Raw genomic sequence first — 70,377 nt, forward strand, 5'->3', positions numbered from 1 at the left:
TGAGTGGCATCTGTGGATCTGTGACTCTGCAGCTTTGGTTAAGGTGTTGCATGTGTGAACTGGGAGAGGGAGGACCGAATGCCACAGATATCTTTTCGTTTCTTGTTTTGTTTTGTTTTTTTTTCCTCATATTCCCAAGAACTTTCTGGGGAAAGTTCAGAACTGTTGTTCTAAGATGACACACTGCTGGCCAGTCTAAAGGTGCTCGCAACCCAACAAACGCACAAGGTCAAAGTATCCAGGAAATGAGTTCCCAGGGAGAGAAAGGAAGGAACAGGCCTGGGTTTTAGAGTCCGTGGACCCTGGAAGGGACGGACCTACCACACAATAACAAATCCTATCCCCACAGAGCCAGGCAGGCCGTGGCAAGCTGAGCCTGCTGAGATCCACTGTTGGAGGGACGTGGGCTGGGAGGGCTGTGGTGAGTAGCTCAAATTGTGTATAGAGGGGCTTACCTTAACAAATGGAGTCTTGCCAGATTCCTTGAGTTTGGGAATAGAAACCAGAAATCCAGATGTTTCCATTTTTAATTTTAAAAATTAAATGAAAATTAAAGAAATGACCCCCTGCTGTGGGGCTGAGGTCTAAACCAGTCCTGGGCTCCATGTGGTGGAGGGCCATAGAGTATGGGTTGAAAAGGCAGAATCCCTGGGGGAGGTCCACATGGAAAAGAACAGGCTGTGTAGACAATGGAGTTCCTCGGAAGGGAGCAGGCTGTGTAGACAATGGGGGTTCCTCGGGAGGGAGCAGGCTGTGTAGACAATGGGGTTCCTCAGGAGGGAGCAGGCTGTGTAGACAATGGGGTTCCTCAGGAGGGAGCAGGCTGTGTAGGGAATGGGGTTCCTCGGGAGGGAGCAGGCTGTGTAGAGATTGGGGGTTCCTCGGGAGGGAGCAGGCTGTGTAGACAATGAGGGTTCCTCGGGAGGGAGCAGGCTGTGTAGACAATGGGGGTTCCTCGGGAGGGAGCAGGCTGTGTAGACAATGGGGGTTCCTCGGGAGGGAGCAGGCTGTGTAGACAATGGGGTCCCTTCTGCTGTCTCAGCAGCTCAGTTGGAGGAGAGTCGTGACAGGGACTGAGCCTGGTGACCGTGGGACCTGCAAAGCCCAGAAGGTGGTGGGCAGTTTCTTTTCTATGTGGTTGAGCATTCCTTATGCCCGAGAGTGGTATGGCTGGGTCTCGAGGTAGATCGATTCCCAATTTTCTGAGAAACCCAGTTTCTTTTCTAAACCAGGCACACTCTCAGGAGAGTGCCAAGAGACCAGCTTTAGTGAAGGATACCTCTTAGGAGCAGGACTCTCCACAGAGGAGCTCTGGGGGTAAACTGAGGCAGACCTCCTATGTCTATGTGAATCATATCAGGTGAGGGACTGTAGTCAAGAGGAGGGTAGCACAGACTGGAGTCACCAGAGGAGATGGGCAGGGCAGGTCATGCATGTGGTTTGCATGATGGAGAGACGATGACCTAGATGGCCAGAGGCTCACTTCCATCTTTGAGGAGACTCAGAATGGACCTTGAGTGCCATCCCCAGCCCGGTCTTGGTCCTGATGAGGAAGTCCTAATGTTGTCAGCATGCTACAGCTGTGTTCTGTGTTTGGGATGAAGGAAGCTTGGTGGTTTGTGGGTGTTCCTTACAGAAGACCCAGAATTCTCCAGGAAATGATAATTGCCCCCAAGCGCATAGGAATCATGGGTAATGCTCTTCGTGCACGATCGTGTGTGTGTGTGTTTGCGGGAGGACTGCACATCTGTGTACAGCACACGTGCATGTGTATACACCTGCACACACACACACACACACACACACACACACACACACACACACACGCACACACACATTTTTAAAGCTTGAATTCTGGGGGGCAAACACAGGTCCCCATACATCCAAGGCAAACAATTTACTCACTGACCAGCTCCCCGGCCTTCTGTGTGGGCCTTAACCATACCCAAAGGCTGTGCATTAAAGGCTCGATGCTCAGCTTGGTGCTGTGGACATGAGGGGGAGCCTCGTGGGACGCCTTTAAGACTTTTAGAACGCCTCTGCAAGGGCCAGGGGCATTCTAGCCCCTCTCTGTCTTTTTTGTTTCCTGGCTGTGAGGGACCGGTCTTGCTCTGCCTGTGTCCCCACCGGGATACCCTCTCTCACCACAGGCCCAAGCAACGGGTCCAGCGAAGCACAGAGAGTAGCCTTTGACACTGAGCAACTTAGAACCCTTTCTAAGCTGATTGTTGAGGTAATACGAGGCTAACTAACGCAGACAACCAAGGGGAAGCCAAAGGGCAGGGGATGCCCCCAGCCTGCTGCAGGAAGAACACCGCTGAACAGCCACCATAGGGAACTGCCATAGGGAATGGCCAAGTACCGTAGGCATATACTGAGCCTGGCTCCCTTGCCACCTGAGAATGAGCAGAGTCAGGAGAAAGCAGGGCGTCTAGATTTGAGGCATTCCCAAGAGAGGATGACGGGAAGTGGCTGGTTTGGGGACATCACATTCACTGAAGCAGGGGCTCATAGAGGATGAAGTACAGTTACTGAGAAGGACGGGGGCCACATCGGTCATGACTTTAGTGGAGGAACCCAGGAGAAAGGAGGCAGGGGTTCTGCTTCTGTGGTCATCGCAGGGGATGGGGTCCTATCCATCACACCCAGGACGAGACGAGATGAGAGTTAAGAGTAAAGGGAGAAGAGGAATGGCCGGGGAAGCCGGTTCAAGTCCGCCTCCCACTGGCAAACAGGGAATGTCAAGTGCTGTAATAACTCATTCTGTGGGGAGCAGAGAGAACCCGGAAGAGACCTGAAGACAGTGCCGTGTGCGAGGCACAATGCCTTTCTGGAAAAGCTCCCTTCACAATGCCCAGGGACAGGTGGGAGGCATCATCCCACGCCCTGATGAGAGAGATAGTGATCCAGGCAACTGGTTTGGTCTGGATTGTGTAGGAAAGGACTGCACGTGTAAAGGCTTGGTAGGATAAACCTGCTACTTCCGGCCGTCACCCATTTCCCACCTGTTGGACTCCTGGCTTTGGAAGGGTGGGCAGAAAGATACCCCACACCCACAGCACAACACAGCACTGAGGAGAAAGGAATTTTTAGACCAAGTTTATGGATTTGTTTTCCCTCTCTGGGGTATGTATAGTTGTTGAAGAAGACACAGAGTAGAAACACTAAACTCACTCTTGGGTATTCCCACAGCGGACAATGCTGACGTCAGGTGGTGTTTCTCCTTTTACGTCCTTTTGAAATAATGTCTTGCTCTCTACGTCAAGTCCAGGGCCTGTGTTTTTCATGTAACGCGATAGCATAAAGATACCTTTGTGTTGAGCCAGGTGTGGTATTGTATGACTCCAGTCTTCGCACTTCACAGGTGGATCTCTGCGAACTTGAGGCCAGCCTGGTTTACATAAGAGTGTACCAGGACAGCTAGGAATACGCAGTGAGACTCTGTCTCCACACACATCAGCAAGCAAAAACCACATTACAGTCCATCTGTAAATATTTTGCTAGCAACTTCATATGATATTTCTCTTGTATCATATATACTGTGACTTAATTATTTCTCTGGTTTTAGGCACCAAGATTTTAATTGTTGTAAATAAAATTGTAAAGAACCTCTATATGCTTAAGACTTCTCCTAAACTCAGATCCTCTCCCGGGAATAGATTTCTCAGAATAAAACCACATGTCAAAAGCTGGAGGCATTCTAGTGCTTTACAAAGGGGCTGTGTGTGTGGAGCCGGCCACCCACACGAGGACAGTTCCGCAGCTGCCTTTGTCAACAGGAGTATTGCCCTGGAACGCTGCAGGTGACCCGTGGGACCGCCTCCCCTCGGGCGCAGCCAGTTGTTCCCAGGCACACACTGAGGCTGTGGTCCTTAGACGAGGATGACCACACACCCTTGACTGTGGATGCCTCTGCGATGGCACCCACCAGCCTGGCCAGCCCCTCTCCCCGGGACAGCCTCCTGCCGATTCACACCTGATCGGCTGGTGGGCAACGCTAGGAAACTGACCCGGGAAGTTCTCTGAGCCGCTTCAGGACTTGCTCCCGCTGGGAGAGAAGGGCGGTTCGTACTGGCCTAAGAAATCGGGAGGTGGTGCCAGGGCTGGGGTGCCTCCAGCAACTGACTGCCCACAGCAGAGCCCCCGACAGTCTGGGCACCTCTGCACCCTCCATCCAGGACCAAGCACTCAGTAAGTAGATACTCAAGATCACCTTGCAGAGTAGCTGCAGGGACCACAGGGGTCCGGCGGGATATTAAGGGAAAGGAATCTGGAGAGGTTTTGAGCCATCTCTGATGTAACTGTTTGGAGCTGATTAACCGGGTGTTTGTCCAGTGTTGCCCCGGGTCTGGCCTCTGGATTCTCCTACAGACTGTCTGCCAGCCCCGAGCCCACCCGCTGGATTCAAAGTGCTCCCCGCCCTTGGCGCTGGGTGCAGGGTCCGGGTGGGCTGGGTGACCTCTGGGACCTGGGCCGGCGAGTGTAGGCGGAGCGGGGCTGGGGCCTCCCCTCCTCGGGTTCTGCGAGGCTCCGCCTGCCCCAAGCGGCACTGCACAGGGCGCCCAGGGCTCGAGGATCCCGGCCTCAGCACAATCCTTGAACCCCGCTGCACACCCGGCTCCCTCGGCTTCCAGACCCGGGTAAGTCCGGGGCTCCTGCCTCTGGGACAGATGCCCTCCTGGGACCATGGCTCAGTCTTGGCCTACAGATGTCCTTCGTACTGGGGCCATGATTCAACCCCGAGCCAAACTCTTCTCAGCCTGTCTTCACTTACGGGAAAGTCATAGGAACACATTTTGCTTTTATTATTAACTCATAGGCGTTCTCAGAGAAAATTAGGAAAATACCTAAAAGCATCAAAAGAAAATTAAAACCACCACCCCATTCCTGAACCTCAGAGACCCCCACCCCAACCCCAGCTCAGCCATACTTTAAGGTGCAGCAGCTACACAGAGACTGATTTTATTTTTATTAGCTACTTGTTTAATTATTTTGATCAGGAGGGTTCCTGGGTTTGGGCCTTTTTCCCATGGGAAAGGCACGGGACTTGGAGAACATGATTGATATCTGATAGTGATTGCAGTAATAAGGGAAAGGGAAACTTCTAGAAGAAAGCCAGGTGACAGCCCTGGTGTGTGCCTAATCCCACTCCCCTGAGACAGAGTGCTCTTTGGGTCGTCTAAAGCACCTCACCCCGGGTTGTTCAGATGCCTCTGTGTGGGCTGACAGCTCACTTCAGCACGAGAAGTCTGTCCATCTCCACGGAGGAAGACTAACTGTAGCTGCCATCTGTGGCCAGGGAGATGGGGCTTTTACAGAGTGCTCAGGCGCTGCTTGAATTCTTGGGGTAATGGGAATTTCAGACAGACTTGGCTGGGCCCAAAATTTCTGCCTTCCTCGCCTGTTGGGTTTTCCCAGCAGGTGAGGAAGGCACCCCAGATTCCCAAGGAAAAGCCCAGACGTCACCCACAGGGCTTGCCTGTGACAGCGGATTGGGAATGAATCCTAAATACAAAGGCACCCGAGGCCCTCAGAGAGAGTCACACACATCATCTACATCTCCAGGGTGAGCCTACTCTGGTGTGGTCTCTCTTCCTGAGAGTCAGATGGAACTCGGAGGCATCCATGCATTCATGCATGCAAGCCTGCTTCTGATGAATGATTGCGGCGTTTCCCACCAGATGCAGCCTTGGTTCCAGCTGTTCTGGACAGAATGAAAAACAGCACACACAAAGATCTGCTCGAAAGGCTTGCCTTTGGGTGGGAAAGATACACATGCAACAGTGAACGCAGCGATTAAGAAAATGATGCCATACTATGATAACATTCAATCAGTGCTACAGAAAAGAGCAAAGGAATGTGGGACAAAAGCATATTATCTTAATAATTACTGGCAGTCTTAAAACATTTAGAGGTAAGGTGAGTTTCAGATCCATGTATATAGCAATATAGATAATAAACATTATATCATGCAAAAGATTTATAAAAATAAAAAAACAATTTAAATTTTAACCGGAGGACATACTGTGTTGCCAGAGGCTTTCCTGTAGTGAGCTCATTCCCAGAATGCAATGTGCTTTCTCACTTATTCACTCATTCACTTATTCACCCTCTCACTGCAGTGGTATCGGATCTAACCCTGAGCTCTCGTTTACATCGCCATTCCTTCCTGAAATAATCTAAGTGCTGGAGTGGGGAACGGAGGCAAATAATAGTCTATAGATGTGAGAGGCTCCTGGGAGGAAATGCCCCAATAGACTTGCAAACTGCTCCAACTGTGGGGCACAGAGACTGGCACCATGAGGAGCCAAAACAGGGAGACGGGGTGGGGTCTTCACAGTTTGCCATTCCATCTAGCCTTTGAAGGACCTGTAGCACATTGCCACAGAGATGGCCTACCCACGCTCTCGAGGAGAGCAGGGGCAAAGTCATGGCAGGGTTATTTGATGTTGCATACAACCCTGCCCTGTGGTGTGTGCATATAGGCAGAGTAGAGTTCCCCTCCCAAGCCTTTAGACGGAGAAACGAAGGCTCTTTGGTTTTACTTAATTTGCTGAAGGTGCCATTCCCGATTCCTTCCTTATAAACGACGTCTGCTGTCGTTTGTCCTTTAACCAAAATTCTCACACTCCTCCCTCATTGAATCTTCCGCGTCTGCATTTCCATCCCTCAGCCAGCCTCTGTGTCTGTCACCCGTGGGGAGGTCCGGGAAAGCCAGGGGAATAGAACCAGATTCAGAGGCTGCAGCTCACATGCAGTCAGGAGCTGGCAGATAGCAGCTTCCCCATTTGCGGCTGGTAGTTCTGGGTCTCCACACTTTGTCCTAACTCCTCGGGAAGCCCTGTCTGCCTCGTCCCCAGGGAGAGATGAAGACCAAGGCAATGCCAGCTTGCTCCCTGGAGAGTCTGGAGGGCCACTCAGGAGGGGTAAACATAGCATATGTGTGTTTCCAGAATTTGGACAGGGGGTTGAAAGGAAGGCATGAGCGATAGACAGTTGCTTCCAAGGACAGCTGGTGTAAATTCTAGGCTCAGCCAAGGTCATAGTCACCCACATCAGGGCTGTCTGGAGTCGCTTTCGCTCTCAGTCTGCTGCTTATCACAGAAGGCCGAATGCTTCGGTGACTCAGCCCTGCGTCTTGCTTGAGGAGTGCTCTTTCGAGGAAATGCTTCAGGAATCCTGTCAGTCAGAACAAGAATGCACCCCACTCCACTGAGATAAGGAGTGATTAGGGGAGAGCCCTTTGGTTCTCCCAAACCTGAGAGGGGCAACAGGAACCAGGCCCCAGCTCCGGCCGTGACCCCCATCTCTCCTGTCTATTCCTGGAGCCTAAACTGCTAAAAGAAAGCCCTGCCCGGTGAGCAAGACTCAAGTCCTCAGAACGTTGCCAGTGTTGGGAAAGCCTTTGTTCAGGAAGCTTCTAGACTGTTATCGGTGCTGATAGGTAGGTAACCTAGCAAGAGCGTATGGGACGGGGGGCAGGAAGGCAGGGGGTGCAATGGGGACCTCACAGTCTCCACCAAGGCAGGGGGTGCACTGGGGGACTCACAGTCTCCACCAAGGCAGGGGGTGCACTGGGGGACTCACAGTCTCCACCAAGGCAGAGGGGTGCACTGGGGGCCTCACAGACCCCACTTGCAGCTGTTCAGTTTCTCTCAGCTCCCCAGAGCCCTGAATCCTGAGCAACTCCAGGCAGGCATGCAGCTCTGGGGCCGAACTTTCAAGGGAAAAACACACTTGCACTGTTCTAACTGGGACCAGGCCCCTGCTTCAAGGCCAAGCACCTGCAGAAATGAGCAGAAATCGCAGACAGTGCCAGTGTGAGAATGTCCAAGCCCGGCTGAGCCCCAGGTTGGTTATGTCTGAACGGGGCATTCCCGGTTCCTTTGATGCCGCCTCACTGTCCTGTACCAGTCAGTGACTCAGACCAACACTTCTCCCAGGGCAGAGCTGTCTGTGGAGAGCTTAGATGGGGCCAACTTCTCATAGTTTAGGGATGAAGCCAGTTCTCACATGTGAGACCCAACCGGACCTGAGGAGTGGCTGGCTCCCCAGTTTGAGTCTAAGGTGTCCATCTCCTCTCTCCAAGGTCCTGGGAACGCTGTTCTCCGTACTGATACAGTGGAGGCTGGTAGCTAGAAAATTACATTGCACATGTTTTGATAGGAGAGATGACTTGGGTCACTCATCTCAGCACTGTGGAGCTCAGTTTTCCGTAAATTAGAACTGTTGGGAATCAGTTGCTCTCCACACCCGTTTGAGTCCACCAGTCTGGACACCAGGGCCCCCAGGCTGGGGAGCTCTGACACTGTAATGGGAGAGAACTTGGGGAATCTGACAAAAGCCCCCCCACGGCAGGCACATTGGACCCTGTGTCCTTTCTGCCAGGACCATCATTTGGAGTCTCAGCATACAGTGTACCACGGTGAACAGCCTGCAGGCTTTGTGGGGTACAGAGGGCTGTCAGCGAAGGCAAGAGAATGCATTTGTGTAGAGTACGGACCAATTCCCATAAACCTGTGGAGCTGTTATTTGAAAGACAGGTGCTCAAGCCGGCTTTTCTGGCCCAGCATGAAGCTAATCATAGTTTAAGGTGCCGGGGTGAGCTAGCTGGAGCACAGTGAAGGTGATACTTTCTGGAGAAGCATGCCAGGCCAAGAAAGATCTGGAAAACCAGGAAGATGTGAACATTCGACCATGAAACCATGCTTTATAGCTCAGACAGCTAATTCTGCAAAACGTCAGCCCATTTTCTAAGTTTCCCCTGCGCAGCCCAGAAGCCTCGGACCTGACTGTTAGTGTCAGTCGGCAGTACAGAGCTCTGTCTGTGACAAAGAACACCTAGGCCTAATAATCCATAAGGAGTTCGTTCCCCGCTGGGTGTGTAGCTCTCTTGGTAGAGTGCCTTGTTAGTGCACGATGCCCTGGGCTCAGTCCTCAGCGGGCATAATCCAGGTGTGGTGACGTAATGGGGAGGTGGAGGCATGACCTTTAGAATTCAAGGTCATCCTTGGGTCCCAGTAAGGTCAAGGCCAGTGTGGACTACATGAGATGTTCTCAAGAGAAAAATCCCTTCTTCCTGTCCTGGGAGCTGAAAGGCCAGGCCGAGGCTCACACCTGGCTAGAGCCTTCTGTTTGTGCCGTCCCACGGTGGAAGGGGGAGGACGGAGTGGGATCAACAGCCCCGCACCCGTTCTAACCACAGTAAAGGCCCCGTTTCTCGGCACTGTTTCGTTGAGAATTCCTTCCAGCACCTGACTGGGAGACACAGTCAAACCATAGCGGGAAGCTTTTTAAAAGTCCGTGTCAGGAACCCAGAGTGACATCATTAAAATGGCCGAGGTGGGATCCAGGTGTCATCATTTTCTGAGCTCTCCACAGAGCTTCTCAAAGCTAGTCAGCCTGGTGCCCAGAGCAGCAGCTTGAGCCCCCAGAACTCAGAAGGCACTGCACATGCAAATCCCCAATCTACACCTCAGTCCTGAGGAACCCTGGAGGGGGAGCCCAGCAATCTGCAGTTCACGGGTGCTTCTCAGGCTGCTAAACCAGGACCTTAGCAGGAGAGGAGGGGTCGGGTGGGCCCGGGGGTGGGGTGCGGTTGAAACAGACGTTCGGGGCTGTTTCTTCTGGCCACAGTAATTTCCATCTGGTTTGAAGAAACAGGTCTTTTCAGCAAACCCACAAGAATAAATTAAATACAGAAGTGACTCTGAAATTAGTTTCCTGTGTAGAGGTGTTGATTCTACACCAGTCAACATTTGGGTCCCCCAGTGTTGCCTGCCGTCACCACATAGACACTGGTCCGTAAGAGCTCCCTGGTAGTAACTGGTAGCAGGATTGTGTGCCAGCGCGGTCACTCTGGGATTTTGGAAATAAAATCATACCATCAGCTCAATGCCTGCTCTTCCCTGGGGGAGGGGCCCGAGACTCCCTACCCGGTTTCAACTCCTTTAGGAAGAAATCATTGAGCTTTGACCTTTGATCTGTTTCTGGATGACTCCCGCCTGACCCCGAAGTTGTCAGAATGGGGCTCGATTTTTCCTTGGTTGAGGAATCGGTAGTTTGTTGTCCCGTGAACCCTCCCAACCCCAACAGGCCTCTGCACATGCTCAAACGGCTAGCAATCAGAAAGATGAGCTTCGTTTCTCATTTACGACAGCTCTCTCCAGAAAGTATGGAAGAAAGCCACAGTGGTCAACCATGGTAAAAATGAAACTTAAAACCTAAAGCCACAAATTCTTAGAGTGCAACTTCTAAGCGAGGCAGAAAACCCCATGGCCTCATGTGTCAGCCGTTTCCTGTGACTGTGACCAGCACTAAGACAGCATCTGCAAGGGCTTGCTTTGCCTCACACTCTCAGGGCTTCCATCTGTGGTTGCTTGGCTCCACGGGTTCTGGGCTGAGGCGAGGCAGAGCGGCACACAGTAAAACAGATCTACTCACCTTTCTGCAGCCAGGAAGCAGCGAGTGGTGTCGGGAAAGGGCCAAGGGAAATGCTGCCTTCAAAGGCAACAACAACCCATGTTCTTCAGCTCCGCCTCAGCTCTACAGGTCTACCACCTTCTGCCAGTCTATTCAAATTCTGAATCCATTTATGGATTTACCCATCCATTAAGTCAAAGCCTGCATGATCTATTCATCTCTGGAAAGGTTCTCACACCCAGAAGTGTGCTTTACCGATACCCTAGGTGTCTCCCAATCCTGTCAAGTCAAGCTCTTGATGAGCTCTTGTGCTGAGAGAGAAGATCTGGGGTCACAGTCGTGTGTATGATTCTGAAGGAGCAGATGTGATCACCAGGGTGAGGGGCATGAGGAGAGGCAGAGGGAGGAGCCACTGACATGTCGATGGTGGGAGAGCAAGGAAGGTTCAGAAGGTGCAAACATCTTCACCCGAGGCTGGTTCAGGTTCATCTTTAAATTCAGCTAGTTCTACAAAGAAGTAGCCAGAGGTCTAACCTAGAGAGGGCTGGGCGTTCTGGGGTTGGCCGTTGTCCCACGAATGATGTCGGTCAATGTCACAGTCCCATTCTCCCTGGGAAAGGCTGAGCTGCCATGGTGTATGATTATCTTTTTCTTGGTGATTCTGGCCAGAAACTGTGTCCCAAACATACCTTTGCCTCTAGTTACAATTATCGCTAAGGGTACCTCATGGGCATATTCTACTAAAAACTACCTTGAGTCTCCTAGGAGATGAGGTTGGGCCACCTCAAGCCAGGTAAACTCCTACTGGCCATTTTTGAGTTGAACTGAGAGCATGAATGACTTCAACATCTCTAGGTTTCTGTTTCCAAACAGAAGAGATGGGTAGAAGGTGGTATTTACATCCACAACCACAGCTACACCCACCCCAAAAGAATAGAAATAGTTTTAGCTTATCAGTGATCTGACGGTCACCTAGACAGGGTTCTTAGAACACACAAAATACCACCTGACAGAATTCTACGGTTACTGATGACACTTCTCGCAGTGACCAAGCCTGGGTGTTCAGATGAGACACTAAAGAGACAGAAGAAGCGACGTATTCCCCATGGCCCTGCTAGTCATTCACAGGAGGCAGGTGATCGGAGAAGGAAGGTGAGCACACTGGAACCCAGGTCCTCAGACTAGAGTGCTGGTGAACTCGGCACTCAGTCCACAGGCCGCCATGATATAGGGTAGGGTTCCCACTCAGCAAACACAGCTGCCCCTAGAGAGACATCCATGGTGGAACAGACCCTCCTAGTCCATTCTCTCGATAGATCCGAGCGCCATGCCTGGGTAGTTTATAAAGAATAATGCCTTGTTTGGGTCATGGTTCTGAAGATGTCCAACAGTGTGGTGCAGTCACGTGTTTGGTGTATGGCAAGCACCTTGTACTACACCACGTCACGGCAGAGGACATCACATAGGTAGACACAGCAAGTTCACCATGGATAACCCATTTTATCTATAGAGAAAGTCAAGGGTAGTAAAGCCCCTCCCTCAAGAACACATTCATCTATAAATGGATTCATGCATTTTCGAGGGCAGCATCCTTATGATACAGTTACTTTCCAGTGGTCTTATTGTTCAACACTGTTACCCTGAGAACCAAGTTTCCACCCTGTGGCCTTTGGGGGATGCATTCACCCTACAGCAACCACCCATTACACATTCCTTCCCAAGGTGACAGCGGGTGCCTCAGTCCGAGGAGTCACATGAACCTCTGAAGTCTCCTTTCTGTTGCTGTGATAAACGCCATGACCAAAAATGACTTATGGAGGAGTTTCTGCTGACCTACAGTTGCAGAGGGAGAGTCCACAGTGGTGGGGGAGGCATGGCAGCAGACAGCCGGAACAGGAAGCTGAGAGGTGACATCTTCATCTGCACACAGGAAGCAGAGAGAGTGAACTGGAAGTGAGCGGGACTATAAGCCTCAACCCCTCCCCAAGGGCTGTGCTTCCTCCACGGTGCCTTCACCTCCTAAAATTCTACAGCTTCCCACAAGGGCACTGCAAGCCCAGGACCAAGCACTCAAGTACATCTCCTGTGGGGGAGATCCCCACTCATCACCACAGCCACCGAGAACTATTGTAGGGATGCATAATCCTTTCCAGGCCCACAGAACCAGCATGAGGCTGATTAGCTCTCTTTTGTTTATTATTTATTTATCATTTTTGAGACAGACTCTCACTAGCCCTGGCTGGCCTGGAACTCATTCTGTAAACCCAAACTCATAGGGATCCTCCTGCCTCTGCTTACCAGGTGCATTTTTATTTTTTAAAGTTTTTTTTTTAAGTACACTTATTTATTTATTTGTTTGTTTGTTTGTTTTGTGTTTGTGTGTATGTCTGTGTGTGTTGGGAGGGGATGGACACACGTGGAGGTCAGAGGACAGTTTGCGGGAGTCAGTTCTCTCCCCCTACCACGTGGGTCCCAGGGATGGAACTCAGGTCTTCAGGCCTGGCTTTAGTCAGCGCCTTCATCCAGTGAACTGATTTGCCAGGGCCATCTGCTTTATTCATGGAGTGGCCACCATAGTGTCCACCTCTGGGGGGAGTGGGCAGAGAGAGGAATGAGTGTTTCGACATGGACATGGGTTGAATGTAAGGAAATGCACATGCACACAGCCTATGGATGGGCCATAAAGACAGTAATAAGGGAAAAAGGAATGAGACCCAATGAGGTACATGACCCCATATCATTTCCAACACACACATACGTGTATGCAGTAACATACATTGACGAAGCTCATCCCAATGGCTGCCCCAGAGAGTTGAGGGGATGATGGGTAGAACTGAAGTGAGTCAAGTTATCAGCTGATTGACCAAGAGAGGCCGAATGAGACTCCCGATGTATAGACCACAGAAGGATGTTTGTCCACTCCCTCTGTCACCTGAGACTCTGAAGAGTTGTGAGCATGGCGTGGGAGGTGGCCCGTTCACACTGGTTGATTTCAAGTTGCATTTTCCTTTCAGGGATTTCACTCTATACCAGGGGAAACCGTGAAGCCCAGGATGATCCTGTCTAATTCCACGGCCGCGCTGCCCTTTTTGACCACGCTGTGGCAGGAGACGGCCGAGCAGGACGGCGACGTGTCAAGCCTGGCTCGCAGGTCTCAGCTCCGCGATGACAGCAAGCTGGAAGCGCTCTACATCCTCATGGTGCTGGGCTTCTTCGGCTTCTTCACCCTGGGCATCATGCTGAGCTACATCCGATCCAAGAAGCTGGAGCACTCACATGACCCATTCAATATGTACATCGAGTCAGATGCCTGGCAGGAGAAAGACAAGGCGTTCTTCCAGGCCCGCGTTCTGGAGAGCTGCAGAGCATGCTACGTCATTGAAAACCAGGCGGCTGTGGAGCAGCCTGCCTCACACCTTCCCGAACCCCACGGCTAGTGAGGAGTAGACAAGCCCCACATGGGACAGCCCTTCTAGTCACACGCATGTCATAGCCTTTACTGTAGGAATGCCATTGGAGTTTTTGCTAGTGAACGATTGAGGGATGAATTAATAACACACGTTTTCTAAAATCACATTCCTTCTATAATAGATGATCAATTTATTCTGCAGCACCTACCCTTGTTTGTTTGTTTGTTTGTTTGTTTTTATCTAGCAGAGTCCCCAACAATGGGGCCTCTGAGAATGCAAGCCAAGTTTCCCCAAATCTCTCGACGTTAGCAGGGTCACACGACAAAGTTCTGGTCAGAAGATACGGACATGGTGAGTCCAGTTTGTAAGTAGCCTTTGAAGAGGGAAGGGTGTGCCCTTCATCTTAAGGACACTGGTCCACTCGAGCAGCTCTGACAGGAACGGCAATCCCTCGGGTGATGCAGATGGAGCAGACCCCTCCCCTCCCTGCACTGCCCGCCTGTCAGGGTCTTAGAAAGAGCTTTGTCCCACAGCCCCTGCAGCCACTGCTTATCTCAGTCTCCGCTAAAGTCACAGAATCAGTATCCAAACCCAGTGGCCCCTCTGTCCTCGTCCCTCTGTTCACAACTGTGGCTCTATCATCCTGCCCTCCTGTCTACCACTCCTCCCTTAACATTCCTTACACACACACACACACACACACACACACACACACACACACCCCTCACAGTTCAATCTGGATGGAAATTGCTTCTTATATATAGGGCTGGAACACAGTAGAAAAAGGGCCTCTTCAGAACAGACACCATGGACAAGGTGCACAGTTATCACTGGAGGGAAAATGGCCACCCACCATCCCAAAGGGCCGGGGGAAGGTGTATACATGGGCATTGGCAGCACATGGGACTGATGTGGCAGGGTCCTTGAGGTGACAGGTTTGACTTGGATGAATTATGTTCCTAAATTGAGGTTCCAACCCTCAGTACTAGTGAAAGATACCTTGTTTGGAAACAGAGTCTTCACCCACCATCAGGTTCCAGTGAACGGTTGAAGCGGGTCCTAACTCTGGTAGGACTCATGCCCTTCTAAGAAGAGCGATGCTTGACACAAGAATGCTACGAGATGCCAGAGACAGAGGTCGGAGGACGAAGACAAAAGCCAAAGCGCTAAAGATGGATGGCCACTGGACTCGGGACAGAAACGAGGAGCAATTCTCCTTGCGCGTTTTCAAGGACACGAGGCCCTCCCAAGCCTTCGTCTCAGACTCTGGCCTTGAGAACACAGGACAATGCCCGTCTGTTGCTTGAGGACACTTTGATAAGACAGTCTAGCCAGCTAGGGCAGTATCGGCTGCCCCTCCCCCTCGGACAGACGGAACTGTGGGACTGGAGTGGAGAGGGGTGGCCCCAGAGCCGCTGTTCACAGCAGACAGACACAGACATCTCAGCCCCCGGCATGGGGAAGCAGCGCCCTGGGTGCCAGCCTTCTCCAGCTACCACCTGCGATACGAGGACCTTTAGTACCATGGCACCTTGAAAGCTCACCTGCTGGCACTCCTGGAGAGTGTGAAACACTTCGGGGAGACACAAGTTCTGGAAAACTGAACGCCGGGCCGGCAAGACGGCTTGGTATAGAGGCGACCTGGGTCTGCTCCCTAGAACCCACGGTGGAAGGAAAGGACAGACCGCAGAAAGTCGTCCTCTGACCTCCACGTGATGTATAGTGCATACACACAGACACAGACAGACACACGCGTGCACACACACACAACCATACACATGTAAAACAATAATAAAGATTTAATCCACAATCTAATGAAAAGCACCCCCCACACGGCACTGACTGTGCTCCAGTAGACACATTTAGCTCTGTCTGATTGGATGATTATAGCCCTCATTTCCCAATAAGCAGTGATTCCCGTGTGTGTGCGTGGGAGGAGGGGGCATCTCCACATCAGAACCCTGATGTGGGTTAGCCTCTGAATTGCCACTGTCTTTGAATAATTATTTGGGCCCCAGGATCCTTTGAATTCCAATGAATGCTCAACTCCTTCCCACCCCAAGACGCTCAGGGGCGCTCTCCCTGCTGTCCTGAGGGTTCAGAGCCCCTGGAATCCAGCTGTGGCTGCTGCATCCATGGTCCCTGTGTGAGCCAAACTCTGCTCCAAACAGATTCCTGTTGCCCAGGCTGGAGGGAAGGTTTGGAGAGCGACTCAGAGACCTTGTGACTTGTGACACAGTGACATTGATATTCCTGGCATACAGACCTCCTGTCTCCACAGGAATTCCTGTGCCTTTTAAGGCAGGGAAATCCCCAGGCCTTGGTGTTATCTGCCCTTGGACAACTGGGCCTCACATGCACTGCCCAACTGCAGACTCCTTATCTCTTCTGGCCCCTTTCTTTAAAAGGCAGAAGGGAAGAGGCAAGTAAGAAATGACCTGAACCTCCAAATGTCACCTGCCTGTGTGGCTGTAACCTCCGACTGCACACATCAGAGAGAGGGGCAGTGTTGTGCCAGGGACCATTCTCAGCTCTTTGTAGATTCTCAGTCCGTATTCTGCACATGCTATTTTTGTTAGGACGGTGCCTTTTGCTGTATTAACATTTTTTAATTAAAGCTTTTTAAACACGATCTTGTGTTGTCTTTTTTGAAAAACAAGGTTTATTGTCTCTGGCTTTATGTGTATGACTGTTAGTCTGCACATACCTAAGTATCCTTGGTGCCTTGTGCCTGTGGAGGTCAGGAGAGGGTGTCAGATCCCCTGGGGTTACGGTGGCTCTAAGCTGCCATGTAGGTGCTGGGAACTGAGACCAGGTACCCTGCTGAGGAGTCCATGCTCTTAACAGTTAAGCCCCCTCACCGCGTCCCAGGGCTGTTGTATTCACATCACTGTGATCCAGTTGGAAGAGGAACAGAGGTTTGCGGGGCTTCACAGGCAGCGCCAGTGGCTGTGGAAAGAGGAGTGTGGGACTTCCATAAATGCACAGTGCGTCAAGGTGGAGAATCATGGACCCCTCTGATCAAGAGTGAGGGGACATTGGTCACCAGGGAGAACCCCTCACCCATGCTGGCTGGGTTTTTTGACAAGCTAGGGAAGAGGATCTTCAGTTGAGAAAATGCCCCCGCTGCACTGGTCTTTGGGCAAGCTGCAGGGCATTTTCTTGATTAATGACTAATGGGGGAGGGCCCAGCCCACTGTGGGCAGAGCCACCACCGGGGACAGGCGGTCCAATGGTGTGTTCCTCCATGGCTTCTGCTCTAGTTCCTGCCTCCAGGTTCCTGCTCCTCTTGAGTTCCTGCCTTGAGTTCCTCGGTGATGAACTGTAATTGGGACGTATAAGATACATAAACCCTTTTCTCTCCAGGCCACTTTTGGTTTGGGCCTTTATCACAGCAATAGAAAGCAAACTAAGACATGTCATGATTTTCACATGTCAGCACTAATTTAACCATTAAGTACTATTACTATTACTTTATTTTATTGGTGTGTGTGTGTGTTGGTGTGTATGTGTGTGTGTGTGTGTTGGTGTGTATGTGTGTGTGTTGGTGTGTATGTGTGTGTGTTGGTGTGTGTATGTGTGTGTGTGTGTGTGTGTGGTGTGTATGTGTGTTTTTGTGTGTGTGTATGTGTGTGTGTGTTGGTGTGTATATGTGTGTGTGTTGGTGTGTATGTGTGTGTGTGTTGGTGTGTATGTGTGTGTGTTGGTGTACATGGAGGTCAGGGTCAATGTCAACTGTCTTCCTCAGTCACTTTTCCACCTTATTTGCTTTTAAGTTAAAGACTTATTTATCATCTCACGTGTATACCTGTGTGCACCAAGTGTGTCAAGTGCCCGAGGAAGGCAGGAAGAGGGATTAGGTCTCTAGAGCTAGAGTTACAAGCAACTCTGAGTCTGCCTGATCACTCTCCTTCACACACCTTCCCCAGCCCAACCGGCCTGCCTAGACCAACAGCCCCGCCCCCAGCACGTCCAGCCAGCCAAATCTACACACTCCAGGCTTGGACCAGGACACACATCTGGCACACCAGCCCAGGCCCCTCCGTCCTGACTTCATTCCACCTAAGCCATTTTTGACCCGTCGGCCCAACCCGCCCATGCAGCCCTGTCTTCCACCCCAGCCTGCTCTGCCCATGTCAGACAGAGAACTAACAAATAAGTACTCATGCACAGATCTCATTGCTGCCAATGAGAATTACCTAGATGGACTCCAGAACACAGAATTTAAAAGAACAATCATAAATCTCATCAAAGAATTCAAGCAGTTAAAAAAAAAGAATGAAACAGCTCAATGAAATTAAGAAAAAGAGCTTAGACTAAATAAGCAAGGAATACCTAAATAAATAATGAAAATAAATAAGCAGTGAAAAGTTAACCCAAAAAACCTACAGGAAAGGGACATACAGGAAATGTGGAACACCATGATAGGCATCGATGAGGGGGAAGACTCTCAAGTCAATGGCGTAGACCTGGTCTTCAACATGATCATAGAACTTCCCCAAACTAGGAAAGACATATCCCTCCAAATACAAGAAGCATACAGAACACCAAAGAGACAAGACCAGAAAAGAAAATCCCCACAGCATGTCATAGTTAAAATGCTAACTATACAAAGAAAGTATACTGAGAGCTGTAAGAGGAAAACAAAAAACAAAAATAAAAACCACCAGTCACGTATAAAGGAAAGCCCATCAGAGTAATGGCTGCTTTCTCAATGGAAACTTAGAAAGTGAGAAGGGCCTGGAGCAATGTCCTCCAAGTCCTAAAAGACCACAAGGGCCAACCTAGACTAATATACCCAGCAAAACTATCTGCCATAGCTGGAGGAGAAAGAAGAACTTTCCACGATATAAACAGCCTAATAAAATGATGGCTCAGCAGTCAAGAGCACTTACTTCTCTGCAGAGTGCCTGAGTTCAGTCTCAGCACCCATGCTAGGTGGCCCACAAGCCTGTAGCTGCAGCTCCATCTCCAGAAGGCTCTGATGCCCTGGACCCTGCACTTTGTGCACACCCCACTCACACAGACACATACACACACATACAAATTTTAAACTGTGCCAAAATGAAGCCTTCCTTCCTCCAATTGCTTCTAGTCAGGTATTTTATCAGAGCAATAAGAACGGTACTGATGGGAGTGAGAATTACCCGGACCACACCTCACAGGATGCATCTTGGTTTGGACATGATTTCCTCTCCAAGGCTGGTAGCAGCTTTATTCTCTGTGGTGGTATTGAGCGGACAGAACCTGTAAGAGGTGGGACCTACTGAGAGGCAATTAGGTTCCTGAGGGTAGTGTCCTTGGGAGGGATTAATATAGTTCTCCTGGAACTTCAGCCAGTTCCAAAGCTAGGGTGATTATAAAAGCGTAAGATGGGGGTGGGGATGGGGGCGGAGAAATGACGCAGTGGTTAAGAGCACACGCTGCTCTTACAGAGGACCTAGGCTCAGTTCCCATTCCACATAGTGATTCACAATTGTCTGTGAGTTCAGTTATAGTTTGGGGGGTTGATGCCCTCTCATGGCCTTTGTGGGCACCAGGCACAAATGTAATACACATTCAGGCAACACATTCATACACTAAAATAAAAAATAATTTTTTAAAAAGGAGTAAGACCTGCCCCCTCCCTACCCTCTGTCATCCTGTCTTCCTGGTGGTTTCTCCCTCTCTCATGTCTTCCATGATGCCACCCACCATGAGACGACAGCCACAGGGGCCCTAAGCGGAGGCTGAGGTGATAAGGTGCCTGGTCGTGGGCTTGTAGTGCCCAAAGCCGTGAGCCAAATGAGCTGCAGGTATTCAACAGTCAGACACAGGAAATAGAAATGGGAGGAGACTCTGCCCAGCCGTGGCACCAGAAACAGGAATTCCCCCAGGGTGATCCTGGCCCAGGGAACCCCAAAGATCTCATGATGGAATGCTGTATCAGGACGTCCTCACCCAGTACTTTGAGAACGGCCCGCTCACCTGACTCCCACCACAGGGACGAACACCACAGCTCTGATTTTGTTCCTTACACTGTTGAGACAAGGCTTTGGAAGTCTGGACTGGATCTGTAGACGACCCTGTAATGCTGATGATTAAAGATTCAGAGCCTCCCACTGAACCCAGTGCTGACATGGAGCCATGAACCACCCAACGTGAACAAGGCCGCTCTTCCCTCACCTGGCCTGCAGCAGGTGAATGACTAACTTCTCCAGAAGTGACATGCCCGACAGTGAGCTCTGAGAGATCCAGGGAAGCAAGCTGGACACTCGCAGGGCTATCTGAGGGCCACTGAGGTTCAAGGATGCACCCAGGGTCTCCGGTTGCTGAAGAAGAAGGCCACAGGCCCTCTGCTTTCTCAAACGCAGGTCCTAACCCCTCTGGCTGCTTCCTTACAGCAAGGCCTCCTGGCTGTGGGAGGGAGGAACAAAGTGGCATTTGTAAGGGAACTCATCACTGGCCACAAAGACTCGGTGAGCACTGTGGAGGAGGGAGAAGGACTCCAAGCTGATGCTTTTAGTTTTCATACATAATTTTGAATGAGATAGCGCTTAGTGTTGCCAATTTACTCTAAAAAATCATCCATACTGTAAACCTAGATGTCCCCTTAGAGTTGACCAGGTCATTAAAAAACAAAATCCCAGCAGAGAGAAGGGAAGCGGACACAAAGTCCCACCCCTAACCAACTGGTAGCTGCGGGGAAGGGGAAATCTGTTTTCTCCAAAGGAGTGTCACTGGGTAAATCTACCACACTCCAGGACCCAGGGGTAGTGGTTAACACAGAACAGACTTGCGTATGCGTGTGTGTGTGCGTGTGCATGTGTGTGTGTGTGTGTGTGTGTGTGTGTGTGTGTGTGTGTGTGTGTTTGAGAGAGAAAGAGCATAAAGTTAGTTGAGTAGGGAGGTGGATTGAATCTAGGAGGAATTGGAGGAGGGAAAGGGTGATACAATTATATTGTATAAAATTAAAAAAAAAAAACAGTAAAAAAAAAGTGGACTAAGCCATGAAGAGCCAAGTTGCAAATGACAAGGATATTATTGTTACTCTGCCCCTTTAGAGAATATCTAGACTGGTGAATGTTCACTGCACAAGGACTCGTCCACACAGCTGTATCAGGTACTCTTGTGTGCACACCTACCCCATACCCCGCTTTCCCTTCCTGCCCCTTGGGTCCTTTCGTTCCCTGAACAGCTTTGCAGCTTACTTCAAGTACACACCCAGTCTTCCGTATCTTCATAAAATCTAGGGACCACAAGAGAGAAGCCTACAATACTGTGCTTCTGAGGCAGATTTGACTCAATACAAGTACCCCCAGCTGCATCCATTTCCCTGGAAATGACTTAACTTTTTCCTTGAATCTAGATGTGGGTCCCCTCAGGACACTATCGTAATCCAATAGCCCCAACAAGTCCAGCGCCTGAATCTATAGGCCAGGCAGACTACCTTGAGTCCTCATCAGCAGGTGACTCTTTATGGGAACAAATGGGAAGAAGAAGATAAGCAACAGCCTGGAGGGCACGAGCACCCAGAAATGTGCGTGTGCTCTGAGTGGATAGGACGGCTCCTTCTTGTACGTGCAGCCAGTGGATGCATAAAACAAATTAAATGTGAAAAGGAGAGAGACAGAGCAGTCACTGCAAGAGCTCCATCCCTGTGTCTACCTGAGGTCAGTAAGGTAGTGGCCACATATCACACAGATTTCCAAAAATACTGGAATTTTTTTTTTTTTTTTTTTTTTTTTTTTGTCTTTCTACAGGTGCATCGGACTTCTGGGTGCAGCTGCCCCCTGGTGGTAACTTTGGGATATTTCTCTAAGCACAGAGAACCCAGCCTGAGCCTTGCCTAGGAAGGGCTGGGCGATGCTTCCTGAGAGCTTTAGACACTGTTGGGAGGCTGAACCGACAGTGCTTGGGAGCCGGTACCTACTGTCCCGAGAGCGAGAGAGAGAGAGAGAGAGAGAGAGAGAGAGAGAGAGAGAGAGAGAGAGAGAGAGAGAGAGAGAGAGAAGACGCGTCTCCAGGTGTGATGTGAGACAATTCTTTCTTAGGGTCATAGCTCAGGTTTCTGGGAAAGCTGAGGAGACTCTTTGCTGAAACCTCAGCCCTTTCTCATTCCAGGGATGACGTCATCATTCTTCCAAGCCCTAGGAAAGTAACCTTCCCAGGCCTGAGGACCTTCCAGCCACAAGAGACCATTGGTCTCTGCCTGGAGACAGACCGCACAGCTGCATGGCCCTGGGGGATCTTCATCTCCTCTCGATGGCGTCATTCGGTCTCACCAGCACTAAAATTCTAAGTGCACGCCACCATGCCTGGCACTTTTACATGGTCTTGGGATGGAAATTGTGTCCTCACACAGCAAGGCAAGCGCTTTGCCGACCAGGCTACCTCCCAGACCCTGGGTTCATGCTTTCAAAGCATGCCAGTCACCATGCAGGGAGGGCAAGGTAGCGGGGATGTGGTGGAGGCTCTTCACTGTACCAGAGACCAGGAAACAGAGTACCAATGGAACCAGGGCCTGGGTAGCCTTCAAAGGGCCACCTTCAGCCACCTACTCCCACTGGCTAGGCTCCACCCCTCAGGGTTCCACAGCCTCCCACACCACGGCCTCAGCTGTGGAGCAAGCATTCAAATGATAAGCCTTTGGGGAATGGTTCAGATTCAAACCACAATGGGCTTCCTTTTGGTAGTACGAATTTTATAGGCTTGGGCATGTGTTTGCGGTTACATTACAGAGTCGACTCTCTGCCCTCCAGTGCCCTGCACTCCATCTGATTACTCCTGCCTGTCACCCCACAACCTTTCTGTCTTTCCCACGGTGTCGTAGTTAGAATCACACAACAACACTGTCCTTTCTGAATTGACTTCTTTCAGTCAGCAACTGCTTTGAGTTTCCTTTGTCTGTTCATGGCTCACCCTCCCACTTTTTCAGAGCTGAGTGATAGTCTATACTCGGGAGACACTGTGGTTTTTTATCCACTCTTCTGCTTGAAGAGCGTCTTGTGCAAAGGTGAGTAAAGTTACGCACGCACGCACGCACGCACGCACGCAGCGTCCATGGGCATACTTCATGTGAGCAGAAGTTTTCAGCTCCCTGTGGTGAATGCTAAGGACTGTAGTTGCTGGGTCACAGATAAGAGCCTTTGGCTTTACAAGAACGTGCCGCTGTCGTGCGATGTGACTGTACCATCCTGTATTCCCACAAGCGCCCTGTGAGAGTTCCTGTCGCCTGTGCTGTCCCAGGATTTGCTGTTGTCAGCCTTCTGCATTTGGGCCTTTCTGGCAGATTATGTGCCTTCCGTGTGCTTTTGCAAATAAAGTTTTATTGGAACACAGGACCCGACACTCATGTAAAAACCAGGTGCCTCCATACATCTGTGGCCATGCTGCAGGCCGGGACAGGTGGATCCTGGGGACTTGCCAGCCAGATTGCCTATCTGAAGCTGAGTGCCAGGCCAACCAATGAGAAACCTGGGGAAAATAAGGTCGGCATCGATCCAAGAAGATACCTGCCACAGACTCTGGCTTTCCCATGCACACACATGTGGCACACATCCACACATACACATATATACACATACATATACCACACCCCACACACAAAAACAAAACAAAAGATGCTACGGGTCACAAATCTAAAAATATTTATGAGCTTGCTCTTTATAAAAAATGCACATAAAAGATGCACATGCTAAAGCCGTGTTCTAGAGCTATCCTGATTTTCTGTTTTACTATGTTGCCATGTAGGATCGGCCTCATGTGGCTTTGTGTTGCATAGTCCGGGGCATACAACAAGGAAACTACAATGAGAACTTTGTCTGACTGAGGAAGGACCAAGCTGAACATACCCAACAATCCTTTGCAAAAACTTTATCACCTAAGCATAAATATCAGAGTTTGCATGATGTTTATGTATGTGTGCTGCTTGGGTTGGTTTGGCTTTTGTTTTTGTTTTGTTTTGTTTGTAGTTTTGAAGCTATTTTTATTGCAAAAAATTATTACTACATGTCTATGTGCAAAATCCACATATGTAATCATTATTTTGATAGGGCACATACCGTGACACCTGCATGGTTGCCTTTTGAAATTTTGTGGGTTGGACATAGAGAATCCACACACCTATGTGGCAATGGCCTGGTTGTTATAACATATTCTTGCCACAAGGGGGCAGAGCATCCGGGGTACCGCCTAGCTCGGTGGTGCAAACATTCTGGCCCTAATTCCTGGTTTCAGGAGATTGTAGACCAGCATCCTAGGGGTGAGGGGGCCTGAAATTGAGACTGCGCGACTGAATTCCAAAAGGCTTTGCGGGGAGGGGGTTGAAGTCAAGGCAATCTGCATGCATGGTTTATTCTGCTGTCTCTTAATTCTCTTTCTGGGGACAGACTGTAGCTTACATAGAACATTCCTACAAGAAAATGCAGATCAGGAGCACAGACAGAAGGCTGGGGGTCGGATTTCAGATGCTTAAAAGCAAGAGTTCGCCACATACACAGAACAGGCTGAATCTCTACAAGGGCTAACAGGCTCGTTACAAACGCTTTATCTTAAACAACAGTCTCCTTTGCATTGGGCAATACACACATGGGAAAACAAATAAGTCTCTTGAAAGGATGCAGTCTGGAGGCAACAGAAGGATCTCTCTCCTCTCAGAGGCACTCTTGCACATACAGGAATATCCGGTGACCTAGGCAAGCAGTGAGTGGTCTGGTCCACACCAGTCAGCACCGTGCTTACCTTTCCTTCCTCCTCCTAAGCTCTTCAGCCCAGCATCTCGCTTGTTACCTTAACTAGCAGAGGAGCTGGTCATATGGACACCCACCCCCCAGCCTGGTCCTCTCCCGATGCACATTTCAGGGGGTTCCTGTCTTTGGCTGTTACAAACAATGGGGCAATAGCCACATCTGCACCAATGTCCTGTAAACACACCCACACCCGATACCCCAAATTCCCAGAAGGTGAGTGATGAGCCAGAAAGTATGCATGCAATAGATGTTAATTATGCCCATTGTCCTTAATAACCTAAATGATAACAGATGATGTCCATGACCTGTTGTGACGTGTGGACAAGGTTCTGAACGCTGCACATACGAGAAGGAGCCGGCCTTCAATCCCCTCAGAGCATATGCACATTTCCTGGGTCCTCACACCCTCCAGGCTTCTCCCAAGTCTGCTTTCTGACTTGAGATGCATTTAACCAGCACACTGGGGGAGCATGCACCTTCTCATCTATCGAGCTTTTCAAAACCAGGCTGGAATAGTAATTTAACGGATGTGCATCCTATGGAGATGAACACATCCCGGCTCCTACTGCACTTACAGTGTTTTCCTTCTAAATCCGTACGTGAAGCTGCCTGCCATTTCTCTGTACCATGGTGAGTGTCTCAGGTTATCGATGATAAATGAAGAGATTTCTGTCCTTTCTTCATGATTTCTAGTGGCCAAAAAACCAAAACAAAGGCTTTACTAAAGCTCACCAGTAAACACCAGCAGTACTGACTTCTGGGACAGTGGGTACCACATGATTCCTCGTGATTCTCTGGGTGGTGATTTTTACCCCCCTCCCCCAATCTTTCTCTAAGAACCAACATTTTCTGATTTTTAAAGTTTCTTTGGGGGATATCTTTAGTTTATATTTTTCAGAAAACCATTCATTTGGTCCAGATTTTGAAAGCCACACAGAACAGGGAAGTGTGGGGTCACGTGACTTTACTGTGCCCGAACATCCTTCAGTTACTTTTGTGTTTGCTCCTTCTTTATTTCTCACTAGGGAAGTTAATCCTCTGCTCCCTTGATTTTTTTTTTCACCCCAAGAAAACCAGCTCTTAAATGGATTATTCATTTATCTGGGTTTCCTGGGTTCTAAAATCTGTTCTTGTGCTTTCCGATGTTTTTTTAATGAGCTTTCATCAGGTTTGGCTTTGTTACTCATTCCCTAAACACTTGTAATTAGTGCTTAATTTGAATCCAAAGGCCAGTCAGTGGACTGGCTATAACGTGCATACTGTAACATGGACATTATAGTAGCGTCTGAGCCCTGAACTGTCAGTGCAGCCCAGGGTGCCCCCTCAGGCCCCTGTGCATGTAGCCCAGGGTGCCCCCTTGGGCCACTGTGCATGTAGCCCAGGGTGCCCCCTCGGGCCCCTGTGCATGTAGCCCAGGGTGCCCCCTTGGGCCACTGTGTATGTAGCTCAGGGTACCCCCTCGGGCCACTGTGCATGTAGCCCAGGGTGCCCCCTCAGGCCCCTGTGCATGATCTTTCTCCCACCTTGGCAATCACAGCTCCGCTTTCCGTCTCAATGAGTTTGCCTTTTCTAGAAGTCTCATCGAATCTATCAAGCAGTGTGTGGTCCTTGGTGGTCCTTTCATGCACTTGGCATGATGCTTCTGCGGTCGTGCATGCGTATTTCTGAGCGGCACTTCTCTGTGAGGATACACTGCGCATTGCTGTCCACTGGTCAGTGGTTAGACTCTTGATCTCTGACTTGGGCTATTGTTACTATAATTAGCATCGATGTGAGTATTCTGCAAGTGCCTATGTGGACACGCCTAGGAGTGGAATTAGTTGTGAGGTCTCCGCTTAACTCTATAAGAAATTGCTAAGTTCTTTTCTGGTGACTATACTTTCCAGTGTTTCACTAGCAACCTAGGGGAGTTCCTGTTTTTTTTTTGTTTTTTGTTTTTTTTTTTTTTATTTAAATTATAGGTGTTTTGCCTGCATGTGTGTCTGTGCACCACATATGAACCTGGTGCGTGTGGAGGCCAAAAGAGAGTGTCGGATCCTCTGAAACTGGAGTCACAGATGACTGAGAATCAGCTGTGCAGATAGCTGACTACGTTATTTGAAACAGGAAGACCCGCCCTGAATCTGGGTCATCTCGTGTTGTCTTCCCTGCATCTCTTCAGCTTTTCTGTCTCTTCAAAGGACACTCGCTATTGGATTTGGGGACCCACTCAAATCCAAGATGACTGTCCCAGGAACCTTACTGTACTCACTTAAGCAAAGCTCTGATTCCAGCCGAGCTCAGCTTGGACCCGTCTTTTGGAAAGATACTGTCCGTTCACATGTCTGAACACTTGGTCCCCAGCTGGTGGCACCTCTGGGACGCGGGTCACCAGGGGCAGGCCTCAGAAGGTTCTTCCCATCTCCACTTCCAGTTTAGCCGTCACTTCCTGACCAGCCAAGATGTGAATGCGTCCCACCACAAGCTCCATTGTCATAGGCCGTGTTAGCCTGTGCCTTCCCTGCCGAGATAGACCAAAACAAACCTCTCCCCATCCAGCTGTTTCTACCTGGTATTTGGTAGATGAGGAAAGCGACCGTGCACTATCCAGCCCAGTACACCAGTTAACTGAGTTAACTACTTATCCAGCCCAGTATACCAGTTAACTAGGTTAACTGCACCCTGCGCGTCCCCTTCCAGAACTGTCTTGAATCCACCGTCCTCTTTTGGACCCCACTGTCTCCGGCATGGGTTATCCCTTCAGATGGCTGACTGGCTTGTCTGTCCCATTCCAACCCTCTTCACTCACGCTCTTTCGCGGCCGGAGTGACCTGGGACAGGTGAGTTTTCACGACCTCCTGAGCATTTGTTCCGAGTGGGCTCAAACGCTGACCACACAAACATGTTTGTTCGGCAGCAAACACCGCAGTGGGTCCCTGACTCGGTGGTCGGAGCATTGCCCTGGGATCTTCCTGGCTAAACAGGACTCATAGCACCGCCCTTCGCCCAAGCACACTGTGAGTTTGCTAAGAGATAATTCGCCTTGCAGGAGGAAGCACTCACTTGGGGATGGTTTAGAGAGCTCATAGTCTCACCCCGCCTCTAGGTCACACACTCTGTCTCTGCTGCTCATTTGTGATTGAAGATGTGACCTCCCCACTTCCTGCTCCGGCCACCAGCTGCCTCTCTGGACACCCCTCCCTGGAACCATAAGCCCAAACTCTTCCTTACGCTGCTTCTGGGCATGCGCTGTACTGCCGCACAGAAGGGGAACCGGTGCGGAAGTGGGAACACTGAGCAGTGCTTGGGTTTGCTCCCCTCCGTGTCTTCATCATGGACTGAGGTGACATTAGGGGTTAAGTGTTGGAAACCCACATCATCATATGCAAGTTATAAGATCCTGAGCATTCCTCAAGGGACTTTGGCACCCACCCTAAGGCATATCATGTGCTTGCAGTTGTATGGCATAGTTATATCATGCTAGAGGTGGGATTACGAACAGTTATTGTTGACATAAGGAGATGTGATTATGTGTCAAGCTGACAAGGTTTGGACTTGTGATGGCTAACATTGGCTGTCAACGTGACTCAAGTCCAACCTGCCTGACACTCACTCCTCAAGGGTTTTTCAAGACTCACCCTGAGTCTGGGCCACACCTTCTGGTAGTAGCCGGTAAGAAGACCTGGAAAAGGAACACTTTGGTTTTTGCCTGCTTGCCTTCACTCTCGTTGGTGAGTTCACCTATCCTATTGCTGTGGCACTTCATCACCAATATCAGAACCAACTTCTTTGGTGTTTCAAAGTAAGCTGAAGACCAGCAGCTCTCCAGCAATTCTCCAGGCCCTCGGTGCCAGATCAGGCCTGAGCTGAACAATTACCAGAATCTTGGCCTCTCCAGTGTGAGGCAGCCATTGCTGGACTGCCCGGACCACAGCCTGTGAGCCAATCTAGTGAAAACCCTTTCCTGCATGTGCTCTATCAGTTGTTCCCTAGAGAACCCTGGCCAGCACACTCCCCAGCTTCTCCCAGGGGGCCCCACCTGCTGTCCTGGGGCCTGCCCCTTCCTGCTGCATGTCTTCATCCAGGACACGGTCAGAGAGGAAGCCGGTGACTCTTGACCATGGATCTTCCTGTCCCTGGGACAATGGGCCTCTGCTAAACTTGGGCACTGGCCACACCTGCCGCAGGTGCAGAACTGGGCGATGCCGGAATCATCCGGGTTCAGAGCTGGCCGTCCGGTCCCAGAGAGAACACCCTGGCACCACAGGTTTCCCATGTGCCCTGCGGAGGGCTACAGGCTTCCCAGGACCTGCATTTAAAAAGGCAAGTCCTTTGATTGGGACCTTTCTAACAAGCCACAGCCGGGCGGCGCTGCCTCTCGTGGGCACAGAGGACTCCCTCAGAACCTCTCATCAGTTCAAGAAGAGAAGCCTCCCACTTGCAGTGGGCTGTTTTTCTTGGGATTGCTCCGCAGTGTTTGGGGTGCAGCCTGGGCACACTGGGGCCGTGATGTGCAGGACAGAGCCCTGTTGTCACCCCATCCCCTCGGTGGCAGCCCCTTGAATTTGCCTCCTGAGAGTCAAGGCCGAGAGCAGCTCATGGACGGTGAGTAGTGGGAGTAGCAGCCCCGGGGTCCTGTTTACTTCGCATCAGTCACATAACAGGTGTCAGTGGGCACACCCCGCCGCAGGGTGTACTTATCCGTTAAGATACAGCCGAGTTTACTCTCACCCGAAATAGACGGAGAACTCTGGTTGTATCATTGGTGTCGTTCGTTTCTTCGGAACTGAGATTGGGCTGGTTTTAAAGCAATTGGCTGCCTATCGCTCTTAGCTGGGCAGGTTTCATTCTGTACTTGAATATATAACAGTATTCCAGCAATTTCCAGAAAGTTCTATGGGTTTATATATTCATTTTAAGTTTAAATAAATTCTCTTGCACTAATTAAAATTTGCTGTATTCCTATAGGGTTGATTTGCTATTTAAAAAATAATAGTAATTGTGAGACTTTTTTCCCCTTGTGGTCCCTCAAGGTCTCAAATTATTCTACCAGCAATGTAGAAATGCTTCCGAGAGCCAAAGTTATGAGATTCTAATCTCATTAGTCCTGGACTTTGACAAGTGTGGCTTGGAGATTCACATTTAAACAGTCCTTTCTGTAAAATGAGTAAGATTACCCACTCACTCTACCAAGGAACTCTGATTTTACACCAAACAAAACTTTGATGTCTTACTTTAGAGAGCAATAGCCTAATGTCCAGGGGGTGGTATGAGAGCCGTGGGGTGGACCCCACACACTGAGGCGACATCAACAAAGTCACTCGGGCAATGTGACTTCTCTGGCTCCCTCGGCAGAGAAGAGTTTTGAGTTAAACAGCAGCTGAGATCCTAATCTTATCATCAGAGCACATGATATCTTTACCCAGAGCCCGGGAGACCAGAAAAGTCAACTTGTACTCTTTCCTTTTTAAAAATTAAATTCTTTTTGAAAATAAGTTCACATTGTAGAACATAAAACGTGCAAAAGGGGTGCACTGTGGAAAGTCCATCTCCTGCCCCAGCTCCCTTCTCTAGGGGCAACCAGCGCCACTCACTTCTTGTATATTCTCCCACGGTGATATCAGCCACTGCTGTGGCTTGGAGAAGTGGGTATCGGTGCTGCTGGGAGCCGGTGGAACCTAGCAGAAGGACGTTAGGTCATTGGAGGAGTTGACCTCGAAGGGGACTCTGGGAATCCAGCACCCCTTCTTCTTCTTGGCCGCCATAGAAAGCCCCTTCCTCCAGCACACACCCCTGAACGGCTGGCTGCTCCGTCACAGACACAGACGCGATGGAGCCAAGGGACAATGGGTGAAACCTCTGAGACCAAAGGACCTTTCCTTTTCATAAATTCATTTTCCTCAGGCATTTGCTACAGGGAAGGGAATCTGGTTAAGTGTATATGCTCATTAACTCAAGGCAAATCAATGCACCCACAGGTTTTTACACTATGTTTTAGCTTATTTTTCACGGATTACTGTTTAGATCTAAAAACCTCTTCATGGCTCCTCTGCATGGAAATTCCACATGCATGTCACCCTCACTTGGTGGCTGTAATGACTCAGTTATTCAGGAGTTCTTCACTATCCTTGGAGGCTGCAGGGTTCCCACAGATGAGAGACTCTATGTAAGCTTAAGTCATTGATGTATAATATAAACTTTAAAAACACCCTGTGCACATTCCTCTGTGTGTTTCACTCATCTTTTTTTTTTTTTTTTTTTTTTTTTTTGACTTTTGAGTTTTTCAAGACAGGATTTCTCTGTGCAGCCTTGGCTGTCCTGGATCTCACTCTGTAGACCAGGCTGGCCTCGAACTCACAGAGATCTGCCTGGCTCTGCCTCCTGAGTGCTGGGGTTAAAGACACTGCCACCTGGCTGTCTCCCCTTTTTAACTCACACTTTCCTTGTGCTGATGTTTTCCTTTCACTGAAGGAAGGTCCTTTTTCTCTGTCCTGTGATCTGACTGCGTATCTTTCCACTGAGATTTTAGACTTTTTTTTTCTTTTAGGATTGAAGGCTGGTGAGAAAATCAGCAGTATAAAATGGCAGTGTTTCTACAGTTTGCCATTTGTATTTTTTTTAAGCTTTCTTTTTTTTTAATTATATGTCTATGCACATGTGTGAAGGTGCCCATGGAGGCCAGAGGAGGGCGTGGGATCCCTGGAGTTCAGGCAGTTGTAAGCCATCTGCCATGGTGCTGGGAACTGAATTCAGATCCTCTGCAAGAGTCTAATGCACACCTTCCCCTCTGAGCCATCTCTTCCGTCTCCTGTATTTTGGTTTTCCGGCAGGCAAACACATTCAAACAATTTTAAGCGTGGTTAAATTTGATGATGTTATATTCAAAAACTTGTGTTTTGAACTGTTGATTTTTGAGAGCGGAATATATGTTGGTAGCTTCTCACCTATTGCACACAAAAAGCCTCCATAAGCTGTCCCGGGTGCTCACCCCGCCATGGTTTTGGATATATATGGGCCTGCACTCTTAGCCCAGGACACTTGGTCTCATCCGGGCCTTTCTGTTTCCCAGTGATCAGGTGGAAACCTCAGGAAGCCTTCAACCAGACCCAGTCCAGCTCCCTCCTGCGTGGCCCTGTGGAGGAAAGGAACAGCACCAGTTGTACCAGGACCCTGAGGCTGCCAGATGCCACCAGTGCCGCCTGGTACATCCTCACCATCATCGGCATCTATGGTGTGATCTTCGTCTTCCAGCTGGCCAGCAACATCCTCAGGAAGACTGAGAGGCCCTTGGAGGACGTTTATTATTCCAACTTAACTTCTGAACTCAAAAGGGAAGGGTCTCAGAGCAAGGTGGCTGAGTGCTCACTGATCATCAGCAATACAGCAGCCCTCCAGCCTCATCAAGATGGCCTGGACCCGAGAGGGGAAGAAGACGGGCTCCACATGGGAACCCAGGGGGTCCCCTGAAAGCCAAGGCCGAAAGACCACCATTGGAGGCCTCAGCTGTTTTACAGGTAGAGAAGTTTGGGGTCTGCCGGGGATCTTGAGAAAGGAACTGAGCCCTGGATTAGGGCATGGTGAGCATCTCTGGCCATGGACACTTCTGAGTGTGAACAGACACCAGCAGCTTATGTCTTAGTTTTTTTCTGGTCTAAGAAGAAGGAACCATAGAAGCCATAGGTCAGAGGGGACTCAGGGTTCTCGGGGTGATTCAGGATACTCCTGAGGGCAGAGGGGCGGCTTCTTGTCATGGGATGAAGGCTGAACGTGGAGTCAAATGCTTGGGATTAACAATCAACTTCTAGGGCTATACATTTCTGAGTGGCAATTGATCACCTGGAACATGTAGGAGTTGGGATTGTCACCAATGGTGACTTTGTTTTAAAGACGTACTCCATTGACTTTAGGACCAAAGTTGTTCGTAGCAGAAGCTAATCAGTCTTCATTTTCTCTGGAAGAGTGGGTGCACTGAACAAAGAATTAATTTTGGACTCAGGAGCTCCAGACTCTGGTCTTTGACGTCTGAGGACCTATGACTGAACTTCTCCGAAACTTAGTTTACAGTCACCTGAGGAGGATGGTGCCAGGGCTACCAGCCTTGCTACAGAGGAAGGCGCTAGGGAGATCCTGCATGTGGTGATGTTTCGAAATGCAAAATGCACACAGAGAGGCGTGTTGTGGTGGAGGAGATGATGGTGGAGACGGCGGTGGACATGGCGGTGGAGACGGCGGTGGAGACGGCGGTGGAGACGGCGGTGGACATGGCGGCGGTGGAGACGGTGGTGGAGACGGCGGTGGAGGCGGTGGTGGACACCGAATGGGCAGAGCCAGTGCTGCTGGCTGGCGGCAGCAGCGATGGCAATGATGGTGTTGATGTTTTAGTACGCGGGGTTTCTCAGAATTCACCAAGTCCCCTTTTACCTCTTGGATTAGGTTCTAGTTAGCGCTCAGATGAACTTAATTACCTCATTTCCGTACATCATTATACTATGTTCTCACTGATGCTCTCCCAGCCCCTGCTCTTCTCTACTGGCCCCTTCCTGTTTCCAAATGGTGTCCCTTTGTCACACATTGTCACCTTCTCTTGCTCCCTTTAGACCTCTGCATCCTCCCTCACAGTTTTCTATTTTCCTGTGTGTAAATGCACGCACACACAACCCCCCTACACACACGTATAATTCAATCTATCTCTACACAGATATGTCTCTCTCTCTCTCTCTCTCTCTCTCTCTCTCTCTCTCTCTCTCTCTCTCTCCACATATCTGTGGTGTATTTGTACACACACACACACACACACACACACACACACACACACACCTTCTCAGAGGAGTAGTGGGGAGGCAGGCAACCCTGGCCAGCAGTTAGGGGTGTGATGGAGGGGAGGGGAGAGTTGCAGAGGTTCCCTCCAAGAGCATCACAGGGCCCCGGCCTTGAATAAATGCCTACAGAGCAAGGAGTCAGAGCAGATCACATTTCTCTGTGTAGTTCATAACATATGGACACCTGGTCAACCAGACTCTCCCAAGCCTGTCAGGGTAACAACACTGAGACTACTGTACAATACTACTGAGACTCTTGTACAAGATATGGACTCGGTGAGGAGAGCACACATGAGATACATACAAATTACAACAGGATTAAGAGAACTGATTGGTGTACCATAGGACAGGTCAAAAAAAGATACAAATGTCTACATTCATACTGTAAGTAGACACTCCTGACACCCCTGAAAACTCAATACAGTGAAAGCAGTCAGCAATGGCCATCTGTCAAGCCTGCCAAACCATGTGCGCACAAAGCCTGGAGCTCTTTGGAGAATATTAACACTGTCACTTGTCAGGAGGGAGCTGTCTGAGCCACAGCTGTATCCCTCTTGGCTTGTAAAACGTGTCATCACCTTCCACACAAGCGGCCACCAGTTTGTTGAGGCGTGGACCAGTCTCATCAGTACATAGGCAGCAGGGGGCTGCCTTCTCTCCAAGCTAGGTGGGTAATTTGTCCCACAGCCTCTACTTACGAATACACTTCACACGGAGCACGCTGGAAAGCTTAATTAGCAGAAACACATGTAAAGCAGAGGCCCGAGGTCGATCCCACACTTTGCCTCTCACTGGGCCCAGACAAAATTTCTGTCAAGGGTGAAACTGATCTGCCCCCAGAGGGTCAGGACCAAGGCTGGCCCCTCTCAGAACCCGAGTCCCCAGGGGTACAAGAAAGAACCCCAAGGTTTATAAGGTCTTGGAGGACACAGGCCATCTTGCTTAGTTCTGCACAGATGTGACCAAAACACCTGGAAAGAACAACTTAAAGAAGAGAAGATGAATTTGGATTCCGGTTGCAGAGTTCAGCCAGGGCTGCTTGTTTCTAGGCACTTGGACAGAACATCATGGTGTGAGCCTGTGAGCCGAACCTAACCCTCCCCTCATTGCTGGAGCCCATGAGGGTACATCTTCCCCTCACAGCAGGTACGATGCGCAGGGAGGAGAGAGGAGAGAAAGAGTGAGAGAGAGGAGAGAGAGAGAGAGAGAGAGAGAGAGAGAGAGAGAGAGAGAGAGAGAGAAAGAGAAGGGATTAGAGACTAGGCAAACTCTTCAGAGGCATAACTCCTGGGACCCACTTCCTCCAATCATGCTCAACCCCCCCAAAGTTTACACCATGTCCAAAACTGTGCCATCATCTAGTGACAAAATTTATAAAATATGAGTCTATGGGGGGGCACTTTACACACAAACCTCAATACAGACACACCTGGGACCCAGCAGTGGCCGTGATGGAATTTGTTGTTCAGTCTAAGGCTGTAGTAGGACAGGCCCGTAGGGTTGAGGAAATTGGCTCAAACCAGTTGCCCAGGCATGCACATAACTACTTCCTTATGAGGCAACCTGGAGTCTGCCTGAGGGCCTAGCAACAGGGGCTGTCAGAGTTCCTGATTGTGCATCCAGTGAGGGATGACCACACAAGACCGCCAGGTTGGGACACAGCCTAGGTGCTGGGAGGAGGGTATATAAGGCTTTCCTTGTTACTGAATAAATGAGTCTGCTGTTGGCCTTCAACTGATTCCCCATGTCTGTGTCATTGACGCCACACCTTCTCACCCCCTCCCCTCCCTCCAAGGGAGCCATTAGGATCCAGCAACATCAGGCCAGAGCAGGAGTTGGCAGGGATGCTTCTAGGGGGATACCGAACACATGGGCCAAAAGGGTTCTGTCGGAAAGGTACAGGGGCCATTAAATCCATGTTGGCAACCATCGAACCTTTAAGGTACAGTGGAGGGAGGGATCTAGTTTAAAGGATCTGACGCAGTGCTGGTGCATTTCCACACACCAGCCTTGGCCACCCTCTTACCGACTCCAGGGGTTCAGGAAGCTGAGGCCCAGAGGAGCTGAGAGACGTGTACACTGTCACACAGCCAACACAAGTCTGGTGCTGATCTAGCAGACTTTGAAGCCCTGTGATGTTTCCATTACGTGGGCCCTAGTTTGCTTTCTGTTATTAGAACAAACATGACCAATGCAACTTGGAGGACACACCGTGACACTTCTGGGTGACAGTCCATCACCGAGGAAAGTCAGGGGAGGCACTCAAGTGGGAGCTGCAGCAGGGACCACAGAGGAGCCCTGCTTACCAGCCCCGCTCCCTGGCTCATACGCATCTAGCTTACTTACACAGCCCAGACCCCACCTTTAGGGATGGTGCCGCCCACAGTGGGCTGGGCCCTCCCGCTGCAATTATCAATCAAGACAGTCCCTCACAGCCCTGGACACGGGCTAGTCGGATCTGGACAGTCTCTCGGAGGACCCTATTCTAGGCCTGTCTTTGAAAGTGAAAGCTAACTAGGACACATTTTTGTCCCCCAAACTGTTCTCCCTCCAGGCGGGGAGTAAGGAGACTGGCATCATTGGACTGGTAGTCCACAGTTCAGAGTGGGGGCTGGGTGAGGACAGCAACGTCTGTCCCGTTCTGTCACTTCTGTCTGAATTCTCTCCTGGAAGGCTATATGGAATGACGGCAGCATTTTAAGTTCACTAGTCAGTCATTATGTGGCTATGGAAAGCCAATGAAGTCTTTCTTCTGTTTTTGTTTCTAGAAGATGGGCCATCACATTTAGGAAGGAGGGCCCCAAGAGGCCCGGTTCCCTGTGGTCCAACTCAGATAGAGCCCAGCAGACTCTGGGCTGAACACAGCTCAGTTCACTTCTTCCTGACGTCATGGGAACACTGCCGGGAGTTGGGGCCTGTGGGCCGAGCTCAGGCTTGCCGTAGCGGCCTGGTAAAACACCCCGGACCATTACATGCTCTAGCCTGGAAGGCATCATCACTTTATGACATCACCTCCACCCCCCTCACCAGGCACGCTTCTCCCGGGCCCGAGGCAGGGAGGTACCATTCCCCATGCCCCGCACACACACTTGGGAAGCCCAGAGACCTAAACAACAAACAGAACTAGTGGCTACAAGCTTGAACCAGACTAGAGGTTCTCCATCCACATTCCATAGAGGTTCCGTGGGGCTACTGCGAGCATCAGGGGAGACTAAATCACATTCTTTACCTTTTCATTTACATGAAACCAAACCACCTCTGTATCTGAATGTCTATGTATCAATTTGAATGAGGAAAAACTTGGTTATTTTTCTTTCAAAACTAACCCGAGTGCCAGGAACTGTAGCCGCCTGCTCCCAAGAGTCCCTGTCAGTCCCTGAGAAGACCCTATTCTAAACGACAGGGCTTCCCGTCTGAAGGTCACTTGGAGGCCAGTAAGAGCTCATGCTCAGGTCAGAGTGCACCTAGAATCTCTAAGCCCAGGCTGCCCCAGGCTGGGATGCTGCTCCTGGCAGGGCCTGGAGGAACGCTCTGCCCCTTGCTCTCCTCCATTGAGATCTCAGAGAAACTTGATGAGGGAGTTTTTGTCTTTACTGAACAGGGAGCCAAGGAGGCTGAAGAGAATTTGTTCATCACCCACACTAATGCTTCCAGTCCCTTCCTAGGACAGACAACTGGGAACACCATGGGAAGCGGGCCATGGGAGGGCGGGCTGCAGGCCTGAGGATGGCGTCTTCACATTACGGGTTGGCTGACAGGAAGCTCATGAGAGCTGGATGTGCCCCAGCAGGCTAAGGTACTTATAGTCCCACGTGTGTACACATACATGTACACATTGTGTGTGTGTGTGTGTGTGTGTGTGTGTACTCACCCACACACACATAGACATGTACTCACATACGTAAATACATCCCCACATATGTGCATTTACACATGTGTATAATCTATCATACACATCACACATACATCCTCACACACATGCACACTCCCGTGCCCTTATTGGCTCATAAGAAAAGGAAGATCAAATCCCGGGTGGATGAGCCTGAGCTCCTACTGGGTCCAGCTCCCCCGTTCTCTGTGTAGCATCAGGCGGGGGTCCTGAAGATGCGAAGATGCTCCTTGTCCTGGCCAACGATCTTCAGGCTGGAAGCACACTTTTTAAACTAATGTTTTCTTTAAAGGATTTCTTTTTAAAATGTTGTCTGTAGAAAAGAAAAAAGAAAAAAAGCGACCGAGGAGTCTTTCCTCGGCTGAGAAGAGAAGAGAGGGCACCTGCCCCCCTGTTTGCTTTGTAACTGGGGTGATGGTGTTTATTGCAATAACATGGGTCACAGGGATTGATTAACAGATAGTAGATAAAGGAGCCAGAGCCACGCCCAGGACTAACGTGCCCCAAAACATTGTTTCCCAGTCACGAACAGCGGGCCTACATGGTGATCTCATATGGCAGAGCAACTTCTCATTGGAAGTGCTCCCCAGGAGCACATTTGGGGAGACTGGAAAAGATCCAGCAGTCAGACAGACAGACAGACAGACAGACACACACACACACACACACACAGAGGTAGGGCTGTCTACTGAGTTGTAAGTTTGGCTTGTCCTCAGGACCTCTTCCTTCTTGTCACAAGCCAGACCCACAGGGGTAGGATCATCCATCGAGGAGCCAGGCGAGGGCAGGTGTCCTCCAGCCTGTGATCAGAAGAGGCTCTTGGGTTAGGAAACCTGTAAGGTCCCCTGAAGGTGCCTTGTAGGGGCTGTGGCGGTGGGGCTGGGTCAGCTGGAGCTGGCTCGGAGAGTCCCAGCCCAGCCGACTCCAGTGCCTGGGCAGTGAGCCGCAAAGGCTTGGACCTGAGCAGGCCCCAAGGGTGACCTCACTGCCCTGCTACCCCTGGGGGCCCCGACAGTGCACAGCCCAGTGTGATTTGACTGAAATCAGTGAGTGTAGTGGCTTCCAAACAGTGGGCTGTGCTGTGCCACACTAGCCACAGTGCACATCTGTTGATAGTGACAGTGAGCTGTGCTGTGCCACGCTAGCCACAGTGCACATCTATGATAGTGACGTGGCTGTGCAGTGCACAGTGCATATGTTGATAGTGACCGTGGGCTGTGCTGTGCCACGCTAGCCACAGTGCACATCTGTTGATAGTGACCGTGGGCTGGGCTGTGCCACGCTAGCCACAGTGCACATCTGTTGATAGTGACCGTGGGCTGTGCGGTGCCACGCTAGCCACAGTGCACATCTGTTGATAGTGACCGTGGCGTGCTGGCTGGACAGTGCACTGTTGGCACTGGGCTGTGCTGTGCATCTAGCCACAGTGCACATCTGTTGATAGTCACTGTGGGCTGTGAGGTGCCATGTTAGCCACAGTGCACATCTGTTGATAGTGACCGTGGGCTGTGCGGTGCCACACTAGCCACAGTGCACATCTGTTGATAGTGCACCGTGGGCTGTGCTGTGTCACGCTAGCCACAGTGCACATCTGTTGGTAGTCACAGTGGGCTGTGAGGTTCCACATTAGCCACAGTGCACATCTGTTGATAGTGACAGCTGCCTGGGACTTAGTGGTGATTTAGATCCTTTTGTGTTTTGTGTGACTAGTTTCGAAGTACTCTGAGCTCTGAGTGACACTCAGCCCAAGCTCTAGGATCCCAGGAGTCCTCCCAGGGGTCCTCCCAGGGGTCCTCCCCAGCTGGCTTACCTCAACCTCACAGCCCTATTCTTGCTCTAACATATCCCCAAAGACAACTAGTCTCACATTTATATCAAATTCAGTCTCACATTTAATCAGATGCACTCCACAATGAAAGAGTAAAACATATTACTATCAAGTAGCGAAGGCCACAAGCCTTTATGAGGGCGGTATTTCAGCTGTGTGTGGTTTGGCCCTTTTCCTCTTCTGCTGTCCATACAGATGTGGATCTGCACACTTAATGTGGGGACTGTGTATTGAGGTAGGAAACTGGAGGGGAGGGAGGGAGGGAGGGAGGGGGACAGAAGGAGGGAGGAAGGGAGGGAGGGAGGGAGGAGGGAGGGGGGAGGGAGATACACAGAGACAGAAGGACCAGGCAGAGAGCAAGCACACAGACCAGAGTTTCTACGCCCCAGTCAGTCCCTAACTCGCTTCTCCGACAGCCCCTCTCCTAAAAGCTCCTCGCTCTGCAGCTCTCCGGGGGCAGCTTTAACACACAGGCCTTTGTGGCACATGCCATACCTGCCCTCTAGCTCTGGGGAGAGCTGAACCAGCAGGGCATGCTCTCTCTCCTTAGGTCTGTTAAGGAACAGACCACTTGGCGACCAATGTGTGTGGACAGTGTAAACACAGAGAGGCCTAGTGACTTCACACTGGGCAGGGGCTGGTCCCTGAGCTGTGACCTCACTATAAACACTCATTCACACAGGCAGTCATGGTCGGTGCCCCCCCCCCCCCCGCCCCCGCCCCCGCCATCCACTCTCACTGACTTGCCCAGCCATGCCCTGGACAGAGTCTACAGCCCCTGTAGAAACATCATCCTCACATTTCCCAGAGTCTGGGAAAGCAGCAGGGGTTTCAAAACACACTTTAACATCAGACATCATTCAGGGAGGAGACTGGTGCTGGTATGGGGTTACCATGACAACAGATTCTGCAACAGGAAGAGAGATGAGTCTCAACTGGAACACATCTTGGAGAAGCTGGTCTTGAAACCTAGAAATAGTGTGGGGTCGGTGGATGGGAAATCACCAAGACCAAGAATTGGGAATGACAGTTTCTTTGGCTGAAGACAAGGGAGCGATACCACCTGGGAGACAGCGGAAGGTAAGCCTGATATCGTCTGAGGAAGCGGGTGGTTCTCCATAAAATTGGACTTCAGAGGGAGTGCGCAATGGACCTCAAAACTTCGGGAATACTGAAATGTGGTCGAGCCACAGGTCTTTAGAAGTGCCCACCTCCTCCCCAGCCCCTCTTCACAGGCGTGCCCTCCTGGGTTCTCATGCTGGGACCTGCCCTATCCCTCCTGGGGAACCTAGGGTCCCTCCAGTCTCCCCCCACCCCCGCCCCCTCATGGCCCCTGAGACCTGTGCCTCCTGCCAGGACTCGTGGACTCTTCCTACAAGGTGGGGCCACCCTTGAGGGTGGCCACTGTGGCCTTCCACGATTTACTAACAGGTAAAGGAACTGGGGGTAGGGGTAGGGGGGAATGAAGGAAAGGAAGATTTCTCCTCATTTGTTACGGGAAGGACTATTTACTTCCTCTCCACACTGATCAACTTTTCTTGCGTATTTACTTTCTATTAATGTACACGATTACACAAAACCACAGCCACATTACATCACTTTCACAGTCTGTGAGGTCCTCTGTAGTTACTTTCCCGGGGACTGTCGGCATTACAGCCTCCCTCCCACACGAATTTCTTTCTGCTTTAGGTCTCTTGTTTTTCCTTCTGTGTCTACTAGGGAATGTGATGCCTGTCTCCCCGAGTCTGCCTTATCTCAGTTAACATAGCTCTTTCCAGTTCCTTCCATTTCCTGCAAACTTCATAGCTTCATTCTTCAAAAAACTATGTATGTGTGTATGTATGCATGTATGTACGCAGTTATTTATGTGGGTGGGTGGCGTGGATGCCAAAGCGTGCACGTGACAGGAGTGCACGTGTGGGTCCCAGGCCGGCAGGCTTGGCAGCAGGCACCTTTACTACAGGCTTCAGTTACTTTTCCGCTGCTCGGATAAGACGCCATGACCAAGATCCTCACAGAAGGAAGGGTTTGTTTTGATTTACCGACCCAGAGCGGCAAGGGTCCATCACCCTGGGGAGGCATGGTGGCGCTGGACAGTAGGAACAGAAAGTCGAGCACGCACATCTCCAAAGACAAGCAGGGAACAGAGAGCAAACTGGCAATGGCGTGAGGCTTTCAACGTCAGCGCTCACCCCCAGTGACGTGGTTCCTCCAGCAAGGCTGTGCCATCTAAACCTCCACGGCGTCAGTGACCGAGTGTTCAAATACCCAAGACCATCTGGGAATTCCCATTCAAACCCCTATTCCCTGAGGCACCCCACCGGCCCAATTTCATTCCCCCAAAGGGTGAAAACATTCTGTGTGGGGGTAGGGAGCAGCGTGTGTGTGTGTGTGTGTGTGTGTGTGTGTGTGTGTGTGTGTGTGCGGTGTGCGTTTATCTACTCATCCATTTCTGGGCATCTGAGCCCACTCCACAGTTTGGCTACTGTGGAGAGCCATAGCAAACATGGGTGTGTAGGCATCTCTCGGTGTTACGTTTGATTCCTTGTTTGTTTATGTGGGTCGGTGATGTGGGTGCCAAACCTGCATGTGGAGGTCCCACTTGCAGGAGTCAGCTCTCTCCTCTTACCACGTGGGACCCAGAGATCAAACCCAGGGTGAAGAAGTATATACCTAGGAGCTGGGTAGTATGGAAGATCTTGTTTTAATTATCAGTATTATTTGATAAACCCTCAAACTTTCCACAGTGGCTGTTCATATTCACATAACTGTTAACTGTAGCATGAATCTTAAATGTTCTTTATTAATAAAATCAAACCCGAGGCCAGTTGTTGGGGTCAATGCTGGTAGATCAGAGAGACAGAACAAGCCACAGCTACCTCACCTCGCCGGATCCTCAGCTGGTCTTGTTTCCTCAGACTGGAGGCCTCTGAGTCCTCATGCAGAATGGATCTCAGCTGAACTGCTGCTAGAAGCCTGAAAGCTTAACCGGCCAAATGCTTTACCAACCAATGCTGCTAGTTTCTGGTCCTCACGCCTTATATACCTTTCTGCTTTCTACCACCACTCCCTGGGATTAAAGTCTCACTTTCTGGGATTAAAGGCATGATGAGTCACCATGCCTGTCTGTATCCTTGAACACATGGATTTCTGCCTCTGGAATGCTAGGATTAAAGGCATGTGCTACCACTGCCTATCCTTTATGTTTAATATTGTGGCTGCTCTGTCTCTGACCCCAGATAAGTTTATTAGCATGCACAATATTTGGGGGAATACAATACCACAGTTAACAGTTTGGAAGGATTCCTTTTCTTCATACTTGTTTTGCTGTTTGTTGTTGTTGTTTTTTATGATAGCCACCTTGACCTTGATGAGCTAGACTGTCGATGTGGTTTGGCTTTGTTCTTTTAGTTCTTTGAGACAAGGTTTCTCTGGCTGGCCTCGAACTCACAAAGATCCACCTGCCTCTGCCTCCCAAATGCTGGGATTAAAGGTGTGTGCCACCACTGCCTGGTGTCAATGTGGTTTTGATTTGCATTTTCCTAGTGGCTAAGAATGCTGAACATTTTTCATAATTTAATAGACATTTGTAATCCTTCTTTTGAGAGCTATCTGTTCAAGTTATTAATCTGATAATCTTTTAGTGGTTAATTTCTTGAGTCTTTGATACATTCTAGATATTAATCCCCAGTGTAGATTTTCTCCTGCTTTCTTTGCTCTGCAAGAGCTTTTTAATTTCACACAATCTCATTTGTTAATTCCTGAGCCAGTGACGTCATTACCCGAATCTGTAGCTTCAACTGCTTTTCTTTACTCATTTCAAGATTTCAGGTCTTACGGAGTGACCTTTAGACAGGACCAACTCATTCTTCTGCATGTGGATATCAGTTTTCCAACACTATGTGTCTTTTTGCCAATATGTTTTGGGCACTTTTAAAGTTGAAAATCAGCGGGTTGTGGCTGTGTGGTTTACTTCCGGGTCCCCTCTTCTGTCCCATTAGTCTACAGGACTGTTTTTGTGGCAGCCATGCCATTTTGGTTTGTGAGATTTTGTTACCGACACGGTAAAAAAACAAAACAAGACAACAACAACAAAAAAACACCTTAGTTTATCAATTGACGTCATTTGTATTATTTAGATACTTTCGTGCTAGTTTTTGTTTTGTTTTGTGGTTTAAATTGCAATTTGAATATAATCATGCATAACTGCTAACGCTGAATAAATCTAGAGAGCAGGATGTATTCATGAGATATGGATATCCTGTTTTTTCCTCCATTCTCTCCTTCTGCTAAGTAATCAGTTTAGTGTTTATTCTCCTGTAATTTCTATGTGAAATGTAATTAAATGTGCATACCTGTCAAAACAACACCCATGTATGTTCTCCCATACTTTTAACAAGTTTCTCACATCTGTAACTTCTCATAAGAGAAACAGAAGTTTATGTCAAAGTGACATTGCATGGCCATTGTGGCCTGTTGGGTGCCTTCGGGTAGGAAGGGAACAGGCGCAGTTTCTGAACAGGGGAACTATGGCACACCATCACCAGTTCAGTTCTGGTCACACACTTGGTATCTGTATCAAATTTGATCTTTAACGTGTTTTCCGCGGCTAAAGGAACGTCTCCAGAGAAGACGGCCACAAGACAATTACTAACCTGAAGCTGCTGCCTGTGGCCTCTAGGGGGAATGTCTGGTAACCATATGCTGCTTGTGAACTTGGCTATGGTGATAGTCTGGGTTTGCCTGAGTCCAAGAAAACTCCGGGGGATCGGGGTCAGGGAAGAGGAGATTCCCAGTCATTTGACAGAGAAGCAAATGACCAGACAAGTCTTTTTGCCCACACTGTCATTTGGAGGACCCACTCAGCACATTTATGAAGCACCTTTGCTTTGATTAAAGGACAAGAAAACACAAAGGAAATTTTAAAAAGTAGAGAGAAAGTGAGGCAAACCGTCATTTTCCCCAAGTATAAAATGAAGTGCTGCTGAACATGGGGGTGCATATCTGTAATCCCAGAAATTAAATAGCCGAGGCAGGAGGATTGCTAAAAGTAAAAGGCCAGCTTGGGTCAAATACTGTGCCACTTAGGGCTACATAGCAAGACTTTGTCTCAAAAAGCTATAACAAATCAAATGCTTCTCAGAATGTGCTGAATCGGCTCAAGTATTGGCAGCCCCTAAGAGGGACAGACATACAGCTTGTGTCTTTCACTCTCTGCCATCTAGGAAAACAACTGTCAAAGTGGGCAGGCAGGTGGCACAATTTCCGCATGTACACAGGCACACAACACTCACACTCCAGGCTTCCCTGAACACATCGTGGCTATCCCTTGGCACACAGCACAATCAGTAAATACCTCTGAAACGGATGGATGAGCATGATATCTATCCTGATATCCACACGGAAAGGAGCCAGAAACTTGGCCACCACAAAAAGATCTATTCCAGAGGGATGTCGAGTGGCCTTTTCCGTGGTTGGTGTTCTGAGCACAAGGCTCATGATGCTTTGTGTCTGAAGGGTAGCTGCGGCGCTGGTACAGTTGTGAGCAAGCCCTTTATGAGGTCATCATCCTGCTCCTTCCAGAACCCCCCAATGGGGAGATGTAAGCCACTTGGGGAGCCCCATGGCTCGCTTGACAAACTCTCTTCTGAAGAACATTGTCATCAGAACTCAATTTGACAGCGTCAGGAGGAAACAGTGTCTCCAGTATCTGAACACTCTGAGGACTCTGCAATATGATGGATATAAGACTGTGTATTTTGGGGAAACTGAGATCCCAGAAACTCTTGTCACTGGGGAAGATTTTAGTGATAGCTATTACATGAACACTCCAACCTGGTGTATTCTGCATGCCGGAGGCAGTCAAGGGTGGGTGCCTTGGAAATACCGGATGTTCTTAAGAGACGACCTGTGCATCAAACCGGAAGACAGCCTCTTCTTTGAGTTCTGTGACGTTGTGAAGAAGGCCTACGGGAAGTGCGCCATCGTGGTCAAAGGACGGAGGCAACAAGACGAGATGAAACCAAAGGCCGACAAGGAGGGGGGCGCCCAGGCCTGTGCCCCAGCAAGCATTAACCTAACCAGCATCGTGTGTTCTCCGGGAGTGGCCAAGTCCTATGGCCATGAACTAATCTCTCTGCCCTCCCTCTATAACTACCTGAACCCCTTAGACTCTGCCTGGTCTTCTATGAAATGGTTCATCATCAACAACAGGAAAGAGTTTTGTCTGCAGTCTGTCGACAACGTCTACGCGTACCAGTACATACTTTTCAGCGACTTAATTAGCAAAGGGATCGAAAAGGTCAGCCTGAGCAAGTGGAAGGCCCTGACCAGCAAAGTGCGGAGGTGGGAGAATTACTATCTGGGGAAGTTTTCCTAAGGGCGTCTCCTCCACGAAGAGACCAGCCGGATGCTCTTTACTGCTGACTGTGGAGTTTGATTCTGGCCCTCGGTCACCACAGACACCTCAGGAGTAAACTCACAGGAATGTTGCCTGGACTAAGAGGTTCCTGGGGGTGCTGGCAAGATCCTGTGGTTCCCAGAGGCGCCATTAAAGTTTGTTGATAGTTACAGGGGTGGTCTCAGCTCTCATCTTGTGATAGCTACCTTAAGGACCATGTTCACAGGGAGGATAGGGAAGACTCAAGCCCAGAGGACTGTAGTGGTGAGCAAAATTAAAGGATGTTTGGTCAAAATTTAGGTTTAAGAAAAAAAAGAGAACCCAGTATGTAGTTATTAAAAAAAAAAACACTCAAAATTAAATACTAAGCCAATAATCTTCAGCCAAAATAATCCAGGAAGATCTACCTTGCTATGAGCAAGAGACATGATCAGATGGCCAAGTAGATGCTATTCTTCTGTGAGGTGGTGGTGGGTGAGCGGCCCCTGCACAGGTCAAACCCCACCATATGTCTAAGGCAAGTGGGTGGTCCACCAGAGGGGGCCAGGGAGACACCACATGGTCCAACAGGTCTTAGGTAAATGGGTGGCATGAGAGGGGTCACTATGGAACCCACATAGCCAACCTGCAAGAATCCCATCAGGAGGGTACGAGGCTGCCATGGTTTACCTCAGGACTCTCAGCTGAGCCTCCTGCAGTTGGTCCAACACCCTGTTCCAACTCAGGGTGCCTGCTGTGAGCCAGAAGGATTGGTGGTGGCATGTTTGTTACAGAAAAAGCCTGTCCCCTGTGGAACCCATCACCAAATTCATTCTTCTTGTATATGTTCAAGCAATAACTTTACAACAGAAGGAATCACCCTGAGGTGCATAAAATAATGACCAACATGGGCAAGTATGGAAAGCCCCGAGGCAGGGGCAAAGAGGGCGTGGGAACTCTGCTCTTTGTGTTCAGTTTTGCCGAACCTTTAAAAAAAAAAAAAAAAGCTCTAAAGATAGTCTATTGAAAAATAGCTTGTGAAAGTTTCCAGCTGACTCTCATCAGACTTAACTGCAGATGAAGCCATGAAGCCAGGTTTTTGCCAGACACAGAAGGCTTCATGGTCTTGGCTTGGCTTTATTCTTTTTTTTTTTTTTTTAAGATTTATTTATTTATTATGTATACAGCATGTATGACAGAAGAGGCACCAGACCTTATTAAGATGGTTGTGAGCCAACATGTGGTTGCTGGGAATTGAACTCAGGACCTCTGGAAGAGCAGTCGGTGCTCTTAACCTCTAAGCCATTTCTCCAGCCCGGCTTTATTCTTTCTAGAACCTTCTTGTGCTATTCAGAAAGAGGCTGTGGGGTGAAAAGAGGTGTTGAGGGCTTCAGTGTCCTTCAGTCACAAGTGGTGGGTTCAGCAGACTTTTCAATTTGGGAAAGGGAATCTTAACATACATCTTATCTAAGGGGGTCACACCCCAAGCTGCCAACCATGGGCACCTACAAAGTTCCACCTGTTGCAGATCCAACTTTTACACTGTGCTGTATGGGTTTCTGGTGACTGCTGTAACAAATGACTCCAAATTTGGTGGCTGGGAGTGGCAGCTTATTCTTTCCTGTTCTGGGCATAGGGAGCCAGACATCAGTTACACTGATCTGAATCAAGCTGTAAATAGCACGGCCACACTGCTTGGGGCTCTGGGGCTCTGGGGAAGACTGTCACAGACGGCTCCACAGATGTGCCACAGACGGCTCCACAGATGTGCCACAGACGGCTCCACAGATGTGCCACAGACGGCTCCACAGATGTGCCACAGACGGCTCACAGATGCCAGCTCCACAGATGTGCCACAGACGGCTCCACAGATGTGCCACAGACGGCTCCACAGATGTGCCACAGACGGCTCCACAGATGTGCCACAGACGGCTCCACAGATGTGCCACAGACGGCTCCACAGATGTGCCACAGACGGCTCCACAGATGTGCCACAGACGGCTCCACAGATACAACCCACAGATGTGCCACAGACGGTTCCACAGATGTGCCACAGACGGCTCCACAGATGTGCCACAGACGGCTCCACAGATGTGCCACAGACGGCTCCACAGATGTGCCACAGACGGCTCCACAGATGTGCCACAGACGGCTCCACAGATGTGCCACAGACGGCTCCACAGATGTGCCACAGACGGCTGGCTCCACAGTTTCTGGTGGCTGGCTTGCCCTTGGCTAGTGGCCTCGTCACTTTCTTCTCGCCTGGGTCAAATCTCCCCCCGTCTCTGTACTTAGAGTCCATTTGACACGATCTTCACATCCTAGCGTCCTTCACTGACCACATACGCAAAGACTCTTTTCCACGGAAGAAGACACAGCTCTGGAAAGCAGGACCTGAATGCTCTGGTCAACCAGGGCCGCGAAGCTGTCAATGACCCCTTACTCTGCTCCTTAAACACACCGTTTCTCTTTGGCAATTAAGCTGCCAAACCAACTCTGTGTAGCACACTTGTGTGGTCTTTTCTCTACTTCACAAGTACTCTGAGGTTTAGATTCCTTGGGAGCAGTCAGCATGACTAGCCTTTAGACTTCCTTGGTCTCTTTAGCTGTCACTGTGCAGACGCAAGTGACACACGCCTGAGTTCAGGGCTGTAAGTGGGGCTGCCCTTTGACTATATTGATGATATTGATCTCACACTACCCAGAGTTCTAGGGTGATAAGAACCGTGGACTCTGGTGTCAACTCTCCTTGCACTTGATGTGTCCATGTCTACATGGGCCAGCTACTGCATGGGTTAGTTCACTTAACATCACAGCAGATGCAATGTAGGGATGACTGTGTCTACATTTTACAGATGTGGAAACCTGGGGCACAAACCTGTGGGAGGGGCTGCTGTGCACAGAGCTAAGATTCATATACAGTTCACAGTTCACTATCACACTGCCTCGTCTACCACATCACTACCCACAATACCTTGTTTACCACGTCTCTACCCACAATGCCTTATTTACCACAATACTACCCACATTGCCTTGTTTACTACATCACTACCCACACTGCCTCTTGTCCGAGATGACCTGCCAGGCAGCTGCTATCACTCTTCCCTTTGACAAACACGGAAGCTGAGGGGTGAGCCAAGTCCCTAAGGTAGTCAGGTCATAAGGACAAGCTTGTCCACCATGCACCACTTAAAGCATGCTCAACTCCTCATTTACATCCTCTAAGAAAAGCAGCACAGGTACCACCCAGCATCAGCTACACACCACAACAAAATGTATTTCAGCCCAAAATTGAGGGGAGGCAGGACACCGTCAAAGCCTCGTGAGTTTACAGTGCAAAATAAATACAAACAAACAAACAATAACTAAGCAAAGCAATTGCACATCCTGTGGGCATCAGATGACAAATAAGTGAGTGGGAGTGTTTCTCATCTACACAGCAGCCTGGAGCTCTGTTGCTTTGCAGCTTTGTTTAATGCTGAGACGAGCAAGCAGAAGAGAGTTCAGCGTAACCAGTGCCCTCAGCGGGGAACCTTAATGTGCAGTTTGGTAACGCAACCCCAGACTCACAATTGTGAAACGTGTGTTTGTGATACACACAGAAACGAAAGCAGAAAATCAGAGGCCACACTGACCTTGGGACCAGGGGCCCCTGTGGGAATCCGAGACCTTGCAAAAGCTGCTTGGCTTCCCTGAGGCCCAATCAACTCATCAGGAAAATGGGTTGAGGGCCTTAAAATGGAGTCCTGTGTGCTGAAGCCACCATAGACGCCTAGCCCTTCCTGAGAGCTCAAAATGAAGCCCGTGTCATGGCTGAGGTCACAGTTAAACTAATGTCTCCGTCTTCATTTCCTTCGGTTATTTGAGGAGTCAACTTTGTCCCCTGGCATTTATGACCATCTACAGTAGGTGATGGGAGTCACAAGTTTATCCTTGTGGAGGTGGGACAGGGAGGCTGGACAACACAGCTCAGAATCTCTCTGGGAAGAGCCCAATGAAGGTAATAGTGGACAGCGCCATACACCAGTGCACACACCAGCACACACACCAGTGCAGGGTTGAGCCACATCACCACAGACATGTCCTCTAGAGTAGCATTTGTGGTGTTGGTGGTGTTAGTCTCTCCTGAGGGTGGGCTGATGGACAATCCCACACTCTCTGGCTTTTCTGCTTCTGATAACTATCCGCTCCCCCCCCCCCTTCTTCCCATGGACCAGAGGAGATATCCCAGAACATGGTGGTCTAGAAAACCATGCTGTCTTAGAACCAGTGTGAATAAATGTGGTCGTTTAGATATCACCCCACCTGGCATATCCTGTGTTTTGATACCTGGTCCCCAACTGGTGGCACTGTTTGGGAAGCCGTGGGTCTAACAAGCCCCTCCTCCGTCCTGCCTCCAGTCCTTCCTTCCTTGTGGTACAGCCATTTCTACCAGCTCCTGCCACCAAAAGACAGCTGTTCTGTCGTGTCCTACCAAGACCATGTCCTACTTGGACTATACCTGAATCCAAGTCCATCTTTCCTCCTTTAGGGTCCCCCTGTCAGGCATTTTATCCCAGCAGGAGAAAAGTAAGCAACATAATATGCAAATAGAGCCTTTGCCCATTGCCTCTAGAGTGCCAATCCAGTTGGACAGTCCCACAAATGGTACATACTTCTTCCATGTGTGATTTTTTTTTTTTTTTGTGCATGGCAACTCTTCTTTCCATATTCAGTTTTGCTTGGTTCAGACAACTACTATGTCCAGGGCAATGACCTTTAGGCTCATTTACAAACACAGACATGACTGGGTTGGTGACTGACACCTAGACACATACACTGCCAGTGACCAGATGATGAGAAACCAGAATCCAAGTCTTCCTACAAGGAAGTCCCTGTGTCAGTCTCTTCATGGCATTAGGTTGGGCCAGGAACCCACAAAGATGTCACCTGACTGTCAGGTGCATCCTCTCACCCATCGAAGTAAGAAGTGCCAAGGGGACCGTCCATGGAGCACAATGGCCCTCAGGCACCAGGGCCCAGGGCCCAGCTCTGTTGTGAGAACAAAGGTCTTTTTACCCACAAATCACTAGGGAAACCTATAGCTAGAGTTTTCCTGCCTGGCCCACAGTCAGGACAAATCTCTGTCACCCACCAGTCCCACAGCCGCTCAGACCCAACCAAGTAAACACAGAGACTTATATTGCTTACAAACTGTATGGCCATGGCAGGCTTCTTGCTAACTGTTCTTATATCTTAAATTAACCCATTTCTATAAATCTATACCTTGCCACGTGGTTCGTGGCTTACCAGCATCTTCACATGCTGTTTGTCATGGTGGCGGCTGGCAGTGTCTCTGACTCAGCCTTCCACTTCCCAGAATTCTTCTCCTCCTTGTCCCGCCTATACTTCCTCCTGCCTGACTACTGGCCGATCAGTGTTTTATTTATTAACCAATCAGAGCAATGCATTTGCCATACAGAACATCCCACAGCAGAAAACAGGAATGCTAAACACACAGGACTGTCTCTTCAATGGAGGGTAAAATACCTGCATTCCACCCAGAAAGCTGGGAGTGGAGGCTGTTAACAGCCTTGTGACCTTTGTTATCTGTAGGGCAACCTCACCCAAACCTCGGGGACATTTATCCCAGACTCTTCCCTATTAGACCTTTATCTTTAGCTCTCAGTAAAAAGGACCATTCTTAGGGGGATGTCACAGGTACTTTAGACCCTGCTGATCCTACGCTCTCTCTCTCAGAGACAACACTGGAGCCTAGGCCCTTACACTATAGAACCTGTCTTCATGGTCACATGTGCTTTGTAAAGAGTCTCTGTGTAGTCACACTTTAAACTTTATTGTGCACCTGGAACTGGAATGGTTGTTTCCTGCAAACCTGGACTTTCCCAGAATTCTGTTGTGCTTAAATATGCTGGCAATAAACTGCTTAGGTGAGTTAGACTCATCTAAGATCCAACATTAGACTCCTGCAGCTGGATCCAGGCTAAGTCAGGCTGAACTGAGTTTTCAATCTCACCTCTTTGCAGACGGTTCCCTGCCTGCCATGACACCCGTAAGGACTTCCTCATAGCTCCATTATCTCAGACTTGGTTTGGGCCTCAGAGCTACCTCATAGTTCAAAATGGCTGACGAGTGAGCCATTGCATTAGCATTCCAGCAGGCAAACGAGGAAGGAGGGACACAGGGCTCGACTCATCTCTTTCTTTCTTTTGATTTTTCAAGACAAGGTTTCTTTGTGTAACAGCCTTAGCTGTCCTGGAACTCACTCTGTAGACCAGGCTGGCCTCCAACTCACAGAGATCCACCAGGCTCTGCCTCCCGAGTGCTGGGATTAAATGTGTGCACCACCGCCAGGCACATCTCATCTCCTTTTCATTTACTATTTGCAGTTCTAGGGACGGAACCCAGAGCCTTGAGAAGACCAGGCCAGTGCTTTACAGTTATTTATATGGTGGCCCATCTCATCCACTCTTGTGGATGTGTGTGGATGTGGTGTGTGCACATGTGTACGGGCAGATTGCACATCCACATGCACCCAGAGGAAGGGGGACACTGGATGACTTGCTCTTCTCTCTCTCTCTCTCTCTCTCTCTCTCTCTCTGCCCTGTGAGATCTGGTGCCTTCTTCCAGCCTGCAGGTATACATGCAGGCAGAACACTGCATGCATAATAAATAAATCTCAAAAAAGAGCTAGTTAATAACAAGCCTAAGCTATTGGCTGAGCATTTATAAATAATAATAAGTCTCTGTGTGGTTATTTGGGAGTAGCTGGCAGGACAGAGCTGACCATCAGTACTGACCAAAAAAAAAAAAAACTCTACCTACATGGCTTTTTATGTAGGTGATGAGGATTTGAACCAGGCTACTCATGCCTGTGTAACTCTTACAAGTCAGCTCTTCAGCCCTTATATCAGCTTTTAAGGAAATAAGTTCTCTTCTGTGTGTGAGCGTTTTATCTACACTTACATGCATGTACCACGTGTCTGGTATGCACGGAGGCAAGAGGGCATTAGATCTCCTGGGACTGGTCTTCCAGACTGTTGTGCTCTCCCATGTGGGTGCTAGGAACCAAACCTTAGTCCTCTGAAAGAGCAGCCAGTGCTCTTAACCCCTGACACAGCTCTCTAGTGCATCTCCTTCCTTTAAATGAACTCATCAGGAAGTCCTAATGTGCTCAAACTTGATTAGTCAAACTTGGTCACAAGGAGAGCTGGGACATGAGTCTTTAAGTTGGTGGTACTATAGATATGTAAAACTCAGGATTATTATCCAGGCAGTGGTGGCACATGCCTTTAATTCTAGCACTCAGGAGGCAGAGATAGGCAAATCTCTGAGTTCGAGGCCAGCCTGGTCTACACAGCAACTTACAGGACAGCCAGGACTACACAGAGAGACCCTGTCTTGAAAAAAAAAATCAAACACAAAAACTCAGGATTATAGAAACAAAACACCTTAGGAGTATGCCAAGGGGGAAGGGAGAAGATAGACTGGGGTAGGCATTTATGGTGTTGACATAGGAGAAGGGAGAGGATGGACTGGGGAGGCATTTATGGTGCTTGCCATGAGAGAAGGGAGAGGATGGACTGGGGAGGCATTTATGGTCTTGAGGAAGCTTCTGCTCCCTTTCTTTGAGGTCATCAGTACATACTCATCACATATTCTGGTACCTTCTATGTGTTTCACAACAGCTCAGGATTGCCAGGAAAAACAAGTCTGAGTGCTCTAGGAAGTCCGGATTCAGCGGTGGAGCAGCCCCCAGACTCAGCAAGACGTGAGTTTGTGAATGAGAGCTCAGAGGCTGGGCCTGTGCTGCGACATTACTGCAGAACATTTGGAAGAGCACAGAGAGGAGGAGCAGGAAGCGCTAAGGGAGGGGGGCATCTAGGCAGAGGCAGACCCGTGTACGGCTCACCCAGCGTTTAAAAAAAAATAACAAAAACCAGAAGGTCGTATTTTGGATTAAGCTCCAGGCCTTGGTCAACACAGATCAGAACAAAGGTCATGACTGTGCTGTAGTGGAAATATGGATAGATATGCTTATAGATTTCCATGTGTCAGAATTCATTAACTGACAATAAAGCCAGAAGCCTTGTCAGCCATTTAATTAGCTGCGATGTACCAAGTACTCCAATCTCCCTTGGTGGCTGGCCACTGGAAAACATATTCATTCCAACCTTAATAACTAATACTAACTCTCAGGTCACAAAATAACTATATCCTTCTATGTCCACATTACAGAACGGCAATAAAAGGGTTTAAAGAGGCCTCACTAAAGGAAGACACCATAGACCCTGGGGATGGGGCGGAAGCTTCAAGCCATGGACTTCCCACCTCTCATCTCTAGGTCCTGAAGCCACGTGGACCTGGCCAGTTCCAGACTTCTTCCACAGCTGGAGCCACAAGAAAGCTCTCGTAAAGAGGCTGGTTCCCATCCTGACAGGAGACAGCCTGACCCACCTCGGCCATTTACATACTTCTGACTGCAGAGAGAGGGTTCCCCACAGTCATGTCTGAACACCTCCCACCACTGAACCCTGAGCCTGGCACTAATCCTGTGCTGAGCAAACCTCTGGAACATGGACACAATGAAGCCAGGGGAGGCAGGACCATGAAGGCTCATGGAAGTCCTTGGGAACCAGTGGCTGAACATCTGTTTCCTTCCATGGAGTTTGAGCACAGCCAGGGCTCTGTGGTTTCTGAAATACATTGCACCCATCTCTGCCTCCTCAGTCAGAGTGTGGGAAGCCACTTAACCATTTTTTTCCAAGGTCACCATAAGGGACAAATGTCATCACGTGGGTGCACGATGTGAAGCGGCTGGCCACCGAATGCACTGCATGACACATGGAGATCAGGTGTTCTCTGGCCTGGTCTGCTTGTTTCTCTTTCTAGCAGTTTCTCCTCCTTTGCCAGCGTAGCCAAGATCAGGGATGCGTGTGAGGTGAACAGGGATCTGCACAAGGAACGCTGAGGATGTCTCATGGGGAGAAAATGGGTTTCCCTTCGTGTTCTTTGTGACAACCGAGAGCCACCCCAGATGGCTGTCTATTTTCCAACTGTGCCTTCTCAGTTATGGACCAGCTTCAGGCTGAGGTCCTAACAGGGCTTCTGGCTGTGAGCCACACCATCCTGTCTGCCTGCCAACTTCAGCCGCTGCTTCCGAACCAACTATTTAAAACATAGCTACAGATGCCCAGGCTCCACTTACAAATGCAGTTAAGATCAACGTGGGCAAGGGGTGATTGATCATCACCCCCTAGTGGCAGAAGAGTGCATAACAGAACTCCATGCTGTTCACAGAAAAGTAATGGGTGTGGTCAGTGGTTAAGACCAACCCCTGGGTCATCATCTATAGAATGTTCCAAGCAGCCACGTGCTTTCCAAAGCTAAAGGGTAAGCTTTAGATCCCAACACCCAGGAAGGTGAGCTTCAGATAAATACCTGCTGGTCGGGATGACTTGGTTAAAGCCAGTGGACCTCTCTGTCATGAACGTAGGGGGTATGTGGATGAGTGGGAGTGGGAGGGGGTGTCCAGTACCCTGAGTCTGAGGTCAGGCATGCTGGGAGCTGGTTATGGCCTAACTCTGCAAAGTGAGTAGCTCATAGAGGTTTGAAATGAAGTGGGTCCACCTGGCAGGCTACAGGGAGGCCCTGACTGAGGCATGAGAATTGGCTATGGTCCAGGGTGTGACCATCTAGGCCCAGCCACAGAACCTAAAACCCTGGGCTCTGCCCATCTATGCCCCGGGATAGTCCCAGGCCAGAGTGGGGTCGGTCAGAGAAGAGGTGGGGGCTGCTGCCGGGCGAAAGTTGGAGCAGCCTCCTGCCGCGTGGGCTGAGGCAGTTTCAGGTAGCATACCCCTTTGCCTGTTTTGACATCTGCCCCTTGTGACCTGAGGGTCATTCTGTACCGGCATCTCCAATCCACTCAGGTGCCTTGAGGCAAGAGAACTACGCCTCGAGACCCCAGTCTGATAGGTGCCTTGTCTCCTCTCAGATAGGAAAGCATCAGACTGGTCAGGAAGTCACTGTGTGGCACAGGCTAGCCTCTAAGTGTTGGTAGTCCTCCTACTTCAGCCTCCCAGAACTAGGATTACAGGTGTGAGCCACCATGCCTCCACCAAGTAGCTCTTTCTAGACCTAGCTACTGTGATCCCTCACCACAGAAACCCTCTCAGACCAGCGGAGGGGCCAGCTCTCATGGGTCTGTCACAGACAAACACACAGTCACCATGGAAACAAGCTGCTCCTGAAGGAGCATGGTGGTGAGTGGGGACAAGCCGGCTGAGGCTTCTACTGAGGCTGTCATCGCTGAGGACCATCCCCTCAGTGGTGTCACCCCTGACCTGGGCAGGCATGCGCATACACCCAAGATTTGCTATCAACTCCACAACCGGCATGTGCCTGGGAAAAGAGGGGGGCTGAGTCCTCCCATAAAGTGTAGGGTAGGGGGAAGGAAGAAGGAGGGAGAGGGAGGGGAGAGGGAGGGAAGGAAGGAGTGAGGGAGGAAGAGATCGCAGACAGCCTTTTTTAGAAATGTACTTTATTTCAGTAACAAAATACTGGTTCTTCTATAAGCATACAAAATTCACACAGTTAATCATTAAGTTAAAGGTCCAGGCTGGAAGCGCGTCCTCTGACATCCGGTAATCCCTAGATCGCTAGGTCTTTCTTCTCTCTTCTCTGCTGGAGTCTGCCCAAGCTGACATTTAAATAGAAAAATCTAGAAAGGAAGGGAGACCACAGCAATGAGGGAGGAGCTGGATACACAGCGCTGCTTAGAATACTCCGATGACATCAATGCATGAGCATTCCATCAATGCATGAGCGTTCCATCAATGCATGAGCATTCCATCAATGCATGAGCATTCCATCAATGCATGAGCATTCCATCAATGCATGAGCATTCCATCAATGCATGAGCATTCCATCAATGCATGAGCATTCCAACTCCAGTGGTGGCCACTCAGCCTGACCTATTCATCGGTGCCTTTGGACAACATGGCTTTCTTTCTCTCTGAAGATTCTTTTCTTAAAAAGCAGGCTCGGGACAAGCTGCTATCCTGAAAGGCCATCTCCCCATCAGTTCTACGTGGACTGTGCACACCCACAGTTTGGCTCGGGCTCAATGGAAAAGTGGGGCATAACAGATGCTGACGTCACACCCCATCTTTCCAGCTTCTTGGGTAACCAGAATCATGGCTCTGCCTGCAACATTAACCCAACCAGCATTTCAACTAAATGTCTGTCCTCAGCATTTCCACTCCCTCTCCTCCGACTAGCACTGGGGCCGCACACTTCCTGCTTATTTTTGCATTTCAATCACTAAGACAATTTTTGAAAGGCAAGGGTTCCAGGGGGGCGGGTTCTTCCGCCTGCAGAAGTCTCCACTCACTGAGGACCAGCGAGCGGTGGCAGGACCGCGCTCCTCCGGTCTCATTTTTGTGGGGAGATGACACAGTTTGGGGGTGAGTAGGGCAGTTCAGTTGCCAGCTCTGCTTCCCACTGTTCTTTCGGACTGGTGTCACCTCAAAGAGTTGTCCGTGGGGGCTGAGGAATGCAGCCATGCATGAAATGTGCAGTAAAATGCCCAGCCCCAAATCACCCCTTAGTGCTCTGGTCTCGCCTCCGCCACTAAGACGCCTGCTCTACTCCCAACAGCCCGAGGGGACGCCTACTTTCAAAAGCAGCATGGCATGGCGTGGGGTGGGGGCAACGCTGTGAAGCCAGTTCATTGGTCCCCTCGGTGACCTGGAGCTGAGCAGACTAAAAGTCCCCAGGTGGGTTTTCAAATGAAACACTGCCCAGACTGAACCGGGGACATCGTGCCCTTTCCTGAGGCGGGAACCTGAGAATCTGTATTCTCAACAAGCAACACAGCATCCGTGTGTAGGAAATTCTGCTCTGCAGCCGGATTCTGGAACTGTAATCTAGAATCTAGAATCCTTGCTCACCATATTTGAATCCTGAGAGGCCTAGAGTCCAGTTTGATAAGTGAAGAAACAGATCTGTACATGACAGTCAACTATCATGGTCTATCTCTGACAAGGCCTTAAGGGTAGCTTCCGGAGCCTGGAGTCCTGACCGGCCCCCAGCATGCTCCAGGGCCCTTCCCGCCCCATTCCAAGCACCCCAAGAGGCACCAGCTACAGCAACGCACAAGCTCCACGCCTCCTCGGGAGGAACTTTCATCACCACTGTGGAAGTGGACTGGGGAGAGGGGCAAATGAGGTGTGGCCAGATTACGGTCCGACTGCGAAGGGATTATTTGCCACCAGGGAGTCGGACCTCACCTAACAGGGTTCCTAGGACCTGTGAGTCTCTCTCTCCGCCGCCGCCATGCAGGTCAGCACATTCATGCACCACTGCTTTGCAGTTTTTAGTACCTGGGCTTCTCTGGAGCACAAGTCTGCAGCTAAGTCAGGGTTCTGAGCCCCGCCCCTACCTACCCACCCACCGCGCACGCATGCACGCACACACGCACACACTGCCGTTAAGAAGCGCAACAAGCTTGGAGCAGCGGACTGATACTCTGCAAAAGGTCAGCAGTGCGGGCAGAGAGCCGGGCTCTGCACCCTGTCTATGGGGACCACGCGCCCTCTTGCAGCCCTGCAGAGAGAGATGCTGAGATCTCAGGGCACCACACCCTTGTTGGGCACTGTAGCGCTCTGGATAGGTTCCGCTTACAAAGCCGGGTACCTCTGCTATCTCCTCAGTTCTCTTTCTTCTCCGACCGCTTCTTCTTCTCGGCTTGCAGTTTCGCTTCCAGGCTTTTCCTTTGGTACATCTTCACTCCCGCGAAGGCCAGGCAGAGGATCAGGGTCTTTGCTGCCAAGATATACAGCAGCAGGGGCACGTGTTCAAGGACCTCAAGGGAGAAAGACACATGCTGATTGCTCTAGCAGTCACGTGAGGAGTCTCAGACGGACTCCTTCATCCCACAAACGTTACTGAGCACCTACAATGTTTCAAACAGAGGCTAGGAGCTTGGGCCACACTGGTATCCTAGTTAGCTTCACCAAAGACTTGACACAACCTGCAGTCACCTGAGAGGAAAGCCTAGATCGGAGGATTGCCTAGTCCAGATGGGCCTGTGGACATGTCCATGGGGTTGTCTTGATGGTTAATTGATGGAGGAGGGCTCAGCCCACTGTGGGCGGCACCATCCCTTGATAGGCAGGCCTGGGCTGTGTAAGAAAGCTAGTCTAAGGGGCCGGACAGATGGCCAGGGTTAGATGGAAACCAGTCTCCTGATCCTGATTCCAGTTTATACACATCTGTGTCCCTCCAATTGTGTCTAGGTCCTCTGTGGTTCACTCTTGGTCGTGGATTTTATATTTAGCAGATGGACAGATAAGAAATTGACCACCAGGACCCCACTCCCACTCTTCAGAGGCCTGACTCTCCCATCGATACATTTCCGGGTAACACATACCACACCCTCCTACCCGAATCCGTTTTACAATTAAGTCATGCAAGTCAGCAACAACTCAACTGGATTAGAAACTATTTAACCATCAGGTATGGATATCTAAGGATCCCTGAGGAAGGTCGCCCTGTGATAGAATAATACATGAATACAATGGACAGGGAGAAGATCAATATTGAAATTGCTTAATTTAACTATAATTAAGTTAATTAACTTAAATTAACTATAATAAAGTAACTGTGTCTACTTTCAACCGCTAAGTCACCTGAGAGTAGAGATCCAACAGCTTAGGAGCAATGGGGGATCTGGAAGTTGACACTAAGGACAGTGAGGGACAGTCACCCTGACAACAGGAAGGGCTGAGGCTGCCTGTCATGTGGTTCCTCCTGAGCCCTGTCGGCTAACTTCCCTGCTTCCCATAATCCTCCCAGGCTTCTTCCTGGAGGTTCACATTCCAAGGGCAAGACTCCCGGTTCACAAACTAGCCGTCGGTGAATGGACGGCATTGCCACAGAAACCTCCTGAGGTTCTCCAGGCTGTTCCAGGCTGGCTGAAACCAATCTGAACAGGATTTCTCTTTTCTCTGGATACACCCTGCCGTCCTAGTAAGACGACGCCCACGTCACCGCCCAGGGCACAAGTAAGGGCGGGAACATGTTATCTCTCCAGGAAGTTAGGAAACAGACTGAAAAGGAAACACAACTAACAGGCACAGGTTGAGTGCTTTCGTTATTTATTTTCTTTTTATAGAGACTGGAGAGGCAAGACTCTCCAGGCTCAGAGGGAGAGAGGGAGGGCAATGCCAGCAGAGGGCAGAGCACTGGAGGGCTGAGGAGTGGGCCCTCTTGCCTGCCCCTTCTTGGGCAGTGGCTTCAGCTGGCCTCAGTTTCCCTCTGATTTTCTTTTCTCTTTCAAAATATGCAGAGCTGGAGCAGGGGAATGACCACTGCTGGGTGGGTGAGATCTAGTGTGTGTGTGTGTGTGTGTGTGTGTGTGTGTGTGTGTGTGTGTGTGTGTGTCTGTGTGTGTGTTGTGCTGTGTGTGATGGGTGATATCAACTCGTGTGTGTGTGTGTGTGTGTGTGTGTGTGTGTGTGTGTGTCTATGTGTCTGTGTGCTGGGATGGGTGATATCAACTCTTGTGTGTGTGTGTGTGTGTGTGTGTGTGTGTGTGTGTGTGTGTGTGTGTGTTGCATGTGCTGGGATGGGTGATATCAACTCCTAGTGTGTGTGTGTGTGTGTGTGTGTGTGTGTGTGTGTGTGTGTTGCATGTGCTGGTGCACTTGCTCGTGTGTGCATGAGGACTGACTGTTTTTCTTTCACTCTTCACTGAACGTGGAACTCAGCTCAGTTTTGGCTAGGCTGGCTGACCAGCAAGCCTCCTCAGATGCGTCCACCTCCACCTCCCTGTGCAGTCAAGCCTCCTGGACGGCAGGCGCACACCAGCCCTGACCACGCAGCTGTTGGGTTAGGCAAGCTCCCCCTCACCTCGAGGGTTTCAGGCATTTAATCCAATCCTCACCTTTCCCCTAAGGATGCTGCTGCCCAGAGTCTGGTGAATGCAGCCAGCCGGCAGGCTCTGCTCTGCCTACCCTTCAACCTCTGCTCTAACAGAGCTCTAAATCTAACATTTTATAGGAATCTTTTGCATCTATTTCCAGTCAGTTCAACTTGTCCTTGGTACAATGAGTAATTTATGGCTTTTTTCTCAAGGTGGTTTCCATGAAAACTGAGTTGAATTCCTCGAGAGACTTACGTGTGGCTAGGAAAAAAACAATGCTCTTGGAAAAACAACTGTATGAGATGATGGAAGAGGACCGTGAAAATTTCAAGTGTTTGTTTGTTGTTTTCCTAAGACAGGGTTTCTCTGTGTAGCTCTCAATGTCCTGGACCTCGCTCTGTAGACCAGGCTGGCCTCAAACTCACAGAGATCCACTGCCTCTGCCCGAGTGCTGGGATTAAAGGCGTGAGCCACCACCGCCCGGCAGAAATTTGAAGTTTTGTACAGACTGTCATCAACTCAGGCTTGTGTATCAGTTATAAATGGACATCTGGAGGCTGCAGTCTGATATAATACACTGTGGTCATATGCTAATGGGGGGCTCCTTCTGGGATGTATTCTCACACAGCAGAAGAGGCCAGGAAGCCCTTTGGGATCTGTTTTATAAGGGCACTCATGTGTTCCTGCTTCTTTTCTGTTGCTGTGACAACACCCCAACAAGAGCAAACACCCTAACAAGGAAGGGGGTGCTGACTGTGGTTTGCAGTTCCGGGGTACAGTCCATCATGGTAGGGGAGTTATGATAACAGGAGCAGGAGGCAGCTGGTCACACTGTATCCATAATCAGGAAAACAATGAATGCTTGTAGTCAGTTCAAGTCCAGGACCCAGCTCAGGGAATGGTGTTACCCGCAGTGGGCGGGTCTTCCCACCACAACTAACCTACTCAAGCTAATCCCCACGGGCAAGCTAGAGGCCTGTCTCCTGAGGTGCCAGCTGAGATCAGCCACCCAGGGTACTAGCCCCATTCATGAGGGCTCTACCCTTGCAACATAATCACCGCCCACAGACTCCATCTCTAAATACCATCATCCTGGCCTCAGAAATGCAACATACAAATCTGAGAGGCACCAACATTCAACCATTGCATCCACTTGAAAGAAACAAAATGTGAAATGTGAAGTGAAGCTTTAAAGGCCTGGTTTCTGAGAGAAAAGTGAGCTTGATCCCAAGTCAGAGGAGGCAGACTCAAAGAAAGACCTCGCCTGCCTCAGAAGTCTGGAGAACAAATGCAAATTTACAAGTTTTAACTCAATACATTGAATGTGATTACATTTTGTCTACTTTACAAAAAAAAAAAAAAAACCATGCTTCATTTCCCCAGGCTCCAAACCCACAGTGACAGACAGCCCCGGTAAAACTCGGCAAGCCACAGAACAAAAGAAAAAGACATGGATGTGACCATGGGATCTGGGAGGAGGGAAGCAAGCTGACTGGATTGGAAAGAGATAAGGCAGGCTGGGAGTGGGTGTGTCATACCCGTTCTCGAAATTGTTGAAGAACAGATTTAACAAATACTAAATCTGGTACAGCATTGCTACTGTTAATTTTTTACCATCGTGAATGCTGTTATTGTAGCATGTGTTAAAGGCTTGTTCCAAGTGCAGTGAGCCTTCAGGGAGAGGCTTTAGGGGAGGTCCCAGGTCACTGTCTGCAGAGGGGCTGTGGGACTCTGGTTTCTTCGTCCACCCCGTTTACTGGTCCCGGGAGTGACAGGTATTTCTATCTCTGCCCATGCCATCTGTTACCCCACCAGAGGTCCGGCCACAGCAAGGCTGGAATTTCCAGACCCCATGAGCTGCAAATCAACCAGCTGATCAACTCAGGCGTTCCACTTGTGTGACTGATACATGTGGAAAGGCAGAAACAAAACAAACAAAAACTGTTACATTTTAAAACTACTCTCACCTTCCAGTTCATGGCGGGCCAGCTGTGAGTTCACTTCTGACCAATGAAACTCGTAGATGCCAGCATGAGAGGCAGCTGGAAGCTCTGACCTGGGGAAAGGAGAGAGAAGAAACACATCGATCTAGAGCTTCAAGGCAGACCACCTTAGGAAGCCTCACCTTTGACAGAGACGGGCACGTGAGCAGTGGTGAGGGGATGACCCAGAGCTCTTCCGGGCTGCTCTCCAGACTTCCTGCACAGTGCTGCTCCTGAGACATCTGTTCCCATTCCGTTCCTCTGTGCACCTAATGCCCACACTCACAAGTGCCCCCTCCATCTCCTGACTCAAAGGCAAGCTGGTGAAGGTCCTTGCGAGTGTCACCTGTGCGCATCCTGGCTTTAAAAAAAAATTATCTAGAGGGAAAGAATGAATGAGAGAGAAAACCTGTCCTAACAAGACAGCTAATGTATACATAAAATCCTTCTGTAGAGTGAAGGCGATGTACAGCATGTGACCGTGCAGAGGCGGCTAGAGAACAGACGTTCTCCAGGGCCACCCGTCTCATTCTTAGGATATGACGCCTGCCCCATAGCCAGAACACTTGAGGTCTGCTTAAGAGCCTGCACACTGTGTCAGCCAGATGGCCCTACTATTTCTGAACTTGACTTTCTAGCGGGTTATCGACAGCTTGGCTCTACCGTGCCAGTCTGTGCTAATGTGCTTCGATGAATTAAGTCAACTAGCCTATGATGTACTATGTCGACTTTAAAGGGAGAAGAAATAAGGTTTAAGTAACGCCCGCAGCTCTTCTGGGTGTGACTGGAATCTGAACCCATCTGGTCCCAGAGGTCTCTGTCTCAAATGGGTGTCTCCAGGTTCTTGGCCTCTTATTAAAAAGCACACATAGCCGGGCGGTGGCGCATGCCTTTAATCCCAGCACTCGGGAAGCAGAGGCAGGCCAGGAAAGGCGCAAAGCTACACAGAGAAACCCTGTCTCGAAAAACCAAAAAATAATAATAATAATAATAATAATAATAATAATAAATAAATAAAATAAAAAGCACACAGATAGAAAAGTGATGAGGAACTTTATCCAGAAGCATAGTACAGTACAGATGCTCTACAAGAGGCCAATGGACTACCTGAGCTGAAGTGGACAAGAGCAACTGGTCACTGCCCATGGCCTCCTTTTGTGGGTGCAAGAGGGGGTGGGAGCTGATTGCTAGGGGCAAGGTATAGGGTTTTTTTGTTTTGTTTTTGTTTTGTTTTTTGGTTCTAATTGATAAGCTTGGGTTATGTAAGCTTTAGTTCACATCCTTTCACACACAATGCATTTGATTTTAATCCTATATACACCCAATTAGGCATTGCCAAAAGAGGGCAAATAGGGATTTTTTCCCCCCAAATGTTCACTTTGAGGTCATAGTTCGCCTTACTGTGCATGCACCAAAAACCAGTATATATTGGATCTGGCCATGTTCCCCAGTTTCAGGATATGTTTGGTCACCAAACAGGAGTTTCTGAGGCTTGCTAGAAATCTACAGTTTGGAGTGTCCATAAGCCTCTGTTTAAAGTGAAGTGTGGAGCCGGGCGGTGGTGGCACACACCTTTAATCCCAGCACTCGGGAGGCAGAGGCAGGTGGATCTCTGTGAGTTCAAGGCCAGCCTGGTCTACAGAGCGAGATCCAGGAAAGGTGCAAAGCTACACAGAGAAACCCTGTCTCGAAAAAACAAAAAAACAAAAAAAAACAAACAAACAAAGTGAAGTGCATGCAGCTCCCTATGGGGGAGGGGGGACCCCTGCTAGTTTTGTTGAGAGAGCAGAGAGTGTAGCCCCAGCCAAACTGGCTCTCAGGTTTCCCTTCCCTGCCTGCAATAAATTCAGTCAGTCAGATCCGAAGCTCTTCAGCAGGCCACCCGGACACAGGTAGAGAGTTTCCCAATCATGGGGCAGGGGTACTTTCCTTCACATGAACTTGGATCAGAAATAGAAAAGCAACAGGAAATTTCACAGGCCTTTTGAACAGGCTTCCTTAGGTAAACCTCATGGGAGATGGTTTAGAAAAAAATTTTCAATTACAAAAGTATTTAATATATAAAATTCAGACCTCAATCTATTCAAGGCTATAGACCGTGAAAACCAGCTAGCTATTGGCACAAGATAACCACGTTTTCCTCTTGGCTTGTGCAAAGTCAGATAAACCATAAGGTCTAATTCAAAGCTCTGTTTAAATGTGATAGCGTGGCTGAAGGTGCTCACTACCTTCACGCATTCGCCGTTAAGGAGCAGCAGAGTCTGACCTACAGTGGGGAAAAAAACGGGTTCTGGGCAACCTGCTGCCAGAATTTATACTGTGAATCTCTAGGAATTTTAGGGATTAGCTGTGCTGTATATTAAAATGAAATATTTAAGTTCTTTTCCATTTTATTTGTATAATTCCTTCTTAATTGAGTTGTATACATATATATTCAGCGATTAACTCTTTCCCACAAATTACCTATGTGGACTGATGTGCACAGGCTTAGGTCAAGGAAAACAAATAGGCCCATGAAGCTTACAAGAGGAAATAAATGAAAAACAATCCCCAGGGGCCTGGAAGTCTGGCAAACACAATACACTTAGTAGCAATGTGACCTTGGTCAGGGTACTCGGCCTCTCAAGCCTCCTTCATCAGTAAATTCTCCTTCAGAAGTTGGCCAGTAATCACGAAGAACCACGAGTAACACAGAGAAAACACTAAATCAATGTCAAGTATTACTGTTCTGATAATCTCTCTCTATTTGCTAATGGTTCTCCAGATAACACACAGCACCAGGGCAGGATGTGGTCAGGACAGGACAGCCAGGCACGGGATAAAGAGTAAGGGCAGGGAGAAGGTCAGGACTCTACTCCAGGTGGCACTAACGACTGGGTATATGACCTGGGAAAGCCATTAACCTCCTGAGCCTTTTGTAATATCAGGGTCGAAAGAGTGAGTCTCCCACTCTGGAGCTGATGTCAAGAGAACCTATGGTAAACAGCCTGGCAATTAGAAGGTTAAAAGGAAAGTCTCCCAGAAGGAACCAGGGCTGGTGTGGCTCGGCCATAGAGTGCTGACCTAGCATGCACACAGCTCTAGGTTCAACACCAATAACTCATAAACCAGGCGTGGTTCATACCTCTAGTCCTAGCATTGGGAGTTAGAGGCAGGAGGATCAGAGTTCAAGGTCATCGAAGGCTAGAGAAAGAGTTCTCCCAGTCTCGGATTCAGGGGATCCTGCCAAAGGAGAAGAGGAAAGAGAGGAGAGAAAAGAGGAGGAAGGAGTAAAGGAAAAAGGGAATCTGCAGTGGTCACAGCGTGGACTGGATGAAGAGAAGAGAGCAAACGACCCTGGTCACCCACTGCTTTAAATGACAGGCGCCAAAGCAGACATTCTCGCGGCAGCTTGCAAGCCTTCTGCAAACGAGACAACCAAGAAAGCTAAATGCAACAGTGAGCTGTCCGCTTTGATACCGTGTACTCCCGATCCCGCACGGAAACACGGGGCAGCTGCCATCGGAGGGATAGAACGAAACCACCACGGTGGGGACAGCTGGAGGGCACTAAAATACACGAAACCCTGGGACCCAGGCAGGCTTAGCTTAACCCTCAACAATTACAGAATGGCTCAGATAAAACTGCTAGTAGTTTTGATCTCTGTTGCAAAGTATCTCTCCCCCACACCCCCCGGTTTGCTAGGTTTTGTTGTTGTTGTTGTTGTTTTTCTAGAAACAAAAAAGCTATGCACTCATTTTGATTAGGCCAATTAAAACAACATGGGCAATACAGTGCTCGCATTTGCTTCTTGGCAGGCCTGAGGAAGTCAAGGGCATGCCTATCTCAGCCTGAGCAGCCATGGGAGCTTCCTGAAGCTGTTCTCACTCAGTCTCCACCCCTTTCTCTTCAACTGCTCACCCAACCATTTAAAGCCTGGGTGGGCTCGGTTGCCGGGGACGCTTGGGCCTCACTCAGCCCCCTCTGCACAGGCCTTGGTTTTCAGGAAACCCACGCCCACCCAACCCGGGCGGCCCAAACGATAAATCTCAGTACTCTGGGGGATCCTCTGAGAAACCAGAGCCATGGTGAACCTCTCCACTCGCTGGAACCGCACACCTCATTTGCACAACTTTGGCTCCTGTGCTCCCGTGCAAACTGGATCCCTCGCGCCACAGGACCAAAGGGGGCTTTGCTATTCCTGGGTAACGGGGTCGCCAGTTTGGCCCCCATCCCCAACACACGCGCTCCACTAAGGGGCGAAATAGAGGCCCCATCTCTGCCTCCCTTCGTCCCCAGAGCAAGGCATGGGTTCCCATGCATTGTGTGGCCGCGGCCAGCAAGTGCCATCGGGCAGAAGCACAAACACGGGGTGGCTGAGGGATCCCCAGCGCCCCAGAGAGTCAATCACACACTTACAACTCAAGGCGGCTGGGCCTCCTGGCCCGGTGCTGACAAACCACGATTCCCACAATCCCGTAGGGAAAAACTACATCTCCCGAAATGCACCGCTCCGCACGCAAGCGCAGTCGTGGCGGTCACCTCTTGATGCGCAGGCGCAGTGGGTCTAGGCTACCGTGAGACGCGCAGCTAGATCCCTTCTGGGGTCAAGGTGCGTGTATCACCAAGCGCAGGCGCCCTGGCATTAGGCAAGTCGTGCAGGGTAATGAGGCCGTTGCAGAAATCCAAAGTGGACCCCTAAGGGTGGTCCACAGGTGTGATGCGGCCTGGGGTCCCTGGTCCATGCCGCGGTGCATCTTCATCCTCGGCTGCATTCGCTGAATGTCGACTTGCTGTTCTCTACAGCTGGGGTCAACGGGCCCCCAGTTTGTGTGTTTTTGTTTTTGTTCCCCCCCCCCAGACTTAGCGTTCCTCCAGGGGGGACTGCATCGTATTTGGGGTAATTCTTTTCTAACCAGTGGTTCCTGAACCGGCGTGCTGGGTGGGGAGGCACGCACCGAGCCCTGGACAAGGCTGTGGGAAGGGAAAGTGCTCACCCGTGCTCCCCACCTCAACTCCTCCCCGTGCTGCTGGCATCAACTGCAGTGGCAGGTGGATATTTGAACCCAAGAAGTCTAGCTTCAGATCTCCTAATGCTTCTCTGTGGAGATGAAGTAGACAGTGTTAGCGTGCAGGCGAAAGCAGACTTGGTTGTGCCAACAAGGGAAGCATTTTTTTTTTTTTTTCAGAGAAAGTAACAAACCTTTGTTCTAGGCACTTCGAGTCTATTGTCTAATTTAAATCTATGAGGCCCCTAAAGGACACACTATAATTAGAATCACAAACCATTACACAAAGAAAAAAAAAAAAAAAAAAAAAAAGACTTGTTCGGAGGTAAGCCATCACGTGACACTACAGGGGCTCCTCACGGGTTGTGAGAACAGAATCAGATCAATCCTGCTCCTTTTGAGAGAGCTCCGAATCTGGTGCACAGGACCAGGACCAGGCTAAGCAGAAAGTACTCTACAAGGGAATGGGCGTTTTCATTTGAAAAGCCTCGCTCTGGTGGAAGTTGACACCGGAGGGGGAGGTTGGGGCAGATGGATCAACAACCGGACACCCAGCCTGCGTGTCTGATGTGCTAGTTACCTGCACTGTTAACGGAACTGAATCCCTGACAAAAGCCACTCAGGGAAGGAAGGGTTTTGTCTAGGCTGGCCAGAGAGCTCCCAGCCGGGAAGCACATAGGGCTGGAGGCGTGTGCTCGTTGGTCTTCTCTGTTTGCTCCATCTGGAATCCAGCCCAGGGAATGGTGCCGCCCTTTTAGAGCATGTCTTTCCCTCTCTTTTAACCCAATCCAGGTGATCCCCCACAGACATGCCCAGAGGCTTGTCAGCTATGGGAGCCTAGATCCTGTCAAGCTGACCATATTAACTACTATCTAAAGATGTGGTATTTCTCCTGTTCTCCCCAAATATAACCGACTGACTACAATCCATGTTAAAACTATATTTTCCAGTGTTGATGGTAGAATATGCTTAGTAATGAAATCCTGGATTTAGTCACCAGTGTATTTTCCTGAGTAGCAGATAAACCAAGCGGAAATTTACGAACAGGGAAGGGAGGGTCCATGTGGTCCGTGCTCTGAAGGAGAAAAAAATTTCCAGATATGTGACTCAGACCTGCAAGGTGCAACCCAACAGAGTCTTATGTTTGCATTTCAAAGAGATATTTCTAGATGCTAGAAGAATTCTTCTTGCAGGGTTTCGGTGTTCGCATTTCTAAGAGACAGTTTTAGATGGTAGAAGAATGACTTCTCAAAGGGAAGAGAGAGGATTTGTAATTGCAAGCTTTCTCAGTTGCACTGGGAGAATCCAGTAGCCTCTCTGCCTACTTTAAGGGGCTGGGATAACCCCAAGGACTCAGCTTTGAGCTCTTAAGAAAAAACAAAAACAAACAAACAACAACAACAACAACAAAACCCTGATGTTTGTTCAAGTCTCTTAGGCTATGAAGGTTGGTGGAATAGTTTGGACCAAGAGTATGCAGTTTTTTTACTAGCCAAGGTTGGGGCCTCGTCAGGAAGATGGTTCAGAGGGCCTTGACTAGAGATGGATAAAAAAGACAAGTCTGTTGTCAGGGTAGAAACCCTGGCTAGTATAGCCCCAGGCTGGGACCTCTGGGTCAAGGTTATCTAGGATGTCAGTGTACGTTAGAATTTTAGGCTTCTGGTCTGAGGAAGGCAGCCACTCATGACAAATCTGCTCTTGGAATATGAATGACTTTTTCTAACACATTAGTTCCTCTGATAGCTAAATGCAAAATGTTGTAGGAAGCCAATACTTTATGTTATCTCTCCTACAACTCTAGAGAGACAAACATTATAGCTGGCTTTATGGCTTGTGGCCACCAAAACTCATCTTAAAACTTGGTCCCTGATATATTGAGATGTGGGGGCATTTAAGAAGTATTCCCTCCCCCTCCCCCAAGGGAAGAATGGCCTTTTGTGGAGCGAGTTTTCCTCACTAGGCTGGATTAACACCAGGGCACACATTGTTATAATGAGTTTGTGTGTGGTGTGTGGTCTCCAGCTTGGCCTTTCTGCCACAAATTAAAGCAGTGTGAGGCTTCACCAGGAACCTGGCAGGTGTTGGTACCCATGCTCTCAGGCTTCCCAGCCTCTAGAACCATGAACTCAAATAAACCTCTCCGAATTATCCGGTCAGGTCGTCTCTTCTGACAACAAAAAATGGACTTCTTTGAATCTTGTCTTTGTTGTACTCCGAGGCTTGAAGCTTCACTTATGATTCACTTCAACTGTGACTGCTGTGCCCTGGCCATGGCAGAGGAAAGACCTGGGTACGAAGCACATGATGCTAAGGACCAACCTGTCTCTGATTTGCCCTGGACTTCTCCTTCCAGGAATCATGTCCCGATTCTCATGTCTCTGCTCTGGCTGTGTCCACTACCTGCTGATCTCTGTTAAGACTTGTTCACATTCTAATGCTCAGCTGACTCCCTCCCCAATGTGTGAGCTCCTGCAGCTCAAGAGGTCTTACTCTCCTCTCACCCGGGGTCCCAGGCCTGTAACCCAAGTAGATAAACATCACATGGTGGAAAAAATGAAGAAAAATCTAATCTTGATAGATCGCAGCTTTCTCATCTGTAGGTGAAGGGTACAGGTGACCTCCAAGGTGCCCTTCAGCTCCGGCATGATGATGCCATGTACTCCATGGTACAAAATATTCATCTTATATTTTTAATGATAGCTTACATTGTATGTACAGACACAACATGATGTTTTGAAGCATATACCCATTGTGGAGTGACTAACATATAGCATCTCACATAGATAAGGACACTTGACAGCCACTCACTGCTCAGTTTTTTGGTTTGTTGTTTGTTTTGAGACAGGGTTTCTCTGTGTAGCTCTGGCTGTCCTGGAACTCGCTCTGTAGACCAGGCTGGCCTTGAACTCACAGAGATCCACCTGCCTCAGCCTCCTGAGTGCTGGGATTAAAGGCATGTACCACCATGCTCCGCCATGTAGCAGTTTTTTAAGAACAAAAAGCATTGTTACTGATCTTACAG

At 49.6% G+C, this 70,377-nt stretch overlaps 4 protein-coding genes and 1 long non-coding RNA gene across 8 annotated transcripts; 4 read left to right on the forward strand and 1 right to left on the reverse strand.

The window, feature by feature from the left end:
• Positions 1-3,786: 3,786 nt before the first annotated feature.
• Kcne1 (potassium voltage-gated channel subfamily E regulatory subunit 1) lies at positions 3,787-16,461 on the forward strand. 2 transcript variants are annotated; one of them, XM_028877070.2, is made up of 2 exons: positions 3,787-4,191; positions 13,437-16,461. In XM_028877070.2, the coding sequence occupies exon 2, from the start codon at positions 13,476-13,478 to the stop codon at positions 13,857-13,859; it is 384 nt and encodes a 127-aa protein (XP_028732903.1). In that variant the 5' UTR covers positions 3,787-4,191; positions 13,437-13,475; the 3' UTR covers positions 13,860-16,461. The 2 variants fall into 2 exon arrangements, with proteins under 2 accessions (XP_028732903.1, XP_037065532.1); XM_037209637.1 differs by lacking the exon at positions 3,787-4,191 and adding an exon at positions 4,332-4,640.
• An 11,238-nt stretch (positions 16,462-27,699) lies between these two features.
• Positions 27,700-32,789, forward strand: Smim34a (small integral membrane protein 34A). The gene is made up of 2 exons (XM_037209638.1): positions 27,700-29,146; positions 31,611-32,789. The coding sequence occupies exons 1-2, from the start codon at positions 29,140-29,142 to the stop codon at positions 32,006-32,008; spliced, it is 405 nt and encodes a 134-aa protein (XP_037065533.1). The 5' UTR covers positions 27,700-29,139; the 3' UTR covers positions 32,009-32,789.
• A 9,822-nt stretch (positions 32,790-42,611) lies between these two features.
• Positions 42,612-45,649, forward strand: Fam243a (family with sequence similarity 243 member A). The gene has a single exon (XM_028877019.2). The coding sequence runs from the start codon at positions 44,701-44,703 to the stop codon at positions 45,454-45,456; it is 756 nt and encodes a 251-aa protein (XP_028732852.1). The 5' UTR covers positions 42,612-44,700; the 3' UTR covers positions 45,457-45,649.
• Positions 45,650-52,851: 7,202 nt separating this feature from the next.
• On the forward strand, positions 52,852-54,185 carry LOC119088778. The gene is made up of 2 exons (XR_005092502.1): positions 52,852-53,227; positions 53,695-54,185. It is a non-coding gene; the product is annotated as an uncharacterized LOC119088778 (long non-coding RNA).
• Positions 54,186-55,979: 1,794 nt separating this feature from the next.
• Positions 55,980-66,865, reverse strand: Smim11a (small integral membrane protein 11A). Of its 3 annotated transcripts, none has more exons than XM_028877072.2 (4): positions 66,766-66,865; positions 62,353-62,441; positions 58,156-58,324; positions 55,980-56,179 (listed from the first exon to the last, which is right to left on the reverse strand). In XM_028877072.2, the coding sequence occupies exons 2-3, from the start codon at positions 62,362-62,364 to the stop codon at positions 58,169-58,171; spliced, it is 168 nt and encodes a 55-aa protein (XP_028732905.1). In that variant the 5' UTR covers positions 62,365-62,441; positions 66,766-66,865; the 3' UTR covers positions 55,980-56,179; positions 58,156-58,168. The 3 variants fall into 3 exon arrangements, with proteins under 3 accessions (XP_028732905.1, XP_028732906.1, XP_028732907.1); XM_028877073.2 differs by having other exon boundaries at positions 58,144-58,324; XM_028877074.2 differs by lacking the exon at positions 55,980-56,179 and adding an exon at positions 56,475-56,664.
• Between the last annotated feature and the right edge of the window lie 3,512 nt (positions 66,866-70,377).

The sequence above is a fragment of the Peromyscus leucopus genome, chromosome 12, assembly GCF_004664715.2.
Source record: "Peromyscus leucopus breed LL Stock chromosome 12, UCI_PerLeu_2.1, whole genome shotgun sequence".
Taxonomy (NCBI): Eukaryota; Metazoa; Chordata; class Mammalia; order Rodentia; family Cricetidae; genus Peromyscus; species Peromyscus leucopus.

Bases quoted from the DNA above. Each gene is read 5' to 3' on its own strand.
- Fam243a (XM_028877019.2), top strand. From the start codon at position 44,701: ATGGCTCGCTTGACAAACTCTCTTCTGAAGAACATTGTCATCAGAACT.
- Kcne1 (XM_028877070.2), top strand. From the start codon at position 13,476: ATGATCCTGTCTAATTCCACGGCCGCGCTGCCCTTTTTGACCACGCTG.